Source organism: Panicum virgatum, chromosome 7N (assembly GCF_016808335.1).
Source record: "Panicum virgatum strain AP13 chromosome 7N, P.virgatum_v5, whole genome shotgun sequence".
Classification (NCBI taxonomy): Eukaryota; Viridiplantae; Streptophyta; class Magnoliopsida; order Poales; family Poaceae; genus Panicum; species Panicum virgatum.
Genome location: NC_053151.1, coordinates 39,523,553 through 39,594,116, shown reverse-complemented (window position 1 = coordinate 39,594,116; position 70,564 = coordinate 39,523,553). Strand labels below are relative to the sequence as shown.

General features: G+C 46.8%; 5 protein-coding genes across 5 annotated transcripts; 1 reads left to right on the top strand and 4 right to left on the bottom strand.

The window, feature by feature from the left end:
• The first annotated feature begins 4,240 nt into the window (after positions 1-4,240).
• LOC120681982 (probable metal-nicotianamine transporter YSL9) lies at positions 4,241-10,001 on the top strand. The gene is made up of 7 exons (XM_039963684.1): positions 4,241-4,983; positions 5,072-5,244; positions 7,518-7,615; positions 7,708-7,842; positions 7,926-8,115; positions 8,192-8,306; positions 8,385-10,001. Exons 1-7 carry the CDS (start codon positions 4,557-4,559, stop codon positions 9,305-9,307), a joined length of 2,061 nt encoding a protein of 686 aa, XP_039819618.1. The 5' UTR covers positions 4,241-4,556; the 3' UTR covers positions 9,308-10,001.
• A 3,437-nt stretch (positions 10,002-13,438) lies between these two features.
• LOC120683178 lies at positions 13,439-14,872 on the bottom strand. The gene has a single exon (XM_039965206.1). The coding sequence runs from the start codon at positions 14,544-14,546 to the stop codon at positions 13,914-13,916; it is 633 nt and encodes a 210-aa protein (XP_039821140.1). The 5' UTR covers positions 14,547-14,872; the 3' UTR covers positions 13,439-13,913.
• Positions 14,873-18,214: 3,342 nt separating this feature from the next.
• LOC120683423 (uncharacterized membrane protein At1g16860-like) lies at positions 18,215-20,726 on the bottom strand. Its single transcript, XM_039965506.1, has 4 exons — positions 20,264-20,726; positions 19,631-19,786; positions 18,813-19,024; positions 18,215-18,717 (listed from the first exon to the last, which is right to left on the bottom strand). Exons 1-4 carry the CDS (start codon positions 20,678-20,680, stop codon positions 18,519-18,521), a joined length of 984 nt encoding a protein of 327 aa, XP_039821440.1. The 5' UTR covers positions 20,681-20,726; the 3' UTR covers positions 18,215-18,518.
• A 20,503-nt stretch (positions 20,727-41,229) lies between these two features.
• On the bottom strand, positions 41,230-42,579 carry LOC120683785 (homeobox-leucine zipper protein HOX22-like). The gene is made up of 2 exons (XM_039965870.1): positions 42,049-42,579; positions 41,230-41,945 (listed from the first exon to the last, which is right to left on the bottom strand). Exons 1-2 carry the CDS (start codon positions 42,484-42,486, stop codon positions 41,580-41,582), a joined length of 804 nt encoding a protein of 267 aa, XP_039821804.1. The 5' UTR covers positions 42,487-42,579; the 3' UTR covers positions 41,230-41,579.
• A 10,929-nt stretch (positions 42,580-53,508) lies between these two features.
• LOC120681467 (sphingoid long-chain bases kinase 1-like) lies at positions 53,509-60,339 on the bottom strand. Its single transcript, XM_039962963.1, has 9 exons — positions 59,890-60,339; positions 58,374-58,905; positions 57,928-58,284; positions 57,159-57,252; positions 57,023-57,060; positions 56,798-56,944; positions 56,529-56,628; positions 54,889-55,847; positions 53,509-53,886 (listed from the first exon to the last, which is right to left on the bottom strand). Exons 2-9 carry the CDS (start codon positions 58,782-58,784, stop codon positions 53,737-53,739), a joined length of 2,256 nt encoding a protein of 751 aa, XP_039818897.1. The 5' UTR covers positions 58,785-58,905; positions 59,890-60,339; the 3' UTR covers positions 53,509-53,736.
• Between the last annotated feature and the right edge of the window lie 10,225 nt (positions 60,340-70,564).

Genomic DNA, 70,564 nt, shown 5'->3' with positions numbered 1-70,564 from the left:
CAGTCGATATGATGCGGTGCAGTTTGGCCTTTTCAATCTTCTCTTGCATATATTTTGTCACTCTTGTGCAAAACTGAATTTGGGAGTTCCTGATGTTTATGCTTACAGCCATGTAACGCTCTCTGAAATACTTCATGCACCCATACATGATGAACTCAACAATTCCCACAAGAGGAATGCACGACAAGAACGCATAACCATATTGAAACACTCTGCATGGTTCGTTGTCTGAATACCATACCGTATTCCGTTAGTATCATAAAGGAATGACCATTTCTCCTTAGGTGCACCTCGAATCCAGTGTGAAAATGGCTTCTGAATTGAATCCCTAGCCTCTGCAGCCTGACTCGTGCTTGTTCCCGATGCCCTTCCCTTCACTAGCTCTGCAGTCAACAGATCAATCATCTACCATAATGCATTGAATTTTTTCTGTTGATTTTGGGTGCACAACCTCTTAAAAATGTTCTTAAGATCCTTGTTCTTCAAGTGGTCATAGAAGTTTGCACCCATATGCCTAATGCACCACCTGTTTTGGACATCGGGCCACAATGGAGGCGTTGTCGCAGTTCCACGTTGCAATTTCAGTATTGATTGCAGCAGACCTGCATGCCTATCACTAATAAGGCACATATCTGGACGTGCAGCAACAACATGAACCTTCACTCATTCAAGGAACCAATACCAACTGTCTAAATTCTCATTCTCAACAAATGCAAATGCGAGCGGAACTATTTGGTTGTTACAATCTACCCCGATTGCGGTGAGTATCTGACCTTTATACCTTTCAGTCAGAAATGTGCCATCAATGCAGATCACCGGAAGACAACACTGAAATGCTCTAACACAGGCACCTAGGCAAAAGAAGGCTCGTTGCAGAATACTTTGCCCCCTACTCACGGCTGGTACGAGGTATGTGTCATAAAAGCTTTCAGGATTTCTAGCAGCAACCTGTGATAACATACGAGGTAGGTTATCATATGATGCCTCGTATGTGCCGAACCGCATCTCGAACACCCTTTGTTTAGCCCGCCATGCCTTCAAATAACTAATGGTGTACTGGTAAGTCTGCTCAATGTGTCGAACAATCATTTTTGGCTCATAATTTAGATTGTCCATAATCAACCCATATATTTGCTTTGCAACAAAGTCGCATGATATATTGCGATGCGAGGGAAGAACTTCTGACAGCAAACAAGTGTGCTCTGTCACAATGGAACATTTTCAGTTCGACTTCTATTTTCCCTTGAATGCATGTACTCGTCATGGACATCCATCATTCACACACTTCACCTCATATTCTTTACTGCCAGACTTTACGAATCTAAATTCTCGTTTCAATGATATTGCCCATAGTCTCACAGCATCTTTTACGGCTTCAATATTTGGATATGTTGCACCTTGCACTACCTCATTCCCTCTGTACTACCACTCCTGATTTCGTACGTCTTCTGCGACATGACTGCCAAAACCATACTCCTTCCATTTTTTTGGCAATGAGTACTGCTCGTCATCAGATGAGCCCTCATATTCTTTCATCTCTATTGCGGTTTGGTCTTCTGCCTCCATCTCGTCCACAATGCTATGTATCCTCTCTCCCTCATCAGCAAGGCCCTGTGGTCCGATGTTTTGGTTCTCTATCTCTTCTGACTCATCTTGCTCAACATAGTTGGTCTCTCTTCGAATACTCGGAGTTGCTTGATCTGCACCATGTTGGATTTCATTTTGTGTCTTCTCCCGGATTTGAACAAGAATGGCAAGAGGCCACCCACGCTCTAGAGCTGCTTGCATGTACTTCTGCCAGTCATCAGTGCTGTGTATCATCATCAATTCCCATAAATCACTTTCTACCTCCCAATTAACAAGAGACTGGATGGTCATCACATGTGTCGACGGATCAACACGGAACCCACGCTGCAGCTACTTACATATGGAACCAAAACTTCTTTTCAGAGGTTTATCTATGGCGCTAGATGTGCACTTAAAGGCAGAAAGGTCTACTCCATTTGGCCCATACAAAACAATGTAGTCACCATAAAATACTTGAAACTGCATCTTGCTCGACATATCTTTATATCACAGAATACTTATCGAGTTATACTCTTTAGTTCACTACCTTATTCAATAATCCATAAAAACTAAGTATGGAATTCAACTACAACATATAAGTATTCATAACTACGTGATGACACTCAAATTCTATACTGCATATGCGAAATTCTATTCTAAATCGTTATTAATTTATAAACACGTCTCTAATAGTACTGCAATTGTAATAATAAACGCGTAGTACTAATTTTCTAAACTAATTTACTACTACGTAACTAAAGTATCATTAAACTCATACTTCAATGGTTCTACTATAGCACTAATTAAATTAAAATACTCTACAATACCAATGGAAAAATACATAAACTAAATGTACTAACCTGCAGATCACAAGTCCGGAATCCGGCAGGGCTTCACCGCTTCCCTTCTCGTCACCCCTCTCTTTTTTTCTGAATTTTTGGTGGAATTTTTGGTCTCAAATGAGGAGAGAATGGGGGTAGAATGCTTATATAGAGGGGCAAGACCTGATCGCCCGAGGGGGGCGACAGGCCCCCCTGTCGCGCCTGTGGAAGAGGCCCACCGGTCGCCCGAGGGGGGGGGGGGGCGACAGGCCCCCTGCACGCGTGCGCCCCCAGCCAGGGACCTCGTTGCAAATTTGAAGAAAAAATACATTTAGGGCATGTCGCCCTCCCATAGGGCGACCGGGGTATATTTTTGAAATTTTTCAAAATGGACATATATTTTTGAAATTTTGATTTTTTTAATATAAAAAAGAAAAAGCGCGAGGCCGGCGCTGCTGACTCGCCTGGCGACTGGCGTGGGCGGGGCGGCACACGCCCGCGAAAACGACCCACGGACCACGCGTAGAGGTGGTAATGGACCATGACGTTAATGCTCTCTTCACAATCCTATTTGGTTCTTTATTTTTTTAACTCAAAATTAAATTAATTATGATCCTATTTTTTAAGATCCGATCCTTAAATTATCTAGACAAAAAATTAAAGCCTTTTACCATCCCGGCTAAGTTCTAAGTTTGCACCCAACATGATATAGAATTAAACAGTGCGTGGGTGGACGCAGTCTAGATTACCAAGCATCTTTGATTCTTCATTGCTACATATACCATACGTCAGGGCATATTATCTGATGAAAAACTTGGCATGGCATCGTCCCGTTTTCTTCGAAACTCGAAAGCAACCGCGCGCGTGAGAACTTCCGGCCGCCCGGCTCGCCGGGGGCCTGGTGGGGTGCCTGCTGCGGGCGCCGGGCGGGCACACGCCCCAGCGAAAGCAACCGGCCGCGGGGGGACCGCGAGCGGGGAGGGAGAGACCTCACCGGACCAGGACGAAAGCGGGCGTGGCGCGTGCCGCCGAAGCATGACCAGGAAAATGCGGGGGCCGCACGGCCATCTCGGGGCCGCAACCGAAGCCGAGGACAAGTTTCTTGCGTCGTCCGCGCTGCAGCCTGCGGGAGCGGGACACTGAGGCCGTGTAGACGGTGTAAGCAAAACGAAAAATTTTTATAAATTGTTTGCGTGGTGTATTAAATATAGTCGAAAAATAAATCGCATTATATAAATGGGATGTGAATCGCGAGACAAATCTAATAAATCTAATTAGGACATGATTAGACACTAAATTACTACATTAATGTTATAGTAAGCATACTCTAATGATAAATTAATTAGGCTCATTAGATTTGTCTCGTAGTTTACAGACAAGATCTGTAATTAGTTTTGTGATTAGTCTACATTTAATACTTCAAATATTGAAGATTCTCTTCTAAAAACGCAAAAACGTAAAATGCAAAATGATTTAAACACACCCTGACTGTCATCTGTAGTGCTAAAGGATAGAGGTTCCTGGCAGTCAACAAAGTTCGGTCCAGCTGGGTGATTTCTCCCTGCAAACTTGCAATTCAGATTTTAGCCATCATCCCTAATTGGTTGAGGGAGACAGGTAAAACTGTAAAAGGGATTGTAATCCTGCATGATGTGAACGGACGCTCTCGTGATTTGCCCTAAACAAAATGCAGATGATCTTTCTCCCTTTTTTACCCATCCGTTCCCCCTCTAGTTTGTGCCGTGCTGGTCAGTTATACTATCGCCCACCTTTCATTTCTTGTTCTGGTCACTACCTCACTGCTGCTGTCCTTGTGGGCTGTGGCTGGAGCAGGCGAGCCCCAGGTGAGTTTTTTTTTCATCTGTCACTTGGAATTCTCTGCTCCACTGAAATAACTCCATGGATTGTTTATCGAAATCTAATCTTTTATTCCCCTCATGGATTTCTTGCTCGATTGGTTTGATCCTTGAAGATCCTAATTGAGTTCATAAGCTCACACTTTTTCCCCTCAGTAGAAGTTGTAGAACAACTCACTGGCACCGTACTCTTGTTTGCTCTCGGTCAAGAACTAGTAGTTGACATGAGAAGCTTCCTCTTTTTAATCCACCAACTCTTCCCCCCTCTGGCGCCTCCGAATCTGAGTTCTGACCCCGCCAAAATCTTTCCGCCATGAAGCAGGAGCAGCGGAGGAGGCAGCAACCAAGGCCACCGCCGCACGTCGAGCTGGCGATGGCGCACGCGCGGGACGGCGGGGTCAACGAGGGGGCGGAGGCGGCCGCCTGCCTGGAAGGCGACGCCGAGACCGGGGCCCGCGCCGCGGGGCGCGTGCCGCCGTGGCGGGAGCAGCTCACGGCGCGCGGGATGGTGGCGAGCCTCGCCGTCGGCGCCATGTACAGCGTGATCGTCATGAAGCTGGGCCTCACCACGGGGCTCATCCCCACGCTCAATGTCTCCGCCGCGCTCATCGCCTACGTCGTCCTCCGCGGCTGGACGCAGGCGCTCGCTCGCCTCGGCGTTGCCACGCGCCCGTTCACGCGCCAGGAGAACACCGTCGTCCAGACCTGCGCCGTCGCCTGCTACAGCATCGCCGTCGGAGGTCAGAGACGTGCCGACTTTTATGGTTGAATCTTCCCTTGTCTCTGGAGATCTCGGATTGATGAATTCCCTGAGTTTCTCTGCCGCAGGTGGGTTTGGTTCCTTCTTGCTTGGGCTCAACAAGAGGACCTACGAGATGGCCGGGGAGGAGACGGAAGGCAACGTGCCGGGGAGCTACAAGGAGCCCGGCATTAGCTGGATGACGGGCTTCCTCTTCGCCGTCAGCTTCGTTGGGATTGTTGCGCTGATCCCTCTCAGGAAGGTCGGTGAGCTGAGCTCTATTTTAAGAACTGGGACTTTACCTCTCTTCCCCAATCTTGCTCCGTTCCCCATTGTTGCCCGGTCAACTGTTGCTTAGTCCCGTAAGAAGTAAAAGGAGCAACTTTTCTCTCCACCATCCTTCTCTTTTCTTTAACAAATTTACTGATTACAAAACAGAACTGAAGATTTAGTTAACTGCTTTAGTGTGGCCCAATAGGCAATAGCTAGTATTTTGACATTTCCAAACCACTAGCGAGGTGACCCGCGCATTTGCGCGGCTAGTATTGATATTCTAAATATATTTTATAATTTTTATCTAATTATTATTTATAAATTTGAATCTTTCTCATCATATGCTATTTGCTTCAGTAATAAGAGTGGTTCGTTGTTGCTAGTGCACCGGTGCCTCTTTTTGCCTACATCTTTCTTTGTCAGTGATGTGGCCGCATAGCAAGCGCACAACCCTAATCATGTCCCGACTGTCTATCTCCTCGATCTTAATTACTACCATTCGCTATAGTAGTAGTAACATGTTTCTTATCTGCCAGCCCTTGCAGTAATGTTGCCCACTGCTCAGTTCAACTGACTCAATTGTTCTTTTGCTAGCTTTCCTACTTTATGATACTCTTGGTCCTCTGTTGCTACTATGTTTAACTCTGTCGTTTGTTGCATAGCGCCATGCCTCCATGGTATAGTTTCTGTTGGGGAAAAATCGATCCAAGTTTTTTGCCTTTTAGAAGTCAACAAATCTCCATAGTGCAGAGCACAAGATTCCGTTCAGAATTTCAACAACCTATGTTTGTGTTCAAGTCTGATATGTTCAAGCCTAATGAGTTTACTATACCAATCATAGCCTGATCGATATTGTCCTGGTTCTGATCTGCTTGTGGTGTTAATTTTTTTTTGAGCTTCGGGTGTTAATTGTGAGGTGCGGTAGTGTTTTGTAGCAATGTCGATAACAAACCTTTGGAGGGTGGTAGTCTAATATAGTGAAAAACCTAGAATTATCTTGTTTATTTTGACTAATAATAATATAATTGTGAAGTGCATTTGGAATTTTGGTAATATAATAAGATATACATGTGGTAAAACATGTTAATTGTTTGTGTAGCTAGTATCCTTTAGGTATGCACGATATGTAGCTTGATATGCAAAATGATGAATAGATTTATATTTATAAATAGAAATATATTTAATGGAATTGGTGGATAATTTATAAATATGTATATGGGTATTTTAGGTTAATTTTTTCGTAACAGCAGTGGTGAGTAATTTTAATATTTTTTTATTTCTCCGATTAACGTAGGAATTTCTAGGCCTTCAAAGCGAATATAAATAGATTTATATTTATAAATAGAAATATATTTTAATGGCACTGGTGGGTAATTTATAAACTTGTATATTAGTATTTTAGGCTAATTTTTTCGTAATGGCAGTGGTGGGTAATTTTAATTTTTCTTTTTTCTCCGATTAACGTGGGAATTTCTAGACTTTGAGAGCGAACGTGGAGGCTCCGTTTGTTGGCCAAATAATAAAATAATAGATTTTAGTTAACTCCATCTGCTGATTGAATTGTGCTGCTACATTATACGATCATCACTGTTTCAAGGCATATTATATGCTTCTGTTGTTTAACCAGCTAAGTGATTGCTAGTTATGTCAGGGCATTTAACCTGAAAAAAAAAATCAGGGCAGTCAGGCGCGTATAGTTTGATGATGACTGGTGATAAAAGAAAGACACCAAACCACCTATTCTGTGTGGTGGTTCTCTAATCTCTACCAGAGTATGAGCTGCTTTGCTTGTGGATTGAGGTATACATTGCCAAATAAAATGTAGATTTTAAAAATTAATTATATACTTATTATTAAAGATTTGAATAGCAATTTGACTTTACTCAACGAAAACCATAACTAAAAGAATATCAATCTCATATGCTTGCGTTAGTTTTTGGTACAAACATATTGTTTAGATGAAGTAAATCTTATTGCCGCCTCGGCATCCATAGATGCATTGAGCCATCACTCATTACATTGTTATAGCCATAGGTTGGAAGAATAGAAGTTAAAAAGCAGTGCAAGTCCACCACACAAAACATAATTTGATAAGCTCAAACACAAACTCAACTGCTAAATATATGTATTGCGAGCCTTTTGAAAACAAACTTGATTCCCCCGAGCTCTTCATATTCTATCTCAAGAACTTCAACAAGTTATTAAGCATTTTCAGTATAAATGGACGATGAAATCTGCTACTGACATTGTAAACCATTTCAGATCATGATAATTGACTACAAGTTAACTTATCCAAGTGGTACTGCAACAGCTGTGCTCATAAATGGATTCCACACAACTCATGGAGATGCAACAGCAAAGTATGTGGCTCTCTACTTCTCTCACATAACTCAACCTGCAGAATCAGATAAATTTCAATGATTGAATAGTTTTTGTGTTATCTTCACAATAGGCAGCAAGTGAATGGATTCATAAAATACTTTGCAATCAGCTTCTTCTGGAGCTTCTTCCAGTGGTTTTACTCAGGTGGAGGCAATTGTGGGTTTTCACAGTTTCCCACTTTTGGACTAAGAGCTTGGAAACAAACGTCAGTCTTTTGGTTCATTAGTCCATGAATTAGTTCCTGGCTAGCAATAATTTACCTGATTGAGTTATATACATGGATTTCAGATTTTTCTTCGATTTCAGCCTAACATATGTTGGGGCTGGGATGATTTGCTCCCACCTTGTTAATCTGTCTCTCCTTCTTGGTGCGCTTCTCTCATGGGGGGTAATGTGGCCACTGATCAGTGATTTGAAAGGGGATTGGTATCCTGTGGACATACCAGAAAGCAGCATGAGAAGCCTACAAGGTTACAAGGTTTGTTTCACAGTTCCATTTTGTTATGTTCACATCTACAGCATTCATTTCTTACTTACCTTCTCTTGTTCTTTAGGCCTTCATCTGCATAGCGCTCATCTTAGGAGATGGTCTATACAATTTTGTTAAGATTGTTGCATTCACTGTTAAGAGTCTTGTTGACAGATCAAGACTAAAGAGTGCAACCAAAGGTGACTAATTTGACTAATTCATGTGAATATGATATTTGATTTATAGTTTATCTGATGTGGGGCTCATCTTGTTTCCAGAGGAAGACATTCCGGTGCTTGATGACATCCATCGCAACGAAGTTTTCACAAGAGACAGTATCCCTACCTGGCTAGCCTTCTCTGGATATCTTGCACTATCAGTTATTGCAGTGTTTGCCATTCCCTTGATGTTCCATGAGATGAAATGGTACTATGTTGTCATAGCATACTTGTTGGCTCCTGCATTGGGTTTCTGCAACGCCTATGGTGCTGGCCTTACTGACATCAATATGGCCTACAATTATGGAAAGGTCGCTCTCTTCATTCTTGCAGCCTGGGCCGGTAAGGACTCTGGTGTTGTTGCTGGCTTAGTGGGCTGTGGGTTGGTAAAATCGCTGGTGTCAATATCTGCTGATCTGATGCATGACTTCAAGACTGGACATCTTACTTTAACATCACCTAGATCAATGATTATTGCTCAGGCTATTGGCACAGCCATGGGCTGCTTCATTGGACCGCTGACATTCTTTTTGTTCTACAAGGCTTTTGATATTGGCAACCCAGATGTGTACTGGAAGGCACCATATGCTCTAGTCTACCGCAATATGGCAATTCTTGGTGTCCAGGGCTTCTCCGCTCTGCCGCTACATTGTTTGCAGCTGTGCTATGGATTCTTTGGATTTGCAGTGGCAGCCAATCTGATGAGGGAACTCTTGCCACCCAAGTATGGCAAATGGGTTCCTCTACCAATGGCAATGGGGGTTCCCTTCTTAGTTGGTGCGAGCTTTGCCATCGATATGTGTGTTGGGAGCTTGATAGTATTCACCTGGCACATGATCGACAGAAGTAAAGCATCATCAATGGTGCCAGCAGTTGCATCTGGTTTGATATGTGGCGATGGGCTTTGGATCTTCCCTGAATCCTTGCTTGCTTTGGCCAAGATCAACTCACCATTGTGCATGGCATTCAAGTCTACGCACTAGAGGAGTAACAAACATGCTCAACATCTGACAGCAGTATCGTGTCCAATAGGAAGAAATATTGACATGGCAAAGTTCGTCAGCAAATAATTGGGATGTGATACAGGAAGATGCAGTGCCTATCTGGATGTCACCTACATATAATGATGTAAGGTGGTGCTGCAGTAAAATTATCATGCGCAATATGATTCCTCACAAGTGGCCAATGTTATGCTTGAGAATCTCATCTCACCATTAGTGAGTGATGGATGTGGGAGCTACTGAATGACTGAAAATTTTCCCCAATAATCGGGACCCAAAGGTTGAGTATACCATGCATCTTCCAAGGTCAACTGACCCTATTGTCAATTGTCAGTTTCCAGCTGCTTTCGGTAAAAAAAAATGCAGTCAGATTCAACGAGTTTCCGGATGCTGTATGCCAGTGAATGGTTAGCAAATCCTGTACATAAATTTCTGAATGTGTTTGCCATACCTGGTTCAACAAGGTGCCATGTTAGAAGCATCTTCATCGGGGATCCGGTACAATTGTAAATTGCTAGTTTCCATCTTTTTTTGAAAAACAAAATGATGTCAGTTATATGATAATACAGATTTAGTGGTATGGCTGTGAATAGCTAGCAAATCATGCATATATGTTCATGTATATCAGCACTTAAGCAGGTTCTATGAAGAAAAAAGATGTGCCCATTCAACAAAACCAGTGCAATGATATGTTGTTTACAAAAATAGTTGTGGGTTCAAAAAAAAAAGTTACGGTTGAACGTTCAAAGGTGCAACTTGTCAGTGCAACTTGTGTCGTTATAGTCTATATATGATCATTCCTTTTCAAGGAAAAATAGAGGATTTGCTACCATCAAATCAGAAAAATTTAGTGAAATCTTTCGAGGATAAGATTATCTACTTGGCTCTTTCTCAAGGCAGACAAACGGGGTGGACCCTCCTGATTGAAGCAAGGGGGAGGCGGGGGGACCCTCCAATGTTTGGTTTGAGTAGCTTTGTTGACTCCAATCGCTCCCCATGATAGGTTCTTGAACCAGAAGTAACCCGCTGAGTTATCTACCTGTCCATTTCCAGGGTCACATGCTTACATCACTAGGCCAAGCGCACAAGTCAGTAAAAGATAATTCACCGGATGTGCCTGGCCAGACGTGGAAATGCCTTTCCGGGGCAAAACTTGTTTGAAAAACAATCTTTTCTTGAAAGATGGTAGAGGCATGATGCTTTGCAGCCCACAGATTGCGTCGAAATCAATACATTGATCAGTTACAGTTGCCGGTTCCTTGTGTTTTGTTCCTGTGGCCGTCTCTATCCAGATGACGCTGGCCCGTGAAAGGGACCGAGGGCATCTCGCGGGGTGCCATGCCTGGCCTCCCACTCCCGCAGGACTGCTCGGCGACGGCGTGGATCACCGTCGTTCAGACGTTCCGCCGATGCCTTTGCCGATTGGCGATCGGCATCGTTCAGACTCGAGACGTTCACTGATGTCCTCGCTGATTGGAGTGCGCCCTACTCAAAGAAGCCTGAGCAGTCTCGGATGCGGCCCCGGCCTCTACTGATGGCGCAGGGTTTCCCGGAATCTTTGGCCTACTGATAGCCTACTTCCCTAGAAGGCATTAGCATCGGCTTGGAGCAACACACTTGTGCGCTCCGCTGTTTGATTGGCATATCAGTACACTTCCCTTCGAGTTTAATGGTCCATGGCTGCCTCGATTCAGCCATGGGAAACGGGCATCCTGTCCTATGCTCGACACCGGACTCTGTCCTTCTGGTTCAGTTTGTCATCTGGTCGGTCGACCTGTCTCACTTCAACGCTCCGACGCTGTCATGGGCTCGCTCATCTTCAAGGGCATCTTTGTGGGTCAGAGCAGATTTCTCGTAGATACGGTAAAGACGAAGGGGAACCACAATTATATTTCAAAAAGAAAAAGAAGGGGAACCACAACTCGAGAACCCTGTAATTTGAGTCAAAATCCTAGCAGATTCCAGCAAAACCGTGCCCCCCCGTCCTTGCTACTTCATCAACAGTTTGACGTGAACCGAGCAGTGATTCGGAATCTTGGCAGTAATTACCGTCGGTTCTCTTCAACTTTCTCAGGGATGGGCGAGGCTAATGACCACCAATCCCGGTAGCGATCAGGATGGGGGCGGCATCGCCTTCACGGAAAAGCAGAAACGCCTGTACCCTGTACTGTTCCGTGAGGTGACCCGGCATCTTCTCTTCTCGGCTCCAAGACCATACTGTAAGCGCGTTGCGATGTCGTTCCGTTCGTCTTCTAGCTGTGAGTGTCGCTTACAGAGTTTGCGATTGTTTCTCCCGACGAGAGACAGCATGTTTCGGCTGAAACTGAAACCATGAAACAGTATGCCCTGTAGACTCTCTTGTTTGGGTCTAACTTAGGCTGTGTTTAGTTCACGAAAAATTTGAATTTTAGTACTGTAGTACATTTTATTGTTATTTAATAATTAATATTTAATTATGAACTAATTAAATTTAAAAGATTTATCTCGTATGAAACAGTTAAACTGTGTAATTAGTTTTTTTAAAACTGCATTTAATACTCCATGCATGTGTCCGATGATGGGTACTATAGAAATTTTTTTAGTAAATAAACATAGCTTTATTGTCAGATGCAATAGCTGGGAGTCAACTCTACCTGACCCAGACGAGTGCTAAGGGGGCGTTTAGTTCCCAAAAACAAAAAATTTTGGGTGTCACATCAGTGTTTGACCAGATATCGGGAGGGCTTTTCGAACACTAATTAAAAAACTAATTTCAGAACTCACTTGGAAACCGCAATACGAATCTTTTGAGGCCTTTAACCGCATCATTAGCACATGTGGGTTACTGTAGCACTTATGGCTAATCATGCCCTAATTAGGCTCAAAAGATTCGTCTCGTCGTGTACATCCAAACTGTGTAATTAGTTTTGTTATTTAATTACATTTAGTGCTTCATACATGTGTTCAAAGGGGAGGTGAAATTTTTTGGGTGAAAATTTTTGGGAACTAAACGGGCTCTAAAGCTAGGCTATGCGTTTATTTGGAATCAAAAGAGGGTTTGGGAGGGAGGGAGGGGGGGCATAGAAAGAAGCAGAACCATTTGATTTTGATCCATGATGGATCTGCAGGGATTGTAGCCTTGCAGGTTGCTGCACCACAACCTTAGAATAAATTTATTTGTGAATTGGTATTCTTATCTCTTCTATCACACATGAATATATGATGACATATATCATAGATAGTATTTTTATATAAATAATACATAAATAATATACTAATAATGATATAAATATTAATTTAGAGTTTATATTGGTGCATTTTAATACTTTATTGTAATTATATAATTTAGATTCGGATTTAGGGATTACTTTAACTTTTAATATAACATAATTGGATAATATATGCAAATTTAGGGGGTTATTTGCATTATTTATTATAATGGTATAGGTATATAATTTACATGAACATTAGAGGGTTACTTTAGATTTTTAATAATGACAGATGTGGGTAATTTAGATACATGTTTAGAGGGTTACTTTAGTATATTTTCATAATGATAGAGGTGGGTAATTTATTAGGAAAGATAACTAATCCAATGCCTATTATGATGAGTTGATGGATCGATGGTCAGATGTTTCTAGTTTTTTAAGAATTTTTAGAATTTCTCTATAGAGTGTTCATCTAGGATTCTAGATGACTTCACGCCTTCAATTAGTAATACTAAAATAAGATAGTTCTAAAAACATAAAGTTAGCTTCTCTGAATTCAACGCTGGTTTTGATCCAAGATTTTTTTAAAAAAATCAGTATGTGGTCTGAAACATTTGGTCACAGTGTAAATAGGGAGATGTTTTGCAAGTATCAACTCACTTTTAGGATTTCTCAGGTTGATCGCCCCACTATAGAAAATGGAAGAGAATGTGCCCACATGTGGAGGGAGAGGAAGAGCCGAAGAGGGTGATCTTTCCATCTTCCAAACCCCATCTAACTTCTATACGGATTGGATTAATCGATCAAACCCTCACAAAGTTTTTAGTAATGTTTTATGAGGGGTATGACATCACCTATCTTCTCGTTCAAACCCAAAAAAAATGTTTTTTAAGCAAAAGGAAATCAGGGGTGCAAGCAAACGCAATAAGCACAGAAGAGTGTCTGTTCTGAATTTGGACATTAGAAAAGGCACTCTATTAGCCACATACAAAAGCTATGAACACACTCTTGTGCACACTACACTACAGGTTTAATAATCACATGGGCTCTGCTACACAGCGGATTTAGCTATTCTGCATCATCTGCCTAATTTTTTTCTCAAAGAAAATTGTAGCGATCTCAAATCAGTTGCAGACTGATCACCGTAGTTTTCTTCAGGAAAAAATACTGTAGCACCTGCAGATACTTGCGAACAAATGAACCTCATAATAGTGCCCCTACAACTCCAAAGCTAGTAGGAAAACGCCCACCTTTTTTCCAGTGCCTGGCGCAGCGCAGCACTATGCTACGCAAGAAGAACGAAGCTGCCCTGGGGACCCCTGCAGCTCAAGTGGAAGTGGAGTGACGTGGCCAGCGAACGAAACGAAACGAAACCTCCAAAGGAGAAGGAGCGTCCTTTTTCACAGGTCGAGGAAGCCGGTGGTGCGCCACACGGCGTTGCGCACGCGCCGGAGGTCGCGCCCCTTGAGCGTGCGCCCGGCGCCCTCCATCACCGACGCCGCCGCCGCGGCGCGGCGCGCGGCCATCTCGTGCGGCGGCACCACGGGCTCGCCGTCGTCGTCGTCGTAGTCCGCGGCGAAGTCCAGCTCCGCCTCGCGGCGACGCCTCTCCGCCGCCGCCATGGCCTTGGGCCAGGCGGGCACGGCGACGGGGGCGGACTGGTGGTACGGCTGCGGGGCGCGCTGCCTCTCCGGGCGCGCGGCGGCCGCGACGGGCGCGGTGGGCGCGTGGCGGTCCTCGGCGAGGAGCGCGGACAGGCCGACGCTGCCGGACGGGAAGTGGCGCGACGACGTGGATATGGGCCTGCGGAGGCTCGCGGACGACGGGGACGGGGTCGGGGACGGCGAGGAGGCCGCGGAGGTCGAGGACGACGGCGTCGCGCTGCCGCTGGAGGACCAGACGACGTCGCGCTCGTCGAGCTCGAGCTCCTGGACGTCGCCGGCGCCGGCGTCGTCGGGCTGCTTGAGCAGGCCGAGGAAGCGGAGCGACGGGGAGGCGGTGGCCAGGCGGCGGCGGGGCGTGGGCGTGGACATGGCCGGCAGGCAGCGCGCCGCTCCTCGGCCGTGCGATGCGCGTGTGGTGGCCGCCCCTGGCGCCCGGCACGTCGCGGGTCTCGGCCTCTCCTTTAGGCGCGTTATTATTGGCGGGCCGCGCAGGCCAGTGGTGGCGACGGCGGGTGGGCGGGGCAGTGAATTATTGGGGCGTGATGGCGACGAGACGGGTCGCCCCGGCGCTGCTAGTCCCGGGGTACGGTGTCTGCCGCTGCGGACCGATACGATACCCCCAGGCAGCCAAGCTTTTCGACGACCTGCTCCTGAAATCGAAGGGATCGCTGCCCGGGGAAATTGGAAGCGCGGCCTCAGGAACACGACACCGATGGCGACGGCAGCAGGGGGAGGTCGACGGTGACAGGCCGGTAAAAACTGAAGCTGTGGCACTGGGTGGGTGGTGGCGGAGGGAGGACATGAACGCGTCAGGACGTCATCTCGGCGATCATTGGCGCTCTTTGGCCTGGCTACCGATTAAACATAGTCCTATCCGTTTGCTGTACCTAAACTAGCCCGGTGTCCCTATGCATCCGCCGCACAAATCACGGGGGGCGATTGACAGGGTACCTACTACCTACCACCACACCACCCCCATTTTTTTTCCATTGGGGGCAAAGGGAAGGGAGAGACGGTTGAGGAAAATAAAATTAGACGTCGCACTCGGCGCCTCATTTAGGCCTTGTTTAGATGCAACGCAAAAAAAAATTCGATGAAATCTTGCTAATTTGAAGTACTAAATGAAGTCTATTTACAAAACTTTTTGCACAGATGGGTTGTAAATCGCGAGACGAATCTAATGATCCTAATTAATTCATGATCAATTAATAATTAGCTGATGGTTACTGTAGTATCACTGTTGCAAATCATGGATTAAGTAGGTGTGACACCCCGGCCCAGGGCTTAATAGGATTAATAGGATATCCATACCAACAAGTTGCAATTTTTTTCCGGAAGCCGGTCTCCAAAGAACTCCGAGGTTAAGCGTGCTTGGCCCGGAGAAATTTGGGGATGGGTGACCAACCAGGAAGTTCTTCCCGGGTGCGCACGAGTGAGGACAAAGTGTGCAGAAAAGACTGGTGTTGGTCTGTAAGGACAGTCTATGTCCTAGAAACTATAAAGCAGCCAGATGTAAGCGGGCTGTGAGGACAGTCTATGTCCTAGAAAGCAGCCAGATGTAAGCGAGTCTATGTCCTAGAAAGCAGCCAGATGTAAGCGGTCCTGGAAAGCAGCCAGATGTAAGTGGGCCCGGCTTCGGGGAGGCGGGACGTTACAGTAGGCTCATTAGATTCGTCTCGCGATTTACAGCCCATCTATGTAAATTTTTTTATAAATAGACTTCATTTAGTACTCCATGTATGTGTGTCCAAATATTTGATGTGACGTTTTTTTGAGTTTAAGGGGTCTGATCTAAACAGTGCCTTAATAAGGCAAAAAGAAAAATCCGGACGCGACTGAATGGCTGGAGACGGGAGGGCCTACTACGCCGGATGGCAGGTGCTTCCTGGGGCTTTGTCTGATGCTGCACGGTCGATTTATTTTTGTATGACGAGGCGAAACCAAACTTTAATTTTCCGTTGGAGAATTGAGCCCGACTAGCTAGGCGTAAAGAAATGTGTTCTTTTTTTTTGGTCCAGCGTAAAGAAATGAGTTGAGATCCTGCGATCTGGTTTCTGGTTACGCGAAGCCGAAGCTTCTGCTGTTTGGATGGCGCGGAATCGAAGTATATTTACAAAACTTTTTTAGTTATAAATCGCGAGACGAATCTAATGATACTAATTAATTCATAATTAGCGGATGGTACTGTAGCATCACTGTTGCAATCATGGATTAAGTAGGCTCAATAGATTCGTCTCGCGATTTACAGCCCATCCATGTAAAAAGTTTTGTAAATAGACTTCATTTAGTACTCTATACATGTGTCGAAATATTTGATGTGATGTTTTTTTTTATTTACGGGTTTCCGGGTAAGAATCTAAATAGAGCCTTGCCTAGCAGGTTGGTGCTAGAATTGTAGCGCGCTAGGAATAGTAACAACTTTGACCGCTAATTACGGTGTCAAACAAAGTCAGTTTACAAAATCAACTTCAGAACCCCTGCGCTAGTGACCATAAAGAATCTAACGAGGCCTTTGACGCGCGATTAGAGAATGGTACTGTAGCATCACTGTAGCAAATCATCGATTAATTACCGCCATTAGATTCGTCGCAAAAAGTTACACTCATTCCTAAAAAGGTTTTGCAAATAGACTTCATTTAGTGCTTCATGCATGCGAGATTCTTTTCCCGGGAACCGTGCGCGCTAGGAATCTTGCGGAACCAAACAAGGCCAAGGTCAATCTGTCGGCTCGAGCAGGACGGATGGTGGCGATGGGCTCCATCAAAGGGGATATGAGCAGGAGCAGCGAGGATCACCAGTAATGGCGATAGGTACCCAGAGTTCACCAAACCGGTGGGAACCGGTCCGGTTTGACCGGTTACCGGTCAAACCGGTCCGGGCCGGTACCCAAACGGCAAAAATTCAAAATTTAAATTTAAATTCAAAAAAATGAAAAATTCCCAAAAAAATTCTAAAAATACTTCAAGGTGCGATGAATCTAATGGTGTCAAATTTTCTCAAAAATTCGTTTATTTACTATAGTTTGCGGGGATTTAAAGTTAAATCAAAAAAGAAAAAGAAAAAAATGGGCCGGCCCATTAAGGCCCATCGTTCAAACCGGTCAAATCGGCCGGTAAACCGGTTGCACGGGAGATTTTAAATTTGGATTTGAATTCAAACCGATCAAACCGACCGGTAAATCGGTAAAACCGGCCGGTAAACCAGTCAAACCGGCCGGTAAACCGGTCGGAACCGGTTGCACATGAGCTTTTGAATTTGAATTTGAATTCAACCGGTTTCCACCGGTTACCGATCAAACCGGTCCGGTAAACCGCTACCGGAGGGCGGCGGTTTGACCGGACTGGTCAGTTTGGTTAACCCTGCAGGTATCCCGTACCATCCACGACAATGGGAACTCGACAGCTGGACACTGGATCTCGGCAGCCATGAGTCACAAGTTTCTATGGATGCAGTGCTTCGGTTTTTTTTTTTTTTTGCGAGTGTATGACGACTGACGAGCCTCCTGCAGTTCTGCCTACTAATGCTGGGTGTGACGGTCTGACTGCATTGCCAATTTGCCAGAAAATTAAAAAAAAGGAAAGAAACCAGTTTGCTAATGAAATGGGCCTTCAGCTGCTTCACATGCTGCTAGGCAGCGATGGGCCTGTTAGGCTTCAGCATGCCAACGTTTGGGCCAGCAAGATGTGCCAAGCAACAGTACAATAGCAGTGGCCAATTAACATATCTTAGAGGTGTTTAGTTGGTGAAAAAATTTAGATTTGGGTACTGTAGCACATTTCGTTGTTATTTGATAATTAATATCTAATTATAAATTAATTAAACTTAAAAGATTTGTCTCGTGGTAATCAATTAAACTATATAATTAGTTATTTTTTTCAATTACATTTAATGTTTTATGCATGTGTCCGAAAAATCGATGTGATGGTTACTGTGCAAACTTTTTCACAAACTAAACGCAGCCTTATAAGGGAACATATCTGGTACAAATCACAACTTTGTGAAAACCCGTGCAAACCACGACAAAAAATTCGTCTATATTCACTAAAAAAAATCACACATGTAGATAATATGATGATACACAATCAGCCGAATGAGACCAGAAGATACATAATTACCCGCAAAAAAATCAGCCGAATGAGACCAGAAGATACATAATCCATCCCCAGAAATGACTAGGCAACAATACAGCTATCGACCAAGTGAGAATGTACAATAGGGTTCACCTGCAAAGAACCACACGATCGAGTCCCAAAAGCAAAAAATGTGGAAGAAGATCCCAAGGGACAAGGGCACCACACAAAAGTTGTTAGCTGTTACATCTCGCCGAGGCCTCACAGATCTTCATGAGACGCCGGAGTTTGGCACGAAGTAACTTCTGTCGACCAATCTCAGTACTATTCCATCAAAATACATTGGAAGGAGACAGGACAGCAGCACGCAGCCTGATAATAAAGGTTCCGGTGGAGGAAGTATCATGGCATCCCCGTTCTTCTTGCTCAACATTCCTATCACGCTTAACTGCATTCCTTCTCTGATATACCTACGAGCACATGCAACAGTACTTTTATGTTTCTGAAGGTTCAACCTACAAAGATGCAGATAAAAGGCATAGATGTTCGGGAGCAACTCAATTACCCCTCCTCAAGACGAATAAGCTGAGCTTCTTCAGAAGAAATGTTTCTCTCTTCGAGCCAATACTTCAAAGTTGAAGATAGCTCGGTGTCTCTGCTTGTTGTCACCAGAAGGTTTTCATCGATTAGTGGTACTACCTTTGAGTGATGCCCAGCTTTCACCAAGGCTCTTTTACCTGATTTTGCATCCGTTATGTAGAAATCAGCAGCAAACCTCTGCCCAACTCCACAGAATGTTTGAATAAGAAATACATCATACATATATGTGGCATCTTAAATTATTATTAAGTGTTACTTGTATACAGTAATGGCAGAGCCAGAGAGGCAGTAATCTTTAGAAATACTGGAACTGGAAGCTCCTACTAATGAATGTAACATTAAACTACAAATTCTTGCTGTGCTATTCAGCTACGCAACAAAACTCCTCAATTAATATAGCTGAGAAACACTAGCATAAAACTTTTGTCAGGGGAAGAAAAACGCAAAAGTTACTGTACAAAACTTGACCGCGGAACATTTTTCAGTATCTTGCAAGTAATGGAAGAATGTGAGTGTTACATTATATGCTGGATCTGAAACTAAAGCAATAGGAAGACACTTCAGCTATTATATTCCTAGCACTAAAGTATCATGCAGAAATAATAGGATTCAGTTGACATTAAATTGCATTAGACAGCTAAGGCACATTGACAAACAAAGCAGTTAACTCATCAGGACCTAAGGCAGATGGGCAGAAGACAAAGGAAAGGATCTATATGTCTTACACGAAAACATGTCAGAAGACATCAAAGTTACAAGAATAAGCCAACAAAGTATTATTACCTCAGCATGTGTTAATTTCCATTTGGACTGTCGATTCCAAGGATTTAGTACCATGGAACCCCATCTGGCACATTTTCTTAGCAGAGTAGATGTGTACACACAATTTTCAACCTTCTCATATGAAGAGATCAGTGAGATATCACCACATGAAACAAACTGCATGAAAGAATGAACACCACATCTGAGATTAGCACACAGAGGAATACTGAAAGTAACTAATGCATAATTACAAATACTAGCGCTGACATGGATAGATCATACAGAAACAATGATGCTAGAATTGTGAAATGGTAAGCTGATAACTGAAAAGGAGCAGTTACTTGCCGTTATTCAGAAGGTGCGTTAAATTACCAAAGTAACTGCTCTAAATAGATAAGGTATTGTGAACTACTCAACACAAATTATGATAAGGTTGAGCTGTCTCTAACGCCTACTTTGGAAGGTCACTGCACCTACTGTTCAAACTTCAAAGACATCTAGTGGACTAGTGCTGGTGAATTTAGTGCAGAGAAACGTAATGCAATGGCGAACACCAGCTCAATTGCACAGCATAAATGCTGCACAGTTTCTCAGACCAATTGCGGAAATTTCGTCACGAAGGAAACGTAATGCGTGTGGAAACGGCAAATATACTCCGGTGATCTTCACGAGCTGGCCATCGGCGGCGACGCGGAGGCTGGAGGCCGGGAGCCCGTCCACGAACCGCCGGAGCGCGCGGCCCGACGCCGCGGCGCCCGCGTTCCACAGGAGGAACGCGGCCACGGCCGCCGAGAGGAGCACCGCCACCACTAGCAGAGCGGCGCTGTGCACGGCGGCGAGGACGAGTGCGCCGACCCCGAGCCCCACCGCGAGCAGTGCCGCGACCCCCCACGCCGCCGCCCTCGGGAACGGCTGGGGCGCCCCCGCGGTGCCGGCGCCGGTGGCGGTGGCGCACAGGTCGTTCAGGGAGGCCGCCGACGCCGATGTGGTGGCGTCGGCGTCCTTGTCGTAGGCGGCGCTGGCGCCGCGGTCGCGGCGCTTCCCGTCCTCGCCTCCTCCCCCCGGGAGCATAGTGGCATCGGCTTGGCCCTGGTGGTTGCAGCCTGCGGGTGTGGGCGTCTCCGGTTTTGGCCCTCTACCTTTTGACCTTTTTGTCCTTGTTTCTCCGGGGTGGGTTTGGCATTAGCGTGCGGTTTAAGGAAACCAGCGTGGAGCGTAACACAAAATCTACCTCTCACAATAACGTGCGGGACCAAGTAAATACGGACCCACACGTCAGTGGCGCTAAAAAGGTAAAGGCGGTGGTCATCAACCCTCTAAAGCAACGATCAAATAAATCTACGGCCACACAGAAAATCTCCCCCCGCTGAGAGACTCACCAAGGTGTGCACCCAACATTTTGTACCCACAATCTCAACTCTGTAAAAATCAACGGCTCAAAATACTACTAACCGGATTCAACCACGATCCGACTGCTTTCTTCTTCACCCCGCGTTGCGTTGCGTTGAAGCTTCGGCCCTCCTCCCCGCGACGCTTCCCCTCTCCCGCGCAGCCCGCGGCGCGCGTTCAAAACCCGGCGGCTTCTCCCAGACTCCCACTATCCTTTTTCACTCTTCTTTTTCCTCAAAAAAACGACGTTCTTCTTCACTTGAAAATCGACCGCGGCCTCCCTCGCGCCTCCCGCGAACCGGGAAACCCACCCTGCCCCGGCGCCGTTGCAGCGGGAGTGCCCCATGACCCGCCGCGGCGCCACCGTAAATCGAGCCGGGAGCAGGGCAGCGGCCGCTGCCGCCATCAATCGCGCCGGGTGCGGCCCCCGGGCGCAACAGTCGTCATCATCCGCCGTGGCCGCGGGGGGCGCGGGCTCCGGCTGCCGCCGCCCTCATCCACCCTCGCCCGCGCTGCCTGTCCCCGCGCGCTCCAACCAGCACCGCTCGCCCGCGCCGCCTGCCACCGCGCGCTCAGGCCTGCACCGCTTTCTCCCTCAGCCCCGAAACCTAGGTCGTCTTCTCCACCTCCATTTTGGGTCGCCGGAGGCCGCCGGAGGCCGCCGGGGTCCGGATCCACCCTCTCCCTCGTCGGATCTACGCCTCCCTTGGACGAATGTGCCCCGACGCAGCGTTCCTCCATCTGGGCGACATGGAGCCACCCTCCCCTTTCTGGCGGCGCTGGTGCGGACTCCTGTATCGTGTTGGTCGGCCGCGCGGCAGGCCGCCTCGGGAAGATGGAGGCATCCCCGGCCCTCCGAGTCGTGCAGGCCCTTAGCAGCCGCCCGTCAACCTTTGGCCTCCCGACCCTAACCCTAGGCGCCGTCTCTGTACCAATGCCGTGCTTGCCGGCTAGATTCACTCCGGCACGGCCTTCTCCGACCTCGGTACATAGTGGATCTACTCCGACACCGCCATCCACCTCGTTGACCTTGGGCCGGCGCTGCTCATCCCCGACCTCGGCACCGGCACTGCTCCTCGGCGTCAAACCTTCCCTGATTTGTCCTCCGGCCACGACGGCTGCAACGTCTAGGAGGTCGAGCTGGTGCGAGCGCACTAAGGTCGCAGCTCTTGCTGTCTCTCCTCAGGTTGCCCTTAATGTTGTTGTCTATCTTCTCATCTCTCTCCTTGATTTCTTTATCAGATTTAATTTGTCCATTTGGCAATCTCGGACCTGATTTTACTGTGATGCGAATCCATGTCATGCACTCATTTTACTGATTTTATTTGTCTATTTTGATTCCTAATGGCTTGAATTGACTCTGCACGCATAAGAAGGGAGGCCTTCCTGCTGCTGTCCCTCCGGATCCAGGCAAGGGAGCGATGGCGCGAGACTGCTGCCGGCGCTCGGGCTGCTCTCCTTCCGGCTCTAGCGTCGTGCCCATCGCGCTCAGCAATGTTCGCGTGCTGCTTTCTCCTTCATGGTTTCGAATGCCTTCAGCTACTTCCCTGGATGCCCATGAGACCATGTGCAATGTTGAAGTCTCAACCGAAATTTATGTGCAACAAGAACCACGTGAGCTTTCTTATTCTAATATTGTTTTTGTTACATCTTTGCATTTCAATAAACTAAAAAAATCTTTTGGGACAGAGGGAGAGGAAGGAAATAACATGGTTTCAAATGCTTCATATATGAGCTCCTTCTATATTCAGTTGTTGCCTTTTTGTTTTGCCATATTCTTTTCCTTCTAATGAAAATTTTCCATATCCTTAACTTACAAGGTATATCAACTGATGGTGAAGATGTTGTCAGCTATGGGTACCAATTATTCTAGCTTCTTCGCTCTTTTGTGCCCTTAGGCTCCAACATCATGATCAAATGATAATAATATTTTTTTGAGACCCCTGATGGGACACCCTAGGTGTCTGCGCAATAGAATTGCATTTATTTTATGCATCATGTGCTTATTTTACTTGATCAAGGACCTTATTGCAAAATTATAAGGTCAAATGTGTAATTATGATTTAGTGTAGGATCTTTTCTATAGTTTAATTTGAATAGGGAGAGCAAATACTACTTTTGTGGAGGGTTTATTTCCAAAATTTAGTGTAATAATTATATGGCAGCAAATTTTACTTTTAGGTCTTGATATAAGGTGAATTTACCTTGGAAAAGACAAATGTCCTTTGAATTCAAAATCCTTCTTATGTTTTCAAAATAACTCTTTAACATTTGGTCAAATCAATTTTTGCACAACATCAAAGTTGTAGATCTTGAAAAATTGAACAACTTTCATGTTGTGCATTTTTTCATTTGAGTCCTAGTTTAAAAGTTATTGTTGTTTTACAGTAGGGTCCCTAGAATTTTCTGATTTCACAAAGCAGTCCACATTTCTTCTTTCTCCTGCCTGCTCCTCTGCTTCATGCCGCCGGCAGTCAGCGCCGCGCCGCCCACCGCTCGGGGCCTATCCCGGCCACCTCCTGCTTCGCTGCCGCCTCACGTGGCGCCCCCACGACCCCCTGGACCCACCTCCCCCGCGCGCTGGAGCTCCCTCCCCTCGCCACGTCGTCCTGGCCGAGCTCCGCGGCCGCCACCTCGCCGTCGCGGTGGCGAGCTCGTTGCAGAGCCCCAGGCCCCCAACTATCGCGCGCCCCAGCATCCAGAGGACCCCAGCATCCTAATCCTCGCACTCATTTCCCAGCTCCCTGCCTCCAACACCCCAGAACGCAGCCGCTCCGCCCGAACGCCGGCAAGCTCGACGCTGCCGTGGACCCGCCACTGCAGCCCTCCTCCGCCCACGCTGACCCTACCATCAGCTTCACCTTGACCTCGCGCAGCTCACGGGCAACTTCTCGTCGACCAAATCCCACCGAAGCACCCTCCGCCGTCGATCCCCTCCGTCGTCGCAACCCTGTCCGCCGTGGACCGCCCTCCTCCGACCATCTCCCGTCGTGCCATGAGCACCAGAGGGTGCGGCTCGATCTCTTCTTCATTTCCCCCAACCTCTCCTTCGCCGCCGGCGAGCCTAGCCGCCGGTAAAGGCCGGCCATCCTTCCTCTATTCTCCCCTGCGACCAAGGACTTAGTTGTTAGAATTCAAAGAACCCTAGGGGATTATCTGCATAGCCCGTGACTCATGTGAATAGTGGCAGCAAGGATCTTTATGTTATTTTGGCTATAAACTTTGAAAATTCCATAGAAATTCGTAGAAAAATCAGAAAAAGGCAAATCTAGATGTTTTGGAATCCTTGAGAGTAGCTCTATGCATTAGAATCATAATATGTTGGGTGTTAGTTGAGAGTTTTTGCTGTAAAAATAAATTTGTGTTACTAGTGTTTAAATGCTAGTTGTTTTTATCTTTTTCATAACTATTGTTTTAAGTCTTGTTATGCTCTGAAATTTTTATGGTGGAATGTTCATGTGACTATAGTGTTACTATAAAAATTTTGTGGTCATTCCTTCTATTTAGCTATTTCTTTGATTTAATTCTTGTTAAGTGAGCTTTAATCATGATAAATAGTTTCCTTGCTTAAAAAATCCTGATAATATTTTTAGAGCCTTTCTTTAGTCATGTGTTACTTTTTGTAAAAATTAAGCACCATTTCATGGCTATAACAGAAGCTAAAAATGAATCTTGTTAGATTTCTGTCAGTTTTGTTTATTTTCTCAGAATTAATTCTATGTAGACTAAATCCTAAAAAAATTAAAGTAACTAAGTTAGCTCTGTGTAGACCTTATTTTAAATTTCTAACTTATACTTTGCTCTTTTTCTGATCTGTATAATTCAATCTTGTTCTAGGAGTTGTCTGAATTAAGGCCTGTTTGGGACCGTGACCCACAAAATCGCGACGCTTATAAGCCATAAGCGAGCCAGAGCACGCTTCTGCGATTTTGCCGCGCGTAGTTCAATGTTCCGCGTTTTGCTGCGGTGGCGGCGGGCAGAAACGCGTTAAACGCAACCCGTTCGGCGGGATTGTTCTGCTTCTTCTGCTCAAAAGCATCGCCGACGCCGAACCAAACAGGCCCTTAATGAATTGTTATGTATTAATGGCTGCATGATTTGGTATGAAATTTGTAGGATAGATTACTATGTTTACCTTATGTTTGATGTAATTTTTTGTGATTTTACTACCTAATGTGTGCTGAGTTGTTTAATTATTTGCAAACCATGACTTGCATGCTATAGGAACCACTACAACTTGTTTTGTGAAGTAGTGAGATTCTTTTGTGCTGTTGATCATGATGCCTTGTGTAGTAAGAAATATTAGTTATCTACTCCATAAATGACTACCCATGTGTGTGTTAATTTTGTTTGCTTAGTGTTACTGCAGCTTCACCTTATCGTGTGTATGTTTACTGTATTGTTCTTGCATCACATATAGATACGACTGTTCTAGCTGACGGGACGTACGAGCTGATCCCGGAGTCTGAAGGAGGTGATCCAGAAGCTCAGGTGAACACTGCTGTACTAACTGAAGCCCCGGACCAAAGTTCGGAAGAGCCCAAGGCTGAAATAGTTAGCGACTACCGCGAAGGCAAGCCCCGGACATAACCTATATTTCAAATTATTACAATTTATCGTTATTACTTACTTGTGCATTTACAGTTCTTAGGATTTGAATTGAAACCCTAGATGCATGATCCTAGGAACCTATGTACTGAACACTAGACCTGAGTTCGAATAATTGCTAAGCTGATAGGACCGGTAAAAGTCGAGTGATTGCCTGTCACTCGCGAGCTCTATAAGAATTGCTTGTTTACTTTCTGCTATCAATATAAGGACGATGGACGGGGTCGTGTTCGATATCATGACCTTGTGTGAGATCCCGTCTGTGTTGATGAACTTGCTAAGGTCGCGGTGTGTGGTAGTGTTGGTTAAGTTTTTGAAAGTACTAGCCACATGCCGTAAATATGGTACGCGGTAAGCCTAGTAGCCGATCGGACCGGTGAGTGGATATACCTTCCACTCTCTCTTAGAGATAGGTTTTTATTTATGTTTATGTTGCGCAACACCGTGGCTACAGGGATGAGGTTGGTGCCCTGTAGTCGGGGAGAGTGGCACTATCCACAGGTCGGAATGAAAGGTAAACGGTTGTTTGGGAACGACCCGACGGTGTTCCAAACGTGTGTGTTAGGTCTGCCTGGCCAGGTTAACAAATTTGATTCGAATCGTCCATTTCTCACGATTTGGGACTGCTTGATCTCTTTGCCACACAGAATAATAAGAGCAACATTATTATGATCAATCTTGATATTTCCTTAAAGTTCCACCATGGTTGAATAGTAGTTGCTTACATTGAATGGTTAATCAACTAGAATCTTGGAAGCTAAAATTTGAAAGTAAGGACCTACTCTTTATTGCTTTTTAGCAAAAGGAAAACCAGAGCCTCACAGAACCCTGCATAGTCTAGTTAGGTGGGCTATGTATACCCGTTGACGGTTAAGTCTTGCTGAGTATTAGAATACTCAGCCTTGCTGTTGAAACCTTTTTCAGGTATGAGTTTTGAGGACCAGATCGCTAGTATGTCTTGGCCCTGCTCTTTGCCTCCTGGCTGGTCTGTAGAATGGGATCCGTCTTCGGCCGGCAATGACCCTGACGAGTGATACCTTGCTTGGGCTAGCTTGGTATACTTTTGCGCCGTGTTGTAGCCGTCGTGTTCTCTTTCCGCTGCTTTTCAAACTCTTCACTTAAAGTTATGGCTTGTATAACTGTTTTACTAAGTTTGGTTCTGTAATAATGCTTTGAACTGGTTTGTAATAACTACTGTGCTTGTGTTGTAAAATATGTGGTTGTAATATCTCTGAACTCGCCTTCGTGCGGGGTATGCTTGTTCGATCCGAGAACCGGTGGTTGTATCGGGACGTTACCCGACAGACCAAGAATTGTTCCGTTTGAAGTGCGTTTGTGTCGGTGTTGCCTTTATGGTGATGGCCAGCGCACTTGAGCTGGGATAATTCAGGTGGTTCTGCCACACCTGAGACCTATTATTTGTCTTGTTATGTTAACAAGTCATGGTGGATATGCTCTGATGATCAAATATCTTGTGAGGTACTAGGCATGGTCTTTTTTTTCTCTTTACTGGACTTACTACCATGCCGTGACGCTCCAAGTTTACGATCATATGATGACTCATAAAATTTCTGAACTATGATGTTCTACCTGTTCCTTGTCTCAATCTCAACTTTCATGTACCATCTTATATAGTTATATGATCGAGCAAAGTTGAAGCTGAGCCCACTCAAATATTTTACTACTACCCACACAGTACCTTATGTAATTTGTTTCTTTAGTTGAATATGTTTTTGCAGCGTGTTTTTTTATCTAACCTTTTTGCTAAATTATTTTCCTTTTCTTACACGTGCCTAACTTCATGCAGTTACATTCTACCTTGCTGCAATATCAGTGCTTCCCCTGCATGAAAATACTTTCAGTTACCTTCGTTTATCTCAAAATTTCTTGCAATGATTCTATTGCTTTTTAGAATCCCTGAATTGCTGTTGCCTTTAGTGTTTTGCTCAATTTGCTGCAAAACTAGGATGGCTTGTACCATTACAAGTAACCAGTTTTGCAACTAATTGTTGTCATTTCTGCAATCGCTTGGTGGCATAACCTGAAATTCCCAGTGTAGGTAAGCCAATGCGTGTTGGGAGAATTGATGGGATTTTTTGTCTTAAATCCTACAGTCAATTAGGTAAATTTACTTTGGGCGGCACCCATTGAGCTCGGTCAATTAATTGAATAAGTTATTTAGGTTAAATTACTTGATTCAGGAATTGCAATGTGTATACAGTTGTATTTCTGAGTTGTCCTTCATGGTTTTGTTAGAACATCTCTAAATGGATGTGCTTTCTGAATGCAGGCAACTAAGCAAATAACAAACACAAATACTATTTAATCTTTGCAGTTATTTTGATCACGATAACATGTATTTTTTTGTTCGTGGCATTCTTTTTTTCATGATGATTATCAGGACATATATTATCTTTTGATTGCTAACATGTATTGTTTCTTTCCACAACCTTATCCGTTTCGCAATAAAACAGGTTGATGTTGAGTACAAATTGCAAGATATAAAAAAATTAACAAGGAATGGGAAATTAAGGTCAAAGCATTCAGGAAAAGGCTTGATGACATTCAGACAAAATGAAAGAGCATCTAGGCCCTTAGTGAGTTTTGGTGTATTGATTGACAATACGATTAAAGGACTAACTTGTTTGCATGAGATTATGAGCAGATATTTAATTTGTGGAATGATATAGCTCATGTATTACAAGCAAATGTGTATGTCCCATTGACAATCATTATATGTGACAAGCTAGAATGAGAAAGAAAAATAGAAGAGCAAGGTATTCATGTGTAGTATGAAGGCTCTAATATTGTGCTGAAGCTTGTTAGTTTATGTGGGACTCAAAGTGGCAAGCAAAAGTTGTAAAAGAAAATAAAGCAAGATATTCATGGTTGATATAAAGGCTCTAATATGCGAAGGCTTGTTTCGGATGTATATGACAAGCAAAACAAGAAAAAGGAAAATATGAGCAAGTGTTCATGATTGACATGAATGCTCAAATATCTATTAAAGGCTTATTCGACTTATGATAGAATTCGTATGACAAGTAAAGGTTATGAGAATGAGACACAATATGTTGTTGCATAATCTCAAATTGGAAAGACTTGTCGTATGAGATGAATATTATTGTACAAGGGAAGCAAGCAAGAGAAAAGTGAATGAGACATGAGTTGATGTGCATATGTTATCTCAAATTGGAAGGCTTGTATATAAGATTGAATTGAGAATTCAAATTGACAACGAAGATTTCATGCATGACACAAATCAATATGAGTTCAAGATGGACGGCTAGGATAAAGGTAGAGGACCGAGAGGCATGTTTCAAGATGCTACGCAAGCGACGGCTTGGGGGGGAGCAAGGAAACCGATACGGGTCAAAATACCGGAGATCCTAGAGTCATGGAGAGCTCTATGATTGAAGAGTGTCATTATTAGGAAAATGAGAGTGACTTGTGAATCAAAGATGGATTCCATTCTTGTATGAAGGAAGATTCAAAGTCACTAACTCAAGCAGGCATGCTCACTGAAATTAAGGATGTTGACAACCTCAAGATATTGATTGAAGAAGTTCGGATTGATCAAGACATGAAAGATCAAGTGTTGTGTATGTCATTTTATGTGAACTTGAGTATAGGATGCCGTACTATCAAGGGGGATGCAACATCAGTGGTTTGACATTACCAAAAGTGCTCATAGCTATCCCATGTGAGAAAAATCAAAGAGAAACACTTGGGAGCAGAAAACCTACGTAGGACCGGTCTGGGGGACCGGTCTGAGTCTGACAGAGCAACGGCTAGTTTTTGAAAGAGGGGTATTTATACCACACACCCTCACCCATTCGTGGGTGCTGATGCCATTACATTCCAGAGCCATCTCTGAGCCGTGAGAGCACTTGAGAAGTCCTCCTCAACCTCTCTTTGTGAGATTTGAGTGATTAGAGTTGAATCCTTTGAGTTGGGTTGACTGAAACTTTTGCTAAGAAGAGCATTTGAGCAGTGAGAGCATAAGCCCTAGCTTGAGCACTTGCGGTTGCATCGCCAACTTGATTGAAGCATTTGTTACTCTTGGAGGTGAAGCCTCCTAGACGGCTAGACGTCGCCGGCTAGCTCCCAACTTGTGGTGAGCAGCGGCAAGTTTGTTGCAGCAGCGATCGTGTGTCACAAGGACTCATGGTCATATAGTGGAAAGGAGGAGATAGCTTGACCTTGTGGTCGCGATAAGCTTTCTCAACGGAGACTAGGATTCACACGTGGTGAACGTGGTGAATCCGAACTTCGGTGAAACAAATCTCTGTGTCTCCTTGCATTATCTTCATTTAGTTTGCCTCACACTTTGTACTCTAGCTTTATTTGTGCTTCCACTTCGATCTACTTGGTTTTGTTGTTTCTGTGTGTGCAGGGTTAAGAAATACATTTGTAAGCACCTAAAGAAGCACCACACCAAGCTGCATTTGTGCTAGAGCTCGTAAAGGGGAGGATTAACACTTTTGTGCAGGTTCTGCGTAGGACCGGTCTGCTCAACCGGTCTGACCGGTCTGCTCAACCGGTCTGAGTGTTTGAATCCTGTTTCTAAGCCTAGTACTGGTTTGACCGGTCTGCCAGACCGGTCTGACCGGTTGGTTGCTGACAATTGTGTTAAGTGCTTTAATCTGCAGGATTAATTTTAAACGCCTATTCACCCCCCTCTAGGCGACATCACACGATTAAGGTCCTTTCACAAAACTTGCTAAACACATGGATCAGTATGTACAAATGCTGATTTTACATAGGACATTGTGACCGAACCTTAATTTGTTGACATTTTACTTCTTTCTGCTTGCTCTTGACTCCTCTCTTTGAAGAGTCTGTCTAACTGATCCGTTTACTTCTGAAATTGCAGTGGTGGTTACCAACTGAAGACTGTATGTGTGCAAATATTGTTCCCTGCAATCTTTGGAGGGGGATAAAATTCTGGTTGTACATGCACCTAAAGGTTTGTCCAAAGAGCAAAGAGGGCTGTGCAGTTTTTACTTCTATATCCTATTTGGTATCCATGAGCATGAAGATATAATGTAAGATGCATTTGATCGTTCAGGTGATCTTAAATCCATATTTGTTTTTCTCAATTGTTGAACAATATTATTTCAAATGCTTGCCTTGATTTAGTCATTTCTGTTTGGTAGTTTAGATTACCATTCACTTGCTGCAATTGATCCTCTGGAAAGGTGTAAATACTTGTTAGGTAATCTCTTTGGCTCGATTCAGTCTCTATTTTTCATTTGTTGCTGTTGATTAAGCATTCCACAGTCATATCTTTCATAAGGACATGCATCTTTATCTCTTTCTTCTGGTACAAAAAATATATGAATTTTTTATATTCAAACTTTGTTGTTATATATAACAATTATGCAGCACCGTGACTGAAGTCAACTATAGATATGTCTTGCCAAATGTTACATATTATTAGAAAAATGGACTTTACCCTCAACATAATAACTATGTTACATATCTTTTGTGTGAAACATATACTTCTCATTTTGGACTATGGATCATTGTTTTTTGTATGTCTAAAATTTAACCGTGGCGTTAGCACGGACTGGTTACTAGTGGTGCGTAGTGCGCACGTGTCATTCTTCTCACTTTTTGGAGCAAAGAAAACGTGCACAGCTCACCGCGCAATGTTCCGCTCATGACATGTGGGACCGGGTCGTGATGCGCCGCGGGCGTCAGCGACTGTTCACACGTCAAGGGTCCGTGGGTGGTGCACGCGCGACCACGGGATCAGGGGCATCAGGCGTTGCGTGCTCACATGAGGTGGTGGTGCGCTCACCAGTGGGGCCCGGTTAGTGGAGTGACTAAGGCTCTCCGCAGTGGGCTCTGTATCCCGCTCTCTACACATTTTAGAGTTCCTTTTACCGCAAAAAAGTGCTGCAGCGGCACTCTCTAAACCGATCTGCATCGTTGCGGGCGGGATTCCCGCGCGCCAAAGCTGGCGCGGTAGCGGCCGTCCGCAACGCGGCAACATGGCGTGGGGCCCGCCTCCGCCCGTTGCTCCCGAGCATCCCTCCCGCGCTCGCCCATGGCCGCCACCGCCGCCGCGGCCGCTCCGCCACGCCGAGCTCGCCCGCGCGGGGCTCGCCCGCACCGCGGCAGAGCGGAGCTCGCCACGGCGGCGCTGCTCGCTCGCCTGCGGGCCGCTGCAGCGCCGAGCTCGCCCGCGCGGGGGGACGGGGCGGCGAGCTCGGGGGCCGCCAGCTCCGGGGAGAGGGAGGGAGGAGGGAAGAGGAAGGGGCGGCGGGCGCCATGGCCTCCGCGAGCTCGAGCTCCCACAAGGCCCGCTGAGCTCGCCGCCCTACCGCTCCTCCGCGAGCTCGAGCTCCCACAAGGCCCGCTGACCTCGAGCAGGGAGCGGTTCGCGGGCGAGGGAGCCGGCGTGGGGCGCGGCGCCCTGCTCCTCCGCCGACGGCGGCGGCCAGCGTGGGCGGCGGCCGGCCGCGCGAGCAGGGGAGGGGGGGAGGTGGGAGCGGCGGAGCTCGGCCGCCAGCGCGGCGAGGAGGCCGAGGAGGAGGGGCTCGCGGCCGAGCTCGACCCCGTTCGCCGCCGTCCGTTCGCCGAGCATGGCCCCAAGGCGGAGCTCGAGAGCGCGCCGCCGCCGTCGCGTCCGCCGCCACCACCACGAGCCGAGCGGGAGCAGGGAACGCGCGGCTCGCCGGCCAAGCAGGGGAGGCGCGGCCGCCGTCCCGCACGCTCGCCGCGGCCGCTGCCTCGTGCGCGAGCTCGCCGCGGCCGCTTGCCTCGTGCGCGCGCTCGCCGCAGCCGCAAGGCTCCGCGCGGGCACGCCGGGAGGCTCCTGGCCCCCGCCGCTCGAGGGCCACTGCAGCTCGGCCGCGAGGAGGAGTCGCGGCGAGGTGGCCGCCATGGCCCCGCGCGGGAGGGAGGGCGCAGGGGGAGGCCGGAGCTCCCCGCCGCCGGAGGAGGGGCACAGGGGGAGGCCGAGGAGGAGTGCCTCACCGCCGCTGGCCTGCTCGCCGCTCTGCCTCGCCGCTGGCTTGCGCAAGCGCGCGCTGTTGTTGTCCGCGAGAGCTCCGGGGGGGCGTCCGCGGCCACCGCGAGCTCCAGGGGCCTGCGGCCCCGAGCTCCGGGGGGAGGCGTCCGCGAGGGAGGGGGAGGAGGAGCGCCGGCGAGGGAGGGTGAGGAGGAGCGCTGGCGAGGGCGCCGGGTGGAGAGAGAGAGGAGTGGGAGGGAGGGGGTGTTGCGGAGGGGTGAAAAGGTTAAAAAATTTCTGACATGTGGGTCCTCTGGTTGGTAGTTGATATAGAGTAGAGATATAGAGAGTAAACGAGCGCAGCGAAACTGAATATAGAGAGGAGAATCTCGATGACCAGGCAGGAATATTCCCTTTAGAGAGTGAATTTAGAGAGTGACGAGTGCGGATAGCCTAATTAACTGGCTCTGTACTCGCACAGTTGGGCAGCTCAAATAGGAGCCTGACGGGTGGCCCCGGAGTTCGTGGGGCCCAGTGTCAGGTGCTTACATACCTGCCTAGTAGAAGGTCTGTGATACACTAATACGAGTTGGAGTACGGTAAGTATACTTAGTATATTAAGTAGAGGGAGGTGACGTGGGAAGGTGCTAAACAGAAGAATTAAGAAACTGACAGAGGTTTCAGTCTGCCTTTTCAGTGGATTAGTTAACAGCGTAACCCCATCCAATCCAATGGGCTACGACACACGGTCAGGGCAATATTTTTCTTTTTCTCCTGGCTCAACGCTCTCAAGATCATTTTTAAATTCTAAGGTATTGTTTAGTTGTAAAATTCAAAATTTCAAAACTATCACATTGAAAGGAAATTTTACATTGAGTATTAAATTAAAACGAAATAAAAACGAATCGTATAGTTGCTTGTAAATTGCGAGACGAATCTAATGAAGCTAATTAGACTATGATTAGATACTGAAGTACACATGTGCTAATGACGAATTAATTAATTTTAATAAATTCGTAGTTTACAAACAAATTTTGTAATTAGTTTTGTGATTAGACTATATTTAATACTCCAAATATGTAAAAATTTCATTTCAAAACTTTACACGCGCACTAAACGAAGACTAAAACGCCCTCGAGTTTGAATTCATTATTGCCCCGAGACATGCACAGTGACCGCAGAGCCAGCTGCAGCGATCTGCTATGAATGAATAGTGGCACACACGGAAAGCACTCGCTGGATTCGGGGAGCTCGCTACGGCTCTGCCCGATGTGCCCTGCAGTCCGCACTCTGTTCCAGCTTCCAATGAACTGCTCGCCGTAGTGCCGTACTGTGGGTCAAACCGCCAAAAGGATAACCGTATACGCCCTGTACTTTTTTATATTTATATAATATTGTTTACCCTTTTGGCATTTCTGTTTGCGGTGCCGCTGGGCGCTGGATGACGCAGACGACGACCTCACTCACGGTCACGGGAGCTTTGGATGGATTCATGGATTGGCATTCCGCGACGACGGAATATTTCTGGTCCCTCCATTCTGCAGATGAAGATTGAAGAGGAGTGAGGAGAAAGTGGTGACGAGGTGGGCCGTTTCCTAGTTCATGGGCTGCAAATAGTGAGGTGGGCGGCCGTGGCATAAATTTGGCCCACTTAAACATCCTTATACTAATGGGCTGAAAAAGGCGTATGGATGGCTGTGGCCACGGTTTCTCAAAGGGAAAAGGGCCCACATAATCCTTGTGGCTCCTCTCGAAAGGGGGGGGGGGGGGGAGCTTGGACTGGAGTCCTGTTGATTTGCACTCAGCAGCATTAAGAGAAGAGTCAGATCAGTCTCACAAGAAAAGGAGTCAGATCAGTCTCAATTGGGGTTTATCTTGTTTAGGCCACTAAGACCACCTTTGTACTCCATCGATTGCCACTAGCAACGTACGAATTACGAATACGTAGTCACCCTTACGGATCATCCGCTGATCTTCCACGTACATTGTTACTTGTGGTGCTCAACCTCCATCGAGGCTGTGTTTAGTTGGCGAAAAATTTTAAGTTTTGATACTGTAGCACTTTCGTTGTTATTTGACAATTAATATCCAATCATAGACTAATTAGACTTAAAAGATTCACCTCGTCATTTAAAGTTGAACTATGTAATTAATTATTTATTTCAACTGCATTTAATAATTTATGTATATATCTAAAGATTCGATGTGACGGGTACTGTAAAAAAAATTTGGGAACTAAATAGGCCCCGAGCATTCTAAAAGTTTTGATCAACCAGTCAATCAGCCGGATTAGACAGCAACTCCCCGCGTCCACTCGTACCTCCACGGCACCTCGAACTCGGCAAAGAAAGCAATGGCCTCGCTCGGCCGGGCGCCCGGGCCCGTCTGTCTCTGTGCTCGCCGTCGCGCTTACGTAGAACTGACACTTACCAAACCGGCCTCGTCTTTTCTGCGCTAAAGTTCTACCACCACGTCCTCCCCACTTCGAAAGGGGGTCTAGACCGTCTAGGTCTGCGGTATGTGTTTAGTTTTAAAATTTCTCTCTCCAAACTTCACTATTTACTTATCACATCAAATCTTTTGCCTCATGTATGGAGCATTAAATATAGCTAAATAAAAAAACTAATTGCATAGTTTTGATGTACACGACGAGACAAATCTTTTAAGTCTAGTTAAATTATGATAGGATAATAATTACTACAAATAAATAAAAAATATTACAATATGCTACCGCGTCCAATATGACTTTTTTTACCATGAGATCTAAACACAGCCCAGTACGCCAATTGAGCAGGCGACAGGTTCATCTGCATCGGGCTTGGTGGCCGTGGCCTGCCACCTCCGACGCGCCGGCGACCGGTCACGGTCGGAGTTGCCAACTCGATCGGGACGTCCTTTCAGGCTGCGCGAACACGTCGATGCGTCCGAGGTGAGCCGCGCGCGCGCCGTCCCGGGGGCAGCCGGGCAGGTGGCGCGGCCGCGGCGCTCCTTCGCCGTCGGGCGAGCCTGACGTGCCCCTGCCTGTCCTGTGCGCTTCAACGCAACACATCACGCAGTGGCGTCTCGTCATGGCGCGCCGCGGAGCTTTGCCTCCGTCTGGTCCCTGTCGGGCGCCGTGCCGGCGAGACACCTCACGCGCCGCTCGACGATGGACGGATGCAATCAGATGAGTGCGCGCGTGGGCCGGGCGCGCGCTCCTTGCCGGGTTTCCGTGCGTCGGCGAAACCGCGAAAGCGCCGGCACTGCTGACACAGCCGGAGAGATTCCTGAAGATTTCCGATGGTAGCCATGGCGCACCGGCGCACTGTAACACACTAGGTGTTAATCACCTATAATCAAGATTAATCACGGGTTTAACTAGTTAATTAGAGACCTAATCTTTCGGGTACAAATCGAGTCACCAAAAGTCGACTCAAGTTCAGTCCAATTTTCTAGAGTCTGGAAAAACCCGGATACTCCGGGTTTGCACCCGGATATTTCGGAATTACCCGGATACTCCGGATTTATTTCCGGATAGTCCGGACCTAGAGTTTCTATATCACATGTCTTTGCTCTTGCACTATTTCCAAACATTAAAACATCAGCTCTTATCTATTTCTCTCTCCCTCACAGCTCACTCTCCCTCTCCCCCTCACGTGCACTCTCTCCCTCTCCCTCGTGAGCTCTCCCTCTCCCTCATGAGCTCCCTCTCTCTCTCTAGTGCCCTAGAGTGCAAATCCTCCCTCTCAACTTGATTCCAAGGCTAAGAAAGCTTCAATCGGCGTGGAGAACCCTTTCCCCCATGTGCTCCTCCTTGGGGTGGCTTGGGATTTCAAGTTCTTCATCCAAGAAAAGCTCATCCTAAGTATTCAACTTGTGCCGCCCCGATCTATATTTCTAGGAGATTTTAAGTGATTTCTTTTGGTCAATCAACTCTATATGCATCCCTCAACTTGGATCTAAAGGAGTTTTGATTTTGGTGGGATGGTTTTGCCAAAAATTAAGATTTCAGTTTTTGGGGCGAAAATGCTGTCGGGTCCGGAGACTCCGGGTATAAGCCTGGATACTCCGGGTTTTTGAACACTCTGGGCGAAACTCTGGGTATAAGCCCGGATACTCCGGGTTTGGGATACTCCGGGGGAAACTCCGGGTATAGGCCCGAAAACTCCGGACTTCGGAGTCCGGATACTCCGGATATGAATCCGGATATTCCGAGTTTTATTAGAACTGTTGGATGTAGAATTGGGTAAATTTGGGGTAAATTTGTAGTGTTTCTACTTGGACATTTCAAAGATTGTTGTTGCATATCGTATTTGCATACATTCTCATGTCATGTACATACGTGTAGACGCCGCCGCCGAAGGAGTCGTATATGAAGTGATCGCGGAGGCGAAAGAGCACCCGGAGCAAGTCCAAGAGGGGGGTTTGCAAGGATCCGGCCCAAGGCATGTCTGCCCCTAGCTCTGAGCAGCAGCCCGAAGGCAAGCCCCGGTGCACATCCTATTAATTTTAAATTATGACACCTACATATGTATTTATTACTTATGCATTACGTTTAGGAGTTGTTTGAAACCCTAGTTGCATGAACCCTAGGGGTCCTTGAGTTGTACTAGTATGTATAGGCCGATAGAAATGCTATGCTAGATAGGGTTCGGTAGAAGTCGAGCAATTCTTGGTTACTCGCGAGATGTAGAATAGCTTTATGTTTCCAGATATGAGTTACTAATTTATGGATGAAAGTATTGAAATGAAAGAAAGAATAGAATCTGAGACCGGGCGGGAGAGGTGTAGTTCCGCCTGTGTCGGTTAAGGACCGAGCCGTTGTTGGCCCTGCTGATCATGTTTGAACTGTACTAACCGTATGCCGGGAGTAGGAGGTAGTCGAAACCGGTAAGCCGAGTACTGCCTTGCTTCGGAAGTACAGAACTTCTACCCACCCCTTAGGGCGAGTCGAGTGGCCGCGGAGAATTGGGATGCATGAGTTTACTTTTGGTGGTCTTTCGTAGGGCTCGACTGACTATATGCAGGTGGGGCGGTTCTGTAGTTCGAGACAGGGAGGGGAAAAGTTGGTGCGTGTGATCCGACGGGGCTAATGCGTGCTGTGTTGGTTAGGTCCACCTTGCAAGGTTAAATCGAATCGATTCGACGTCAGTCGCTCTCGGATATGAGCACTTTGGTCACTGCGTCGCAGCGTAGTGTTGTGATGGAAAAATGGTTATATCCATATTGATGAACATATGAATTATTATTTATTGTTCCACTATGTTTGCTCTAGATTTGGTTATGCAAATATTAGACTACGTTAATTTATATAGAACTTGGGCTAAAATAAGAAAAGTGAGGAATTACCTTAGCCGCTGTTTTCTGCAAAATAACCACCAGCCAAAAGCCTTACATGTTTAGATATGTAGGCTAAGTTATATCCACTGGTCGGGTAAGCCTTGCTGAGTATTAGTATACTCAGGGTTTGTTGTTTACCCTGTTTCAGGTATAGGAGTTAACTAGGTTTCCCATCGGTGGGCTCGATGTGGCGCCTTGTCTTCACGTCTCGGTAATCCTCGGCTTATTTAGTTTGTTTTATTTATTCTCTAATAAAAATGCTCTGTAAGTTATATTCTCTTACGTGCTGTCATTTCTTTTGTAAATTTTAAATTTAAAGCTGTTTGTAAAAGTCTTAATATATTTTGATATTTTTGTAAGATTATATCGTGCTGGTACCTTCTAAGCTCGCCTTCGTGCGAGACATCTGGTGTGTTTCGGTCGACCTGTGGGTTGAAAACAGCCTGTCAAGTTACACTTAATTAAACTAATGCGCCTGATGCGTTCAGATAATGATGGTTACACTTAATTAAGAGTTTTAACTCAACAGTTCTGTCACACCCACGGTCGCCACCGCCCGGCAGTGGCCTCTCCGGCGAAGCAAACCGCCGCGACCGTCCACGCGGCAGCCGGCGCGCGCGGGGCACAGGAGCCTACCATCATGCTGGCTTAGGGCAGAACGCATCAGGAACAGGACTAGCAAGTAGCAACGGCCCGAGCACCGTGACCGGATGCTGCCGCGGACCCCCAAAGCAGCGCGACAGCCAAATCATTGGCCACCACCCACGTCACCGGGAAGTGGCGTCCGGGGCGGTTAGCTCCACAGGAGGAGGGCCCGGCTTTCCGTTACGCCTTTTCCCTGTGTTTCTAGAAGGTTGCACGAGCTGAGGCACTCTCGAGTATCAAGGTGGTAGGAGTAAGGTGAGGTGAGGTCTCAATGTTCTCTCAGGTCACAGTGACTTGGACTAGTTTGTCGTCTCTGAGCTCGTCGCTGTCAGGTGCCAAAGCGGCTTTGAATCGGTGGTCACTGATCGAGCAGGGACGGATGTGGAGGATAATGCTCCCCCTCCAATAGCATCAAATCAGTGTGCATGATCTGTCTTGTTCGAATTGGCCGCACTGGGGTGGATTAGCGACAAGTTTGTGGTAGCTTGCTACTACAAATTCTAGACCAGGCCAGCCATAATAAAAACATGAAAATAAAATGCACTAAAGGCTGTGTTTAGATCCAAAAAACTTCCTACAGTATCCGTCACATCAAATCTTCGAACACATACATGGAGTATTAAATGTAGTTGGAAAAAATAACTAATTGCATAATTTAGCTTAGGATGAGAACAATCTTTTAAGCCTAATTAATCCATAATTAGATATTAATTATTAAATAACAACGAAATATGCTACAATATCCAAATCCAAACTTTTTTATCAACTAAACACCCCCTAAACCTAGCCGTTGCTTGCCCCCACGATTGATACTGCAATTATTTCAGTCTTTCAGAATGAGCACATGATCCAGTCCAGTGCACCTGCACAGGTAGCAGTCTAGTGCATACGAATTACGGCAAACATTTTGCCAGAGACAGTACTCACGAATGCATTTTGTCAGTTAATTTGAACCACTGCTCGTCCTCCATGGTGCTCTATACATCGCATGCCTACAAAAAAAACTCAACCAATCCAAACAACAGCATGCAAGCCGGCACCTATTAATGATGAGATTGCTGCCTTAATTGCGATGCCTGAACAGGCACTAATCCGGATCAGACATACCAGCCATTTCTACTAAAGAACGTCAGTATCAATCTCTGACCCAATTTTTTTGTCATACCGATTGGAAGCAGAACGCCGATCTAGCTAGCCACAGGGCAGCACTCCAGATCAGCAAAAACGCCCCCCTGACTAGTCCCCATCCCGTATTAATCCCCGAAGTAAATCCCCACGATTTGTCCCGATCCGGGCCAGCTCCGGTCCGGTCTCGCCATAGGTGACTGAACAGACGATAGCCATTAGCCGGACAGGCCGATGGCCCCCTATCTGGTGGCAGTGGCAGAGCACCACGCCATTTCCTCCACAGAATGAAAGAAAATCCATGTGCCGTCTCGGGCGGCCACGGACGGATCCATCCGCCGATGAGACCGGAGAATCCCTCTCGCCCTCTGGCATGGCTCTCGCAGCATAATTGTGCGTCGCCGTCGTGACACAGTCCGGGAGGACCCCTTTCGGCCACCCATTCGCGCGCCCGGGGCCAACGCAGGGGCCCGTGGCCGCACGGGTCCAGAAGTTTCTCCTGCCTCCTCTCCTGATCTTGCGCCGCTGCACAGTTACGGGACGGCGCACCGCATGAGCCGAATGTTTCGGGGTGTGCTAGGCTCCAGATGCAAAATCCTTGAACACCAAAAAAACCAATTTTAAAAGAGGGAGAATATGCGATCGGTAACAATATCCTTGATCGAAAATCTATGTTTGCGAGATAAGTTAGAAACTATAATGGTTGTTTATATGTTTGCTACCGAGATCATGTTCTTTTTTCATTTTTTTTGCTACAGCTGTCTCTCCTGCTTTATTTATGGACCAATTCTCTGGAGGCAAAGGTCAAGTTGTTAATAATAATGAAAATGATAGGGAAAATATTGAAAAATTTATAAATGACATGGAATCCTTTTTTTTTTTTGAAAGGGGGTAGTAATCTGCTGGAGGAAGTCACCAAAGTAGAGAACTAAAAGAAAATTTTGGTTTGATGTCATATATAAATATCATTTTTATGAGTTACTTTGAATGCCCAATCAACTGTGACCATGTCGAATTTGGAGAACTAGGCGTACAGCCCGCACATTTGCGCGGCTAGTATTGAAAAATTCAAAAATTCGTATGTCTTTATATCCCTACTTAAAGATTATACTATTTTTTACCACACATCAACATATTCATTATCATAAATTATATTTTATTTTTGGTTAAAATAATTTAAATATGATCTACCTATAATAACAGTTTGATTTGTTGAGTTTTAATAATATTATTATATATTTATTCTTATTTTTTTTATTTTATTTTGATTGATTGTTGTTAGCTTTAATTTTTATTAATAGTATATGTTTGTAACTGATACATAGCTAAATTGTATTTTATATTTAATTTTTCATAATGGCATTGGTGGGTGATTTTTAATTAGGCACAGGGGTATTTTGGGCTAATTTTAATATAATGGCAGTAGTGAGTAATTTTATTTTTCTATTTTTTTCGATTAACATGGGAATTTGTAGGCCTTGAGAGCGAACGTGGATGCTCTGTTTGTTGGCTAAATAATAAGATAATAGATCCTAGCTTCAAAATCACAAGGTTGACTCTTTGCACCCAAGCAAATACGTACACGCGAATACTATATATATTTATAAAGCGAACATATATGCTTCGATTATATTATCTAACTTTGAATTCCAAAGGGAACAACAAAGCCGCATTCTAGAGCAACTCTAGCAGTCGACCTACCAATGACGCCTCTAATGAATCCCATTAACCTTTGCAGATCGAAAGCACTAATCCCATTGGCTGATCGTCTCCAAGGTTCCATCGCTTGAACGTTACGCCTTCTCATCCCCGACCTGATGCCGGGGCCCAATCGTCATGGGCACAGAGCCCGGCCCCCGCCGTTGTCCTCCTGTTCCATTTGAGAGCGCCATGGCACCATGCACGTATCTTACACACGCAAGCCTATGTACTGCTAGCTTCCGCCACCGTTTCAGGCGACCGCATCCACTCCACGAGCGGCCAGGGCTCCCACAGCTCCGGCGTCGCGCAGAAGGACTCCGGGAACAACCCGTCGTCGTAGTCGAGGCGGTGGTGGTCGTCGCACTCGGACTCCACCGAGACGTCCGCCGGCGGCGTCGCGCACGCCCCGGCGAGCACGCAGCTCTCGGGCGGCTCCATGTCGACGCACCGGAGGACGACGTTCCTCTTGTCGTCCTCCGCCTCCTCCTCGCCGCCGTTGCAGCTGCTGCTGCTAGCCGTCGCCGCGACGCCGCCACTGGCGGCCCGGTGGTCCTCCCGCTCCCTCAGCCTCTCGCTTAGCTCTTGCAACTGCTCAAGCACAGCATCAAATTAAACCAAAGTTAGCAACCATGATCGTTCATGGTTGAGTGGTACCAATGCAGAGAGAGATGATCATATCATGCTGGGCTACCTGTGCGGCGAGGGCGAGCTTCTCCTGCTTGAGGGACTCGACGCGGGCGTGGAGGGCGTCGAACTTGTCGCGGAGCGCGTCGTAGTCGTGCTCGAGCTGCTTGGAGCGCCACCGGGCGCGCTTGTTCTGGAACCAGATGGCCACCTGCCGCGGCTGCAGGCCCAGCTGCCGCGCCAGCTCCGCCTTCTCCCGGGGCTCCAGCTTGGCGTGGTGCGCCTGGAACATGGACTCCAGCGACCGTATCTGCTCCTCCGTGAACCGCCGCTTCCTCTCCCCCCTCCCCGCCGCTCCACCTCCACCTCCCCCGCCGCCGCCGCCGGCCCTCCCCGCCAAGAACGACGCCTGCTCGTCCATCATGGGCGCGCACAGCTGCTGCTGCTGCTGCAGCACCGGCAGCGGCATGAAAAACTGGTGCTGGTGGCGATCTGGCCTGTCCATGTCGACCGATCGAAAGATCCTAGCAAGGCCGCCGTTCTTCTCCGATCACCCAGCTGCCGGCCGGCGCTCTCCTCCGTGCTCCCGGTCATGCCCCGCCCCGTTTTATGGCCGTGTTTGGATAGGTGTCACATCAACTTTATACAAACACACGAATGTCCGCGTGAAGTACTAAAAATGAAGGCTATTTATAAAATTTTTTTAGGGATGGATGTAATTTTTCGCGATAAATTTAACGACGGTAATTAATTGATGATTTGCTACAGTAATTCTACAGTAATTATTCTCTAATCACGGGATCAACAAATTTATTAGATTCGTCTCGCGATTTACACGTGGGGTCCTGCAGGTGATTTTGTAATTCGACTTTATTTAACACTCTAAATTAGGATAGGTGTCGCATCAACTTTACACAAACAGACAAATATCCGCATGAAGTACTAAATAAAGTCTATTTGCAAAATTTTTTCAGAGATGGATATAACTTTTCGCGACGAATCTAATGACGGTAATTAATTGATGATTTGCTATAGTGATGCTACAGTATCATTTTCTAATCACCCGATCAAAGATCTTATTAGATTCGTCTCGCGATTTACACGTGGAGTCCTAAAGGTGGTTTTGTAATTGTATTTTATTTAATACTCTAAATTAGTGGTCAAAGATGTAAAAAGTTTTTGTGAAATTTTTTTCAGACAAAACCAAACAGGGCCTATACGGGCGCGGCGCGTTACGTGTCCACATCCGGGGACGCGAACATGTGGCCTTTGCGCTTGCGGATAAAGAAACCCCGGTGGGGCCCGCGATTATGACACAAGGCGGGCAAAGCCGCTTTTGCTCCCCCGCCAAGTGTCCGGAATCCGGCCGGAGGGCCCGTCGCCCGATGGTTATCCGGCCGCCTCGGGATCCGCACACCCGACACGTGGCGCCTGCCATCAGAACGAGCCCGAGATATCTCGTCTAAGCTTGTGGCCTACTGCTTCCCGTTCCGTGCGACGACCGGCTGGCCCGGCCCGGTCGCCAATGGGCGGCGGAAAGGTGTGCGCGGCGGCGGGCGCCCTTGGAACAGGTGGTCCGGTGGAAGGGCACGAGGTCGCCGTCGCCCCGCGCCAGCTGTGCGGGGGCTTCCCCCGAAAGGGTCGTCGAGGTGGCGCGCCGCGGTTGTCCCCTTGCGGCGGCCGGCGCGCCGACTCGGCCCCCCGATGGGGTGGTGCACCGTCGCGCTCTCGCGCGCCCGTTGGGCCAGGCCGTGCCCCGGTGGCGAAGGCCTGTTCCCCCGTGTCGCGTAGCGTGTGCCGGCAGGCCGTGTGCCCCACCAGCCGCCGTGAAAAAAACGACAAGAAAAGCTAAAGAAACGCCAGTTAACTGCTAGTAGACGATAAGTGCGCGATCGGATTGGGCAGCGCGAGCGGGGAGCAGGGGCTTATCTCGACGGATCGCGCACGATCCACGGCCGGGATCTTCACCATTCGTGTTCTAGCGGTTCAGGTAAGTGAAAAAGCGGTGATCCGAGACGATTAACAACCAATCCTCCGTGGAACTCCGGGACACTCAGCGGGCACGCGACGACGACGTGGTTTACCGGCAACCACGTCTGCCTGCCTGCCCCGCCGCAAAGGCGCCGTCTGCTCCGGCCCGCGAAGAGATCGATTCCGGCAGCTGTACGAAACGAGCTCGACACGAGCCCCTCGCGAAGGCCAGAGAAGCCACGGTGATGATTACCGGTCGCTGTGCTCGAGTACTAGCCATCGATGACCTACGGAGCGACCACTGGCAGTCGTAGTGATCCTCCACGCCAAGAAACGCTCGTCCTTTTTTTTAGGCCTCTCATCTGGTACAGCTGTAGTATCTATTCATATATGTACACACACCCACCTCACTCACACCACTATACTGTGACATCTCGAAAATCTATCAAAATTAAATCATACGCTAAAATAATTTTTTCAAAACTTTTCATCGTTGAGCTCAAAATACTCCTAAAACCCTGAACCCTAATTCCCGGAATCTTTCTCTGTTCCAAACGTCCAACCCCCGACTCTTTTCCCTATGGCCTCGTCCGCGCGCGCATGCGACCGCTGAGCGTGGCCGACCAGGGGCCGCGATCAAGGCCGGCGCGAATCTCTCTCTTTTCTCTCTCCCCTTTTTCCTTTTTCTTCATTTTCTTTTTTCCTTTTCCATTTTCTTTTTTTCCTCTCCCTCTCCCCCTTTTCCCTCCCTTCTCTGCCGCGCACCGCACGCCCCCGAGCGCCGCTCAGGCCGCCACTGCCCTTGCCCACACGCTGCAGTGCGCGCCCCCGGCCGACCGCACGGTCCTGCGACCCACGCGCATGCCCCCGCGCGCCCGCCGCGCCGCTCGCCGCTCCCGGCCCCGCGCACGCGCGCACCACCGCTGCCGCCCTCTGCCCTCGCCGCGCGCTCGCCGCTCCGCTCAGCGCCGCTCGTGCGCACGCGGCCGTGCCCAGCACCCGCCATTACCGCCGGCCGTACGCGCGCGCTGCTCCCCTAACTTGTATACGCACGCGCACGTGGGCCACGCGCCGCGCCGCACGGCACTGCACCGCCGCCTTGGCGCTCGCGCACACGGCGAGCACAGCTCGCAAAGCCGCTACGCGCCACCCTCCTCCACGTGCTCGACGACGTCCTCGACGCCCACGCCACCGCCCGCACGCCGCGTCACGACATGAGCGACCGGCCGAACGCCATTAAAGCCCGCCGTGCCGCTCGCCGGTCGCCACCCACACCCCGACCGCTCCACCGCCATCCCTTGGCTATAAATAGGCCCCTCCGCGCGCCTCCGCTTCTCCACGAACCCGCCCAGCCCCCGTGCGCCCCCTCCCCGGCCTTGCAGCGCCGCCGCCGCGGCCACCTCCGCCCACCGCCGCCGGCCCTCGTCGCCCCACCTCCTCGCGCTGTCCCAGCCCGAGGTAGGGCCGGGAATCGAGTCCCCGTAGCCCCCTCCCTCTTTTCCACCTCACCCCAGCCGCCGCCGTGGCCCGGAGCGCCGGGATCGACGCCGCCGGCGCCCCTGTTTCCCCCTCCCCTGTTTCGGTCGGGAGGAAAGAGAAGACAGGGCAGTTTTGCCCAAAGGCCCCTGGCCTTTCTTTCTTTTATTTAAAAGCCCTTCCACCCTTTTAGTCTTTTGCAAAAGAAACCCCCATGTTCTCCCTATTTAAAGAAAGACCCTTCCACTATATAGAACTAATTATAGATAGACCCCTACCCCTTTCCAAAATGTTCCGGATATTTTTAGAAATTCTATTCAAGTCCTGTCACTCCTAGAAATAATTACAAATAGGCCCCTAGACTCTGATTTAGCCCCTAAACCCCTCTTCGGCATATCATTTCATGCGCCAAAAATTCTCCGATCGATCTGAAACTTTACCACGCCTTTCCTAGCATAGTTTTGGCCATGACATTAGGAAATCGCCCAAAAATATTACTTCTATCTCCATATCTCAATCGTTTCCGATTCGAGCTCAACGATAAAACTTTTATCTCTTTTTTCTGATTGTGTGCTTGCTTGTGTGCGTCGGAGATCATGGTGTGAACGAGGGAGAATCCGTCAACGAATAGTACTGTGAGCAAGCGAACGAGGACCAGTTCCGCGACCCCGAACCCGAAGGACAGTACCTCGAGCAGGACTTCCCGGAAGGCTTTGAAGACGGCAAGTTCAATCCCGCCCTTTGATGCATGTTTTGTCCTAGTTTTTATAAACACAATATATTGGCCTGTTTTATAAAATTGCAGATGTTTTGCCTGTTGAAAACATGGTTGGATAGCCACCCCTTGATTTGTTATAACCATTCCTTGACCAGCTAGATTAAGGTCTGAATGTGTTTTGTTTGGACGTTGATCGCTGCTAGAACACTTAGGACCTTATACACAATACAACTTGTTTTATAAAGAAAATGTGTGCGTGTGTGGGAAGGGTGAAATGTGGAATTTCGAAAGATGAGTTTAGACGGGATGGATGGCATTTCTGTGTGATTTGCCGTTTGGTGTGCTCGTGCCTGTGTGGCAGAGCAAGGAAGGGAGATATCCATCTTGTCACAATTAAGGACCGAGTTGGTGTCTCATCTCACCTAACTCCACTATCGTGCAAACCACTCGACCGTTGAATGAGCAACGGCTTAGCATAAACCCCACTAGTTAGTCTGATAGCCATCAGGAGAGCTGAGAGCAACGGGTGATCAAGGAGAAGAGATTAGATCTGTGTGAAACCTCTGTGATAGGTCAATGACCCCTTGGTGGATCCCGTGATGGCTAGTGAGGTCTGGCTAAGGTGGGTAATGATTTTGTTGGGATCTACACCGACACTACGGTGTTCGAGCTGTGGTACCCCGCTTGTGGGTAAAGTTGCACACATCTGCAGAGTTAAAATCTATTCGAATAGCCATGCCCACGGTACTAGGCGAGTTACGGTGTGGTCATATAACTAGTGTTTATTTTGGGATGGGTTGGCGTCAGTTGTTTTGGGAAAAGTGTCCGGCAGTTGTGCCGTGTGCTACGGCGGATGAGGAGTCCGGTAGCAGCTTAAAAATTGGGGTCCTGTGTGGGCCAACATTATGTGTTATTCGGTACAAAGAAAACTTGCTTTGAAAATCCTTTCTTTCAAATGAACCCATGCATAAAAGATTATTTCCCGCAAATTAAATCCTAGCCTTATCATTATATTCTGTTTATACCCCCTCCATGGGTGTGGTTGGACTTGCTGAGTACGTTTGTACTCACTCCATTCTTAAATTTTTCAGAGGAAGATTCAGATTACGTTCCCGAAGACGTCGAGTAGGGTACCGTCCTGCACCCAGCCTTGCCTGTGGATAGGGTCACCCGCAGGAAGTTCCGTATGGCGCAAGACTCTGATGACCCCCTCTTTGTAGTTAATGTAGTTGTGTGTGTTTTAGTTGTTATCCTCGCGATAGTGGCGCTTCACTGCCCACTTCCGCGTAGAGTTGTACGGTGATGTATCATCTGATGTAATAAAAGTGTTATCAGCCTCCTGGGACTGATATTGTATCACTTTTAAATCTTCTCTCATGAGGGGACGCTTCTTGTACACATACAAACAACTCTACAACTACACTCAACCGAAGACCGCGTCCTTCTCGAGATCACCGGATGACTCCGTAGGTGACGGGTACATCGCACTCCCTTTGTGGCTCCATGTGGCTCCATGTGTGAGAGGCTATAGATTTAAGAATACTGTTACCGGGTGCGAACCCGCGACGAGCAGCGCTCGAACGCGGGCGGCAGGCGCTCCACCGAGCAGCCTTGCCAACGCGCGCGTAGCGCGCGTTCGCAAGAAACGCTCGTGCTGGCAAAGCCCGCGGCGCGGCGCGGCGCGGCCACAGGATGCTGGGGCCCGGGGAGGAGAGCGATCCGTCCCGCCGCGCGCGGGCCGGTGCCATTGTGCCAAGCTGCACCGGCACGTCAGCCGGGGTGGCTTTCACCCGGGTCACAACAGCGATTAATCACGCGGCGACGACCGCGCGCGTGAGCGTGAAGGAGGCGGGCGGGCGGGCGAGGTGGGCAAGACAGGCGCAATGGGTTGATGCAGGGGAGGAAGGAGGGGGCGCAGCGGTGGCGGATCGGCCCCGGTGGGCGGCACCAGGATGGTGCCGGGGGAGGAGGTGGACGTCTGGACGAGGGGTTGCGCGCGGCGGCGGGGCCCGGCGGACGTCGACGCCTGGCCGCGCCGCGCGGGACACATGGCGGCGGGCGAGTGGCGCGGGCGGGTCCGGGTCAGCGTCGCGCGCGCGGGCCTCGTGGCTGGTCTGTGGGAGCGCGCGTCGGCGTCGCAGGCGTGGTGGATCAGGAGCTCGAGCGACCGCGGCGGCCGCGTGGCCACTGGCCTCGCCTCGCCTGGCGCGTCGCTCCGGTGCGGGGCCGGCCTCTCTCTCTTGCCCCGCGCTGCTGCGTCGATCATGGTAGTCCGGGCGGAATAAATCAGCTGCTTCGGATTGGGACGGGGCGACAAGGCAGTCAGAATTTCGATTTTTTTTTTTGCTTTCTCTTTTGGATGGTGGCACTATGCTGTCTGTGTAGAGAGCCGTGGCTTAATGCGTAATCGCCCGCTTCCAAAGCAGGATGACCCTTATCGTGTTCATGCAAGTTGCTAATGTGACACGACCCACCAAAGTTTTGCCCAAGGACGGTACGACGCACCGTGCTTCAAGCTGCTAATGTGCTGTAACAACCATTTTTTATTACACACATCAAATCAAACCACTCCAAACCACACCATCATATATCACAACCAGATCAAACCGAGCTTCATGCAATTTCAAACCAAAACGTTAGCAGAGTTAAACGTCTACACATGCTTCCACATTCGCAATGTCCTCAGCTATGGGTTTGATCGATTTCAACAGAGGACCAACTAAACCAAATTAAATTAACAGCTAGAGCAACCATTTCCCACCAAATAAAATAGAGATCAAAGTAAAATCCAAATAAAATAGAGATCAAATTAATAGCTAGAGCAACTACACATGCTTCCACATTCGCAATAGTCAGATGCTTCTATTTAAAAGGGAGATCCACAAAGGTTAAGAATGGAAAATACACTCTATTTTGGGAAGACTCTTGGTTATTCCATAAACCTCTGTGTAGTCTTTTTCCAGTACTCTATGATCTCTGTCAGGACAAACTCATTTCTGTGCACACTTTTTTGCTGAAGCAAGCCCAGCTGCTTTTCTCTAGATGGCTTCCTCGGGTTTTTTTTTGAGATGTGGGTTTCTTTGATAAATAAAGACTACTCCTATCCATTTGAAAATATAAATGATGAAATCCTGTGGAGATTATGTAAGAGTGGCAAGTTTACAACCAAATCTGTCTATGATATGTTGTGTTCTGGGGATTCTGGCCAATCCTTTAAATCTATATGGAAAGCTAAGATCCCTCACAGGATCAAAGTTTTCCTTTGGCTGTTAGAAAATAAAGTTACCCTTACTAAAGATAATTTGCTGAAGAGAAATTGGCAAGGTGATCCTTCCTGCTACTTTTGTTCTGCAGAGGAAGATATTGATCATTTGTTCTTCCTTTGCCCGGTGGCTAAAGTAATCTGGGGGGTAGTTGCTACTTGTTTGGGTGCTAATAATATTCCTGCAAACATCAATCAATATAATCTCTGGATTAACCACTGGCTACCTCATGGCCAGCCAGTTTACACATTCTGTATGGCTGCCATATGTTGGGCCATATGGAAACGGAGAAATAAAGTCTGTTTTGAGAATAAAATGCTGAAAAACCTCACTAATATCATACTATATGCTTGTGCTCTCATGACATACTGGGCAGGTCTTTATGGGTCAGATATGCAAGGAAAATTTTTGGAAGGAGTAAGGATCCTGGTGTCTAGCGTCCACAAGGTGATGGCGCAACAGAAACGTGTCCCACCTCGTCTGCTGCTGGATGGACCTTCTCAGCCGAGGGATTCAAGTGGAGATGTGTCGGATGAAGACGCTTAGAAGCTACTAATCCTAGTTCTGCCTTTGTCTTCTCGTCGGTGCTCTTGTTTTTGCGCTACTCTGTTGAGATCTCTGTTGGTTGTCTTTATGTCAGACTTCTGTTTTCTGTATTCGAGACAGCATGAGAATGAATGTCATTCTCACGGTCTGTTCTCCCTGCACTTTGTTCTATTGTCTTAGTCTCAGAACCTGTGTAATGACTGGTATTTCCGTTCTTTAATGGAAATGGGGGTGTCCTCGATTCAAAAAAAAATCCAAACCGCTCAACCTAGTTAACACCGAACCATCAGCAGCAGCAGCATGAACCGTGGCATTCCGACAACGTTAGTTGCCTCCTGTCATTTGGAGCGTCACACGTTTATGCCCTGCCAGCATATATGCTGGCCCTTTGAAGGGAAAGCCTAATCCTAGCTGCACCAGTCTGACAGTGATATTACAAACTAGAAGGGAGAGGGGGAAAAACACGTGACAAGAGCCGCGTATTATAACATTTCCATAGTCGTACAGCCATGTTTTCAGCTCCTTCAAATGTAAAGGGTGCACCTTTTGGGATTTAGTTAGGCGGGGGCGGCCTTGCAAAGCCTGCACAGCTGCACTAAACCGCTTTATAATCATGTTCTGATCACACTAATCATGCTCCAAAAAACTCGCACTCATCATCAGAATTTAAATTACATCTTGATTGGCCGGTCCTACCACATGTAGTTTTCAGTACCCCCTCTTATTCCAATCCATTGTTTGAGTTTAACCTCCACAACCGATGGCGGAACTTTTCCAATTCAGGCGTTGTGTATTTAAACATATCTGCACCATATGACTTGGAATCCGCTGTCGGCGCAGCAGAGGAAGAACAGAGGCAGGAACTAGAAACCATCAGAAGTTGATTATAGTCTCTTGGTCACTCACTCGTGGTCGTGCCCCTAGACGATCGAATTTTCCCCAACCTATATGTGCCGTGTTCGGTTGGCTGGTTACCAGCCCACGGCTGGCTGGTAGCCGCGTTTTCACTGTAGGGTCTACAGTGTCGCGCGCTCATACTGTGCCGGCTCCAGCCAGCCAGCCACAGTTGGTGTTCAGCTCAGCCGAATAGTCTGTATATATGATCAGAAACAAGTGATATCATCCTTTTAGGTTTAAGAAAGATCTTATAATGCTTACCTAGAAGACTAGAATTGGGAGCTGATTAAAGACGTTATTAAGAAAAAGAAACTATGTGTGTGTTTGGTTGGTGAGTTGAAGGGGTCGGAAGGTTTAACCCAGTTGGACTTGCGTTTGGTTTGGCGTTTACAAAGGATGAATGAATTTAACATGGATAGGAATATTTCAGTCAAATGCGTGTCGGATTGATTTCTCCAAATCGAACGGACTGATCCGATCCACTTCAACGGCATTACTGCTTCTTTCCACATGGAAGAGGTCGAGCGGACACGGCTCCAGCTGCTGGGTGGAGAGGGTGGCTCTTGGCGCGGGGCGCGAGCGGAGGAGTGGCGCGACCTGTGGAGCAGCATGGTGAGGGGTGATGTGGCGGCACAACGGAGGAGCAGTACGGGAGCGACGTGGAGAGCAGCGGAGGAGCAGCACCACAGGGGCGAGGCGGAGAGTGACAAAGGAGCAGCGCAAGGCAAGGCAGAGAGCGGTAGAGGAGCAGCATAGGGGCGAGGAGGAAAAACAGTAAATGGTGAAGGAACGGCGAGCCACCTTGGTGGCGGCAGAGCACCCCCGCTCGGCGTGAGGAAGGAGACGAGGCATAAATGAAATTGAAAATTCAAGTTACTGTTATGTTATTTACAGTGTAAAACTGGCATCCATCCTGTCCCTGCAAATTCCTCTAACCAAATAAAAAATTAGGTTAGACCCATCCCTCTAACCAAATAATAGATATGTTGATCCCAACCCAAAAAATAAGGATAGACCTACTCCTAGAAATGGATTAGGCATAATCCAAATCCAACTCAATTTTGGCATTTGGACTCAATTGAATTTGGTCTGGTTGGATATGAGCATCCATTTGCTTTGGATGCAAAAGGATTAGATTATGTTGGATAAAAAGTATAGGATAATCCAAATCTTATAATGGACTAACGAAGGGAACGGACGAAAGCTACTCCTCCTCATCGGCAATCTCCACATGTGTGTCTGTCTCCTCGTACTTCGCTCGGAAAGTCCTCATAGGGGCGCACGACCCGGCGCCTCACGTCCTCGACTCCAAGAGAGTGCTCGGCTTTTGCGACTGGTCCATGATCTCCGACCTTCTCCTCTGTGCCGCCCGCTCACAACCCACCACCGCCACCCCGACCTTCTCCTCGCCCTCGCCGCCAGCCGCCGCTCCGGCCTTCTCCTCTCCCTTCGCTGGCCAACCCGCCACCACCGTCGGGCCGCCGCTTCCCCTGCCCCTTCCTCTAGGTCTGGTGGCCATTGAAGCCTTGGAACCCCGAACCCTAAGCTCCGCCGCCACCCTACCACCACCCACCCCCGGACCTCGACAACCCCCCTCCCCTAACTCCGGCACAACCCACCATCACGAGCTTGAGGTTGAAGAAGCACAATCACCTTCTGTGGCAGCTCGCGACAAATAGATTTTCCCGTCTGCAAGCGCTCGTGGAAGTGCTCATCACGTCCATCGCCAGACCAAAGTGTCCGACCTCTTCCCTTTCCCAGACCACCTAGGCAATAAGAAGCACATGATCGACCGCTGGCCTGGCCAAGGCCGCCCGCTCCTCGTTCATGCTTGAATTGAGTTGGATGGATAGTTATGTAATTGAGATTGTATTAGATGGGATTGGATGATGTGGACTGTCTACCAAATTGGCCAGGAGGGTAACGCGATATCAGTTGAATGTTAATTGGATATCGTTAGTTGGATTTTGGATGATGATCCATTCACAAGAGCTATAGCGCGATTTTGGATATCGTTAGTTGGATTTTGGATGATGATCCATTCACAGGAGTAGATCAACCCTTCCCACTTGGTCCCCGAACCAAAGACATGCTACCGGAACAACCTGCAATTTTGCAGCGAAATTCAGTTAATGTCTGCAATTTTGTAGCGAAATTCAGATAATGTCCGAGAGCTCATTTGTGCTGATGATGGTTCAGTCACGCCTTCTCCCCCTTCCTGAAAGCCTCTGACAAAAACACTAGAGGGGAAAAAGAAATCATCCAAAAAAAAACTTCTTAATCATATATCTGAACCCCCCCTCCTTCATGAGTTCCCTCGTGGACCTATTGTCCCCTTTCCACACATCCAGTCTGCCCAACCACCACTGTCGAGCAAATTTTTTTTTTTGAAGAAAGGGTCTCCCCATTTCATTTCAGCGAAAAGAAACGCTTTCGAGAAATAATATCAACCATTCAACATATAATCACCATCAAACCACCTAATCGATAATACTATTTAAGGTGTAGAGCAAGAATGATTAGCAAACGAATTTAAGATTCAGTCAGATCAATATCATCTGTGTAAGTTACTGTATTGATCAAAGGAAGTCACGTGCTCGAGCAGTCAAAAGTCAAAACCACCAAAACTCCCGCCGTGACAAGGGAAAGGGCATACTCTATAAAAAATATATATACAAGCCAAAGTTATATAGATAGAAAGAATCAACTTATCATCCTATAACCACTCGAATATACAGAAAACTCACAACATTGTCTGCCCAGTTTAAACTCTCAAGATCTGCACAACCAACCCACGCTCAACCCAGCAAGTATCGATATATAAACATTAGTTGTTAGAAGTGGAAAGAGACCCCAAAACCGATGAAATTCAACAACACAGAACTTAAATAGATTGTCTACATTGACGGCCAATAAGCCTGCATTGCTCGGGAAGCAGGGAGCAGAGTACCTGTCCCTTGACACGACAAAGCTCGCCATCTATACCGCAGCCATTGTGTGTGTTTGGACCAGGTTTAAGCTTAACTGACTTCACCTGTATCAATGTCAGATCAGCATTAAGATTGGATTAGCATTCTTCTTAGGAAAAAAACAGCATATTTGTGAAAAATAATGCAGCAGCTGCTTTCATAATCTAATGGTCACGACTTAGAGCATGTAAATGAACACGACAGACCCAACAACAGGCAATCATCAGAAGCTACATAGGTACCAACAACAAATCAATCTGTTTGGGGTCTCAAATAATCAAGGTCAACAAGCGCTTGAGATACGACTTACAGCTTTATTAACAGGCTCAACAGTTTCATTTGGGACATGTTGATCATAAGATTTTTTTCCTCTAAAAAGGAAGGGAAAAAATACATTTAGAAAGGAATATATGCCTATCTCCAACCATTCCCCCTCTCCAACTCCCCCCGAACGTACTATTTACTATATTTTACTACCTCCCTCCAAAAGATTCCTCCCCCTATAACTCCTTCTCTCCAACCATTCCCCCCATATCTATTCCCCCTATATACTATCACTGATTAACTAACTATTTATTTATCGTTTTTGAATTTTAAAAAAAATCATACAATATTTGTACTGTCATAATACGCATTATCATCATGTTACGGGGCTCAAACGGGATTAATATCGCGAAGAAACGGTGTGATTAGAATATAGGGGGAGTTGAAACTCACCCTATATATAGGGGGAGTTTCAACTCCCCCTTATATAGGGGGGGCTTTGGGGGGAACCGTTGGATCGCCAACTCCCCCAAAGCACCCCCTACGTTCGGTGGGGGGAGGTATAGGGGGAGCCGTTGGAACTCGCCTTAGAATGCATAAGAACATGCTCAAGTTGATGCAAAAAAGTATGACATAGATTTAGTTTAAAGTTCTTCAGAATCCCCAAGTAGATAATGCCATAAGATTAGCCATACCTCTATGCAATATATTTTTCTTCAGAAAGTCAAAAGAAAGCTAAAAGACTATGGCAAAGAAAAGGGAGAAATGGACAATAGCTTGAGCAAAGAGTGAAGTTAAGATACCTTTACATATTCCACATAGGGCAAAGAAAGATGGCGACCGAACTGGAGAAGTATGAAAAATCTCAGCAACTTCCACCTTCCCTTTCCACCAACTAAAAGTAAGTCCAAACTGTTATCATCATGGGTCGCTTTCGGTGCAACAACCTGTGAACTCAAACTTTGCACTGTCTTGCACGAGTGATTACATACAAGGACACCAAGAAAATGTCCTTTCCTAACTACCCATTTCTCATCCAAATTTGGTACAAGTTCCATTGGTGCTCCGAATTCCCTGTCCTCTGGTGGTCCAGGAAGTTCAATGGGGTGGTCAGGCTCCCAAGTTAGCTCACTGTCCCATTTTGGCCCTGTGTCCCACTTTGGTTCAGAGTCCCAAATAGGTCCTGGATCTGATATTGTTGAGGAAATGTCTTCCTTGTCGTGCATTGATGGGGCTGCCCAAGACAACCGTGTGTCATTAGTAGACGTCACACCAACTGAATTTCTCTCAGTCCTTGCTTTGGACCTGGTTCTTGGCCAGAATGATCCATGATGTGGTTGGGGACGTAGCACTTCTTCAGGTTCTGAAACAATATTACTTCTGCCCAGAGACAAGCGTTTTGCTTTCGGATCAAGACCACGTACATAGTCTGACAGTTCAGTGCTTGCCACTGTACTACCTGATGTATCAACATCCCCAAGTGACATCCGACTTGGAGTCATAATAGAATCAATACTGGACAAACTGGAGGCCCGCGGAATTCCTTCTTGCTTTGATCTGCTGTGCATTACATCACCGTAGACATTGGACAAGTTTGTTTTGTCTTGATCTGTGCCTTTTCCATTTGCAGCCATGTCCTTTGGCAAAGGAAGATATTCTAACTCATAGAAGTAGCTAGGCAAACATAAAAATTTCAGGACTCCAGCCACAAAATATCGAAGAGGGCCAAATTTCTTTTGATATTTCTCAGAAAGTTCAAGGACTGCAGCAAAGTAATAAGAACAATTTTCAGCTTACTTCTCAACATCCATCAATTTCATTGATGCAATGAGCTTGGTCAATTCAGATAAAGATTTTTTAAATATAAAAAATAAAAAATACGAATGTACTATCATCTGGAAAGGCATAAGAATAGTTATAAGTAATAATGTGCAGGTAATTCGTTTACAAAACTTTATTCATGCAATAACTAAAAGAAATCAAATTCGCATCATGATTAGCATCTGCATGCTGTTAACACAGATATTGTTTACGATTTGGAATTAGAATGACAATATCAGTAGAAATGCAGCCCAGAGCCTAAAACATATACCAAATAAAATGAAACTAAACAGTAGATTTTTCCATGACAGGCTTGCTTAGCTAATTTAATATGATGTTACACCTAAGAGTTTCGTCTAGCAGTTTTTTCCCCCTGAGACCAGATTCCTCTAGTAGTTGGTAACATAATAGTTTCCCAAACTAAATTGCAAAGGGATGATTCGATCACCACAGTGAAGTGCAAGCTCCATCCTAGTATTTATTCAAGGCGCATGAGATTTCATGGTATTCTTCAAAATGGGAAGATGTGGCTTCTAACCAGCAAATCAGTTACACACATCTGAAAAATCAGAACTAAAAACACTGAAATGAAATAAATATAATGACTTAGATATGAGGTTACCATCACTAACAAAACCATAGTATGAAACAGTTGAGCCAAAGTGTATTTGCCCAGATTGAATCCACTCGACAGCCAAGATGTCGAGAGGCGTACACCCACCCTGTTACGAAGGAATTCTCATGAGAACAGGATTTAGTGACAGCCTTATTTTAACAAAATCAAAGTAAGCAAAATAATACTGCTGGAACTCTCCTCATATAGTAAGTCACGATAAAACGCTATAGTAACGATAGTAATGGGGTCTTTGAAAAAGAAGAAACTAAGCATACCTTAACAATTAATAATGATGCGGAAATAGGATCTCTAACCCCCAAAACAGTCCAGACGAGTGAGTTGTCAGAGCCTGCAGGAATTATTCCAACTGGAATCGATACAGCTTCTGTTCTATCACTTCTGAGCAGAAGACCATTGAGCACCTGTAGAGCTATAAATGATGAGGTAGCAAATAAGATAATTATTACTAACCAACTACAATATGAACACCAAGGTCAAACCTCATTTACAATTCCATCGCCACCCACACACACAACTCCTGCAAAAAAATATTCAAGATATCATTAGACCAGTTAAGATGGTTGCCTGTACCTTAGAACAAGATAAATTACATATCTATATGTTTAATATTCATACCATTAGGACATGTGCTGAAATCAAAAGTAGATATAAGAGATTTTGCATGCCCAGCATGAGTAGTTTTAACTACTTCCATCTGAAAGCCTGCAAGCTGCATCAAGTTTATCACTCAATTAGTAGTAGCTAAAATTATTAGCAAAAATATGTATCAGTAAAGCATAACGATATGCACAGATTTTAAAGCAAGCTAGTATATTAAACGTGCATAGAAAATAAGCTTTGATAAAGACAACATTTTACGTTCCTTCTCAAGAGGCAATGATGCCACACACAGCAATTGAAACTGGCTACTGCTCTCTTTTTTTCATCTAAAACAGTAAGTTGCTACTGTAATACCAGAGGAGGGAGATTAAATGGTCACTACATAATGAAACAAACACAACTTTTTATTCTAGTCCCGGAGCTGAAACCATTATTTCAGTTGCTTAGTAACAGAGTCATAGAAGTATGAAGAGATTATAATTCACAGATCTGATCTCATATATTTTCAGTGACACCAAGAAACAGAAGATCCGTATGATTTTTCAGTTTACACATGTACAAATTGAAATCATACAAATGATCCAACAAGTTTGCATTCAAAACATGAAAAAGTATATCCAGAGCTATGCAATTTCAAGATAGAAGAGGACATTCAGTAAAAACATAAGAAAAGAATGGTCAAAATGAAGTCTCAGGAAGAAACACTATCAGAAAAATAGTTGAACATCGCTACTCAAATCACCAGTTGTTTATACATTTGCATTAATGTAGACATCAAAAGTACCTTAAATATAGGTTCTGCATTCTCATGGAAAACTTTACTTGATCTACCATGTCCAGATCGAGGGTTCAATATAACAAGTACTCTTTGTGGAGGTTTGCATTTAATCGGTGGCTGGTCAAATAAAGACTCACTGAGGGGGTTGTCTGAGTCTTGATTGATACTAGACGCTCCAGGGCGTGGTAGTAAATTAACATATATGCTTTGTTCAGCAAAGCATGTCACCCACAAAATGGCCTCGTCTAAGGTAGAGGCTATAAAGCAGAAGTCTTTCGGAACTCTGCGTGTCTTTCCAAATAAAGACTTTTTAGTTGGGTATGCATGCACTGTAAAATGTTTGGCTCCAGAATTATATGATACCTGCCAAAATATGAACAGAGCACAAAATATCAGCAAAGTGATCCAGCAGAGCCAATTAATAATACAAACATCTCATCATCTGAACTTACAGAGACAACATCCTCCAGGAGGAGTACAGAGGAGCCCCAGATCAGAGCTTTACTTGTGAGTCTAGCATCAACCGCATCAGCTTTCCCATTTTCTGATAACTGATTATTTTCGCTTGTGCTTTTATTTTTCTTATCAAAAATTAACTTTCCAGCATACACTTCGTAACCTAGAAAATTGGACCTTTCATCTGCCACATCAATTTTGTGGTCATGGTTTTTTCCCTTTTTAGCATCTTTGTCATCAATAGCCAAGTGCTTCTGCCTTGAAGATCTTGTTTTACTTCTTTTCTCCTGAGTACTGGGCGAAGAATGTTGCCCCGCTGACTTTTGAGAACGCCTGCTACTAGAACGGCGGCTAGATTTCTGGGATGAGCTTCTTGAAGTAGGATTTTCAAGCTCAGTTCCATCCATTTCTGTCTGTTTGACAGCACTTCAGAACATTGGTCTTGGCAATGAATCCTATACCGCTCCAGGGATGGATGAGGCATCACGGCTCCAAAGCCATATGAGAATGTCAGTATAATTAAGTAAACTGCAATAAAAGGAAACAGTCATAGTAAGGATATCTTTGGTGCATATAGTGGGCAACTGTTGAGACTTCAGAGGAAGTGAGCTGCTATGAGTCATTCCCATAAAAAAACAAGGGTAGAAATATAAATGCGAGCTCCTTGACCAATCGCACTGCTGAAGCACATTCAGCAAAACAAAAAATTGTCTTGAACATCTATAGGAGCAATTTTGTGTCAATAGTCAATAGTAGCTTTTGGCATATAAGCGTGCACCCCCAATGGTTTCCCATGCAAATGGACCTCAGCATGCATATTCCTGCTCCAAGTATCATATCAATCCTAATCAATGTATAATCTTGTCTCATCAGTCAAGCAAGCTAGTTACGCTTAGCTTTTCAACTGTAAATTGTCAGAAATTGATCTAGGGGTTAGATGCATCCTTTTTTCCTGCAGCCTACTCCTTGAATACCAACATCAAGAATTCAAGATGGGGCATAAGAAAAGAAATGCTGCTGAACTATTATCAGGGGAATCATCTGCCTACACAAACGTTCTTGGAAGATGAAACCATGTCATCAAACATAAGTGGTACAGTATATCAATGATAACTTCAATCCACAAAACACAAGGCCTTGGATGCTAACACCAAGCATTTGTCCAATACATATGAGTATGCGCACTATCAAATGATAAGTTAACAGGAAACAATACGCCTGGGACTGTATCAACACTACTACTAGTGACACAGCGCATCCCCGCGTAACAAAAGGTCGTTCCCAATTTGTTACTCCATCCAGGCACAGGGGACGCGCAAACTAACAATCGCAGCACACACCAGTCACCTGCGAACTATCGACGCCAGATCTCGCCCGACACAGTTCAAAATGCCAGACGCGCAGCTCACGGGAGTCGCAAATCGCAGAGCACCGAGTCCCAGACAAACTCGAAGCAAGGACCAGGAGGGAAACAGAAACAAAAAACACGACGAGCGTCATCACCAACCGCACCTAACACGAAGATTCCGCCGCAAGGAAAGCACCAGCCGGATCGAAGCCTCGCGAGGGGGCGTACCGAATCGAGCGATCGGATCCGGTGATCGAACCTGGCGAGCGGGCGCGCCTCCCCGCGCCGGATCGAGCGGGGCGCGCCTCCTCAGCGGCCGGCGGCGGCGGAGGGAGCTGGAGAGATACTTGCGGGGGTGTGGTGCGCGAGGAAGGGGGGCCGGCCCGCGCGCGACGCGGTGGCGACAGGGTAGCAGGGGGTGTCAGGCCAGGGCGTGCGCCGATTCAGGCCAGGGCCAGGAGCGGGGGGGGGGGGGGGGGGGGGCGGGCGAGGGGAAGAGGGGAAAAATGGCGTGCCGGACACGAGGCGGCGTCCCCGGCTTGCCGCGGCTGTTGGGAGGCAGGAGGCCGGTGCGGTGCGGTGCGGTGGGAGTGGGGCGGGGAGGGGGAGGAAGGACCCGGAGAAGGGAGAGAGCTGGTGGGTTCGGTGCTGGTGGCGGCGCCCCCCGTCCGCTTGCTCTGTTTTTTTTTTCTTTTTCTTTCCCGTCTCCGGCTCTCCGCTGTTGGTTTGTTCGCTGCGTGGGCTAAAACCGCGACGTGCCGGCGTGGTAGGCTGTTGACGACGACTTGCCCCGCCGCAGGCCGCCCACCGCAAAGATTTGACGAGGACCGCGAAGCGAAAACGATGGCTGAGACTTTGGATATGCGTGGGTGAAACATTTTGGATGTCAAATCGAGTGTTTGCCCAGATGTCGGGAGGGTTTTTCGGACACTAATTAAAAAACTAATTTCAGAACTCACTTGGAAACCGCGAGACGAATCTTTCGAGGTCTTTGACCGCATCATTAGCACATGTGGGGTTACTGTATCACTTATGACTAATCATGCACTAATTAGGCTCAAAAGATTCGTCTCGTCGTGTACATCCAAACTGTGTAATTAGTTTTGTTATTTAATTACATTTAGTGCTTCATACATGCGTTCAAAGGGGAGGTGAAAATTTTTGGGAACTAAACGGGGCCTTGGTGGGCACGAGAAAAAGGTGCGAAGCCCAGCGATTTTCCCCAGTGGAAGGCCAGAGAACGACACGTTGATACGGTATCGTTCGCGTGGTGCATGCTTTGTCCGGCTTCCGTGGATTACTCAGGTTATTAGTTATACGCGATCACCGTATCTCGGCGGATCAAATCGGGCCAGCGGATTGGTCGTGCCACGTCTGGTAGGTGACTCGGATTGCCCGGACAGCTCGCTGTTCCCAAATTCGACACCCGGTCCAAACTGGCCGGTGGTTCGGCTTAGTCTACAAAAAAAGGTAGTCGCCGTGTGCTTGGAAGGCTGGGCGCAGGTCCTTGAATGGCAACTCGGCGAGATCCCCCCCGGCGAAGATTGTGGCCGAGACCCCGTCGCGAATGGAAGAACATTTTCACCTTGACGTCGGAGTACGCAGTGGATGCTAGCATGCAATTTTCAGTTCTGCTGGCGAGTCGGACACACTCCTGATCACGCGCTCGGGCCAACGTGGCAACATGGCTCGTTCGCTCTGCCGGGATCAGCTGTTCAGCACCGACATGTTCGTCCTCGCCTCGTTAGCGGTGTAAAAGCACTGGTACACTACTACAATAGTGGTATATCTTTTCTTTAAAAAAGAAAAACAATAGTGGTATATCGATTTGCTTTGGGACTTTGGCTGTTGGTAACCGAGGATATCATAGTTTGGTAGTGCTGTCTTTTTCTCCCCGGCCCTATCGCCAAATAAAAGTAGTCCAACTAACTAAGGTTGCAACTGAACAAAGCTCGATGGATCAAAGTGGTTGGATTGAGTGATTGGACGGTGGGTTCTTTGACATTCTGGTGTGCGGTACGACACTAAAGCCTGCCTATATTTTTATTCGAGATGGAAGTCTACTCAGCTGTTGTGTGCTTAGCATTGATGAACAAATGGCGAAACAAAAAGGATACCTCCTGCGAGTACATGACATTTTTTTTCAGGTAGGGCTGGGACTGTATGAGCATTCCACCATTACTTTTTTTTTCAGGTAGAGCGTTTTTCCCATCTAAAAGCGTTGCAGGTTTCACAATTAAGTGAAAAGAAAAGGAAAATAGAAAAGAGTAGCAAACGGGCTACGACTGCTCCCAGTGATGGGCTTAAGAATCGGCTAATACGGCCCAATACTGTAGCCCTCCTTTTTGGGTAGGGACAATACTGTAGCCGACAGATGGGCTCACGAAGTCGCAAGGCTTCGCTTTGAAAAAAGGCCGGCCTTTTCATGATATTTGGCCCGTAACGCTGAAAGCCATCTCCACCACCACCACCATCCCATCCCATCATCCTTCTGCAAGCTAAGCTAATCCTCCCTTACTCAAAAAGCACGCACGTATCTTGATCAAATTATTCTGGGCCCTGGTCACGCATGGTTCATGAGCTGTGGATCGTGGCGCTCCAAAACCGATTCTTCTTGTGTCAGAAGCCTGCTTAAAGGCCTAAAGCATCTAAGCTTGCTGCCCCCCTTCCTTTTTTTCTCCAGCTTCGGCGAATGACTTTACAGTACTACAATTCTGCAAAGCTCATCCCCTTTCTTTCACACTGCAGGGGAAAAAAAGCAACAACCGTGTACTATGTAGTATCTTCTTCCCGAGCAGTTGGTGTAACCGTCTATAACGGCGTAAACTCCGCAACTGAACCAAACACAGGTTGCTTCTTGTTCTTGAACCTTTGACACATTTCATTTCGCTATCAGAGGCCCCGAGAGCTCATTATTATCCTGTAGCAGCGCCAGTGAGCGTGAAGCACTGAAGCGCAGTAAGCCACCCCCACCCCACTTGAGCTCCTTTCTACACGGGCGCGGCCGCGCTATCTACCAAGCAGTAGGTACTGCGTACGTATCACACGAGGAGTCGTTTTTGCCGCGCCAAAGCATTCCCGTCGATCAGGACGAGCCGGGAAACGCCGCCCCGCTCCGAACGGCGCCGGAAAAGCGAAAGATTCCCGGAGATATCAGCGGGGCACGCGGTAGCTCGCTACAGTTACCCCTCGCGCCCGAGGAGACGGCGCGAGGTGGCCTCCTTTCGGCCGGCGCCAAACATTCCCGACGCGAAGCAACGCGCGCGGCGCACGGCGGCGAACATGCGATCCACCCCGGTCGGCGGCGTGCCTAGCTGCCGGCCCAGCGCCCGGTGCCCGAGCGCACGCGGCGGCGGCCGCCGGCCGGCCATAAAGCACGCGCGCGACGCAGTGGTCAGTGGTTCAGATACCAGAGGAGGGGACATTAGATTAGGATTTAGGACGATCAATCATGCTACCCGTAAATCTCTTAAACACAAAAAAAAAAAAGTCACATCGAATGTTTGGACATATGCATGAAGTACTAAATGAAGTCTATTTATAAAACTTTTTGTATGGATGCGTTGTAAATCGCGAGACGAATCTAATGAGCCTACTAAATCCATGATTTGCAACAGTGATACTACAGTAACCATCCGCTAATTATGAATTAATCATGGATTAATTAGCATCATTAGATTCGTCTTGCGATTTACAACCCATTTGTGCAAAAAGTTTTGTAAATAAACTTCATTTAGTACTTCAAATTAGTAAGATTCCATCGCAAAATTTTTTTGCGTTTCATCTAAACACGGCCTATATTACTCCGAGCAAGAGGGAGCAAAGTACATCAGTTGCAGGGATTTCAGCTGCCACTCCCGGCTCGGAATGATGGCCGAGTCATGAGTCTTGTCGGGTACCGTGATTAGGGGATCCTAATCAGGGTACTAAGATCACCCTGACAAACGCGAACACATGTCGGGCAACCGGGCCCACGAAGGCCCACAGCCTCTTTTCAATCTAGAAGAAAGGAAAGGACTCAAAAGAAGCCCAACCCGCGGCCCATTCGCACCCCACTCGGGCCCACGAGACGATCTCCGCTTCGCTCGAGGGCTCCCATCAAGTCCTTGAACTGCGCCCCTCATCTCCGCCTCGCTCGAGGGTAGCGAATCTACACTCGAGCGAGCAAATCATCTCCGCCTCGCTCGAGGGCAGCGGACCTCCCTCGAGCGAGCAAATCATCTCCGCCTCGCTCGAGGCCGCCCTTCGGCATAAGGGACAAACGGCCTTGTTGCTCAACTGCCCGTCGTACGGAGGCATTGAATGCCAACCACTCCTGCTCAGGATAGACAGCGTCAGGCCGCCATTCCCCACAGTGGCTGTGACCGGAATCCCATCCGCCAACTCCGGTCACTGCTCCGCCATCCCGAACGCTGTGGCAGCACTGTGAGACCTGCGACGCGGGACGAGACGCGCTTTGCACTGCTCATGTTACTATTCTGCCAACTCCGGCCGTCCGGACTCCACCTCATCACACGTATGGCCCCGGACCAACCTCATACTTGGGAAGGGGTCCGGCGATGCCACGTGCTCCTCTAAGAGGGACGCATAGCACATGTAGCCGGAGTCCCGGACCTCCCCCCTCGAGGGGTCCGGGACCTCCACGCAATCCTCGGACCTCTTTAGTGCGCGCCCCAGCACTTTATCCAGGGGGGTCCGGGACTGCCGCGTGCCCCGCCACCACTGGAGCACGCAGGACCTTGACCTGCAGGGCCCACGGAATGCCACATCTGGAGGACTGAACATCCTACAGCGACGACCACGCCGCCTGCTTAGGCTGGCAGGACGCCGGCGCGATCCCTGCAAGACCAAGGACGACTGCCACGCCCGACGCCACGCCCCACAGTGTACTTCCTACAGTGTTCGACCACTGCACCCCCGCGATTCGGGGGAAGACGACGACTTTCATGTTCCCCTATTCATGTACACCGCCCCTCCTTGTGACTATAAAAGGAGGAGGCGGGCTTCCTTTAAAGGGGGACGTTCTGGACGTGAGCTATCATCACCCACACTCGCGATCATCGTCGCACTCTCAGCACCATTGAGCACTCACCTCGACCGACTTCTCTACTAGCAGAGACGTGGGAGCCTCCCTCCCTCTCTCGCCTTACTTGTACCCCCTACTACAAAGCACTCCGGGTGCAGGATAATACAGTGCCCTCGCACACCCCTTTGCTGGACGTACGGCCCCGTGGCCGGAACCAGAATAAACCCGTGCGTTACTGTGTTGCCTCTTGCATCAACATCTGGGACGAGGAAATACACAACATTTACTAGTTCGGATCCGGACCCCCGGGTCGGGACACCGACAAGTCTATTTTAATACACCCTCCGTCCCAAAAAGACTGTAATTGTTTGACTCTTAGAAACCGTGTTTGACCGCTCGTCTTATTCAACTTTATTTTACAAATATTAGGGTGTGTTTAGATCATTTTGTATTTTTGTATTTTTGGAAGGGAATCTTCAATATTTGAAGTATTAAATATAGACTAATCACAAAACTAATTACATATCTCGTCTGTAAACTACAAGACGAATTTAATGAGCCTAATTAATTCATCATTAGAGCATATTTATTGTAGCATTACTGTAGTAATTTAGTATCTAATCATGTCATAATTAGGCTCATTAGATTCGTATCACGATTTATAGTCCATTTGTGTAATGCGATTTATTTTTTGACTATATTTAGTACATCATGCAAGCGATTTACAAAATTTTTGCATTTTACGTTTTGGGATCTAAACAAGGCCTTACTCTCCCCTGGCTGAGCTCAGATGCCCTCCGAGTTGCCGCCGAGCATGTGTACCGGTGGTTTACTTATTCACCAGATAAAAGAGACGAGACGCCGCTATGGTGCACCGCACCGCGGAAGAGCGAGCGTTTCCGTTTCGGGGGGCCAGCTGGACAAGCCATGCCACGGACAGCAAGTGGGCCTGGCTGACCCGTACACGGAGGCGGGCGCGAGAGTCAAATGGAACCCGGTGCAAGCGTCGCCCGCGCGGCTCCGCCGGCTGGTTTAGAGCGGTTGTTCCTCGGCGGGATCTACTCGCTTCCAGAACCAATTTCTCATTTTGTGACCGATCGGCGCGGTGTGTAGGTGGTTGCGGCTTACCCGTGGAAAATCCCACCCTCCCACCCCGATTTGAGGAAAACACCCTCTTTTCCCTTCATCTTGCAATTGTTTCGGTCACTGGTGAGGGTTGCAGAACACTTGTTTCTGTGTAAAATTCCGGAAACCACACTGACTCAATTTGCGGTGGCGACGGCGGGAAGCACTCTTTGATCCAGGTTTCAGGACGAGTTCCTGTGTGAAATTCCAAGATCAAATCCGTGCTTCAGGTGGCGGTGTGATTGGTTTGCAGATCTTGTGGGGAGGGGTAACCTGAACCGTATCTGCAGAACCTTTGATGGTGAAGATGTCAGGTTTGGAGGAAGAAGAGCAGTATGCTACAGCTGTGGAGGTTGATGGGATTCGACGTACCTTGGACGCCTTTATGAAGAAACAAGATGCCAGCAATGAATCCATGAAGAAGAGCTTAGATGATGTGCTGAATTATCTTTCCAAGCTGACCACCTTCACAGTGGAGGACAAAGGCTCCAATTTCAAAGGTAAAAAACCTCAAAATCAAAGACCTGGTTTTACCCACCCTCCCTCAACCCATGGCCAAGATTATTATCCTGACGAAATAGATTATCAGATTCATGAGAACAATTTTGTGGAGTATGACATGGTAGATTGTCCTTGGTCTCCTGAAGAATTAGAAAAATTTTATGAAGTTGCTAATCCTCCAAGACAGGATACCATACAACCACCAGTAGCAGACCACGGTCCCAAGCACTTTCATCACCAGGTGCAACCACCACCAGCACATCAGGTTTTTATGCATCCAGATACTTAATTTCAAGCTCAGATGCAATTCCAGCATAGAATTGTAGCAAAAGGGCCCAAACTTTCTTTCCCTGAATTTGATGGCACAGATGTTGATGGTTGGATTAGGAAAGCTGAAAAATACTTTGAGTTAGTGAGAATTCCAAATGAAGATAGAGTACAGATTGCAGTGCTGTACATCCAAGGCAAGGCTGAGTTTTGGTGGAGAGAAACTAGTTCTACTGCTCACCAATTACCTTGGCATCAATTTTGTGCAATGTTGAGTGATAGATTTAATGAAATATCTACCTGTGATGCTATAGTTTCATAGTTTGAAGCAAACTCAGTTAGTTACTGATTATGTGGAGAAATTTGAGGACTTAATAAGCTTAGTCAAGAGGACAAATCCTGCATTGTCTGAAACTTATTTCGTCAGCAGTTTCATTTCTGGTCTGAAGGAATACATCCAGCATCACCTGCAATGTTATAAACCCACTTCCTTGAGCCAAGCTTTCTGGTATGCCAAGAGATTGGAACAAGCAAACCCTATTTCCACGAAACCACCTTTTTTTATTGCAGCTTAGAAACAACAGAAACCATGGATAAAAGATACTAAGGACAAGGAACAACCTGCAAATACAATTGCTGAATTAAAGGCTGCTGGTAAATGTTTCAAATGCAGAGAACCATGGGCGCCAGGCCATGCTAAAGTGTGTAAAGGCAACCAAGTTTACTCTGTGTTAGTCATGGAAAATGCTGAGGGTCAAGAAGAAATCTCTGTAGTTGAAGACAGCACAGTATCTGAACATGAGGAATTCCATGATGCTAAACCAACTCCATATCACCACTTATCAATGCATGCTCTGACAGGATCTTTTACAGCAGCAAGCACATTCACCTTGAAGCTTCATTTTGGCAAACACATTGCCACTGCTCTGGTCGATACTGGGAGTGACATTTCCTTTATGCAAGCAAAGTTTGCTATTCATTCTAATTGTAAAATAACTTCAGTTGATAAGATTACAGTTGTTGTTGCCAATGGAGAAAACATGAGTAGTGCATCTGCTTGTTTAAAGTGCCCATATACCATTCAGGGACATCAATTCACATCTGACTTCAGACTCCTGGAAGTACAAGGTTATGATATTATTCTGGGAAATGATTGGATATTAGCTCACAGTCCTGTGGGTCTCAATCTCAAGACCAGAGTTCTCTGTAACCAAAGATGGATCCCATCTTCTTACTTTCAGTGATGAAAATTTGGTGGATAACAGACTAACCATTAGCACTAAGAAACTCTTTCAACTCATAAAGAGAAAAGCTTGTACATCAGTATTGATTCTGAATACTAGTAGCATCCTGCATGCTGAGTCTTCACCAAATAACTCCCCCATTCCTATAGAAATTGCTACTGTCCTTCAGGCATTTCCAGATGTGTTTTAGGAACCAGATCAGTTACCACCAAAATGAAAAGTAGATCATGCTATTGCCCTTATGGATGAAACCAAAATGGTGAACCAGAGACCCTACAGATTACCACATCATCAGAAGAATGCCATGGAGGAGCTCATTAAACATATGCTTCACTCCATGTAGATTAAGCCCAGCATCATCCCTTTTTCTTCCCAGTCATTCTTGTCAAGAAAGAAGATGATACCTAGAGAATGTGTGTGGATTATAGACAGCTTAACTCTAACACATTGAAAAACAAGTACCCCATCCCAATTATTGAAGATCTATTGGATGAATTATTTGGAGCTCAAATATTTTCCAAAATTGATCTCAGATCTGGATATCATCAGATTAGGATGAGGCATGAAGATATTCCTAAAACAGCATTCACTACTCACTTGGGCCATTTTGAGTATGTGGTTATGCTATTTGGGCTGACTAATGCACCTGCAACATTTCAATCCCTCAGGAATGATGTGCTAGCGGACTTTTTGAGGAAGTTTGCCTTGGTATTCTTTGATGATATTCTCATTTACTGCAATAGCATTTCAGAACATATGAATCACCTAACTGCTGTCTTACAAGTGTTATGTCAGCATAAATTATTTGCTAAAATGAGCAAGTGCATTTTTGGTCAACCTGAAATTGAATACTTGGGCCACATCATCAGCAAACAGGGGGTGGCAACTGACCCTACAAAACTGTAGATAATTCAACAATGGCCTTCTCCTCAAAATATCACTCAGTTAAGAGCCTTTTTGGGGCTAACTGGTTACTATAGGAGATTTATACAAGGTTATGGGGTCATTTGCAGACCACTTTTTGATGCATTGAAGAAGAACTCATTTGTTTGGTCTGCAGCACAAGAAAATGCTTTTCAGCAGTTAAAATCAGCTATGTCTCAGCCACCAGTCCTAGCCCTACCAAACTTCAGTGAACCATTTGTCCTTGAAGCAGATGCTAGTGGGCAGGGCATTGGTGCTGTTATCATGCAACAGGGCAAACCAATAGCATTCTTCAGTAAATCCTTGGGTTCCAAAGCTGCAGCTTCATCGACTTATGAAAAAGAAGCCTTGGCTATCATAGAAGCACTTAAGAAATGGAAACATTACTTTGCTAGTACATCCCTCATTATCAGAACAGACCAGCAAAGTTTAAAGTATATTCATGAACAGAAACTGTTGGAAGGCATCCAACACAAATTACTTATCAAGCTTTTGGGGTATGATTACAAGGTGGAATACAAGAAAGGAAGAGAAAATAAAGCTGCTGATGCCTTATCCAGAGCACCTCATGCCCAACAACTTCTGACAATCTCTTCAGTTCAGCCTGCTTGGATTGATCAAGTTGTTAACTCATATCAGCAAGATGAGCATTGTTTGGATCTCTTGACAAAACTTAGCATTGATCAAGCTGCTGTTCAACATCATACCTTGCACAATGGCATCTTAAGATATAAAGGGAAATTACTAGTTGGTAACACAGGTCAACTGAGAGTGCAACTCTTGGATCACTCCCACAAATCAGCTCTTGGTGGTCATTCTGGAGAAAGAGCTACTTATCAGAGGCTCAAACTAATTTTCTATTGGCCCAGAATGCAACAACAGGTGAAAGAATATGTCAAAACATGTGCTGTCTGTCAGAAAAACAAATCTGGACACATTCCTTATCCTGGATTGCTGCAACAGCTCCCAGTAGCTGATATATCTTGGACACACATATCAATGGATTTTGTTGAGGGCCTGCCTAAAACAAAAGGAAAGGATGTCATTTTAGTAGTGGTGGACAGATTCACAAAATATGCTCACTTTTTGACTCTCAGTCATCCTTTTAATGTCCAAGATGTGGTACAGTTGTTCATTGATAATATATTTAAGTTGCATGGAGTTTCATTAGTCATAGTAACAGATAGAGACAGAATATTCACTAGCAATCTATGGCAAGCATTGTTCAAGTCTTTGGATGTTAAGCTTCATTTAAGTACACCATATCACCCTGAAACAGATGGTCAAACTGAAAGAGTCAATCAGTGCCTTGAGAATTATTTGAGATTTATGTGTTTTACAGCACCAACTAAATGGGTTCACTGGATTCCACTTGCTGAATGGTGGTACAACACATCCTACCATACTTCTCTTAACATGACTCCATTCCAAGCTTTGTATGGTTTTCCTCCTCCTATGGTGGCTGAAGTGGTTCTACCAGATTGTTCTGATGACAATGCGAGAGACATCCTCCAACACAGACAGCTTGCCACTCAACTAATCAAAGATAACTTGCTGAAAGCTCAAGCTAGAATCAAGCATCAAGTTGACAAGCACAGATCAGAAAGATCATTTGAGATTGGTGACATGGTGTACCTGAAGATACAACCTTACAGGCATACATCATTGAGCATACATCGTTCATTGAAATTACATTCCAAATTCTATGGTCCCTTTCGAGTGCTGGAAAGAATTGGCAAAGTGGCTTACAAA

What these genes read in the sequence shown, in the direction of transcription:
- LOC120683785 (XM_039965870.1), bottom strand. Translation starts at nt 42,486, where the DNA reads ATGGACAGGCCAGATCGCCACCAGCACCAGTTTTTCATGCCGCTGCCG. An exon ending in AGCTCGCCCTCGCCGCACAG is followed by an intron (nt 41,946 to 42,048) that starts GTAGCCCAGCAT and finishes GTGCTTGAGCAG; the next exon opens with TTGCAAGAGCTAAGCGAGAG.
- LOC120681467 (XM_039962963.1), bottom strand. Translation starts at nt 58,784, where the DNA reads ATGGATGGAACTGAGCTTGAAAATCCTACTTCAAGAAGCTCATCCCAG. An exon ending in TTTCAGCACATGTCCTAATG is followed by an intron (nt 57,061 to 57,158) that starts GTATGAATATTA and finishes ATTTTTTTGCAG; the next exon opens with GAGTTGTGTGTGTGGGTGGC. An exon ending in GCGATGGAATTGTAAATGAG is followed by an intron (nt 56,945 to 57,022) that starts GTTTGACCTTGG and finishes ATAGCTCTACAG; the next exon opens with GTGCTCAATGGTCTTCTGCT.
- LOC120681982 (XM_039963684.1), top strand. Translation starts at nt 4,557, where the DNA reads ATGAAGCAGGAGCAGCGGAGGAGGCAGCAACCAAGGCCACCGCCGCAC. An exon ending in CATGGAGATGCAACAGCAAA is followed by an intron (nt 7,616 to 7,707) that starts GTATGTGGCTCT and finishes TCTTCACAATAG; the next exon opens with GCAGCAAGTGAATGGATTCA. An exon ending in ACTAAAGAGTGCAACCAAAG is followed by an intron (nt 8,307 to 8,384) that starts GTGACTAATTTG and finishes TCTTGTTTCCAG; the next exon opens with AGGAAGACATTCCGGTGCTT.
- LOC120683423 (XM_039965506.1), bottom strand. Translation starts at nt 20,680, where the DNA reads ATGCTCCCGGGGGGAGGAGGCGAGGACGGGAAGCGCCGCGACCGCGGC. An exon ending in AGCTCGTGAAGATCACCGGA is followed by an intron (nt 19,787 to 20,263) that starts GTATATTTGCCG and finishes TCTTTCATGCAG; the next exon opens with TTTGTTTCATGTGGTGATAT. An exon ending in CTTATTCGTCTTGAGGAGGG is followed by an intron (nt 18,718 to 18,812) that starts GTAATTGAGTTG and finishes ATGTGCTCGTAG; the next exon opens with GTATATCAGAGAAGGAATGC.
- LOC120683178 (XM_039965206.1), bottom strand. Translation starts at nt 14,546, where the DNA reads ATGTCCACGCCCACGCCCCGCCGCCGCCTGGCCACCGCCTCCCCGTCG.